Genomic DNA, 72,089 nt, shown 5'->3' with positions numbered 1-72,089 from the left:
GGAGTCTTGCTATGTTGCCCAGGCTGGAGTGCAGTGATGTGATCTCAACTCACTGAAACCTCTGCCTCCTGGGTTCAAGCAATTCTCCTGCCTCAGCCTCCCAAGTAGCTGGATTACAGGCGCCCACCACCATGCCTGGCTAATTTTTGTATTTTTAGTCGAGATGGGGTTTCACCATGTTGGCCAAGCTGGTCTTGAACTCCTGATCTCAGGTGATCTGCCTGCCTTCGTCTCCCAAAGTGCTGGGATTACAGGCATGAGCCACGACGCCTGGCCTCCTCTATGAAGTTTTGATTAAACAGTTCAAAATTTATACACAGGAAGACCTCGTTTTATTGTGCTTAGCCTCATTGCACTTTGCAAATATTGTATTGGTTTGTGGCAACCCTGTGTTATGCAAGTCTATCTGTCTCATTTATCCAACAGTGCATGCTCACTTTTGGTCTCTGTGTCAGCATTTTTCAGCAATAAAGTATTTTTTAATTAAGGCATGTACATTGTTTCTCCAACGCAATGCTATTGCACACAATAGACTACAATATAGTTACTTTTATATGTACTGGAAAACCAAAAAATTTTTGTGATTCAACCCATTCACTTTTTATGATATTTGCTTTATTGAGATAATCTGGAACCAAACCCACAATATCTCCAAAGTATGCCAGTAATGAAGTACTGCCTCACATCGGGCCCCATGCTAGGTGCTGGAAATACAAAGGTAATAGTCTGCTGGAGGAGACAGGGATCTAATTAAATTTATTTATTTATGTATTTATTTATTTATTTGAGACCAAGTCTTGCTCTGTTGCCCAGACTGGAGTACAATGGCGTGATCTCCCGCCTCCCTGATTCAAGCAATTCTCCTGCCTCAGCCTCCCGAGTAGCTGGGATTACAGGCACTTGCCACCATGCCTGGCTAATTTTTATATTTTTAATAGAGAAGGGGTTTCCCCATGTTGGCCAGGCTGGTCTCAAACTCCTGACCTCTGGTGATCTGCCCGTCTCAGGCTCCCAAAGTGCTGGGATTATAGGCGTGAGCCACTGTGCCCGGTCATCTAGTTAAATTTAATACAGTAAGGCATGTGCAATAATAAAAGTTTGTGTAGGGTGCAAAACCAGCCAAAAGAGGAAAGAGTTAATTCTTTTTGGGAAGGTCAGAGTGGGCTTTACAGTGGAGGTGACCCATGGACAAGGGTATTTGAAGGATGAGTAAGAGTTCACCACACAGAAAAGGGTGGAACAGAGAAAGCTCCACCCAGAAAGCACACAAGGCATGGAACAAAAGCAGAGTGATGAAAGACAGTGTGTCTCTGGAACTGCAAGCATTTTGGTAAGGTGGAAGCAGAAAGTGTGTGTGAAGGAGGAATGTAGGATGAGCCGAGAGGGGTAGGAGACAGATCATCTAAAAGAGCCTCAGGTAAGCTCATGCAAAGAATTTGAACATTCTTCTGAAAGTCTTTATATGATTTGAAGCAGGTTTGTGGCCTAGTCAGGTGGAAATATGAGAACAGCCTGGGGGAGGAAGGATGATGGCTACTGCAGTCGTCCTAGTGAGATCACATAAGGCCAGTGGCAATGAGCATGAAAAGGAGAGGATGTATTTACTAAATATCTGGGAGGGGTTTAGTGTGTGTGGGAGAAAGAGGGATTTAGATATGACTTCATATCTTTTTCTAGAGTGACTGGGATGGTGGTGCAAGAGGTGGAGAATGTTAGAAGGGAGTTGATTTGGAATGAGAAGGTGAGAAGAATTGTCTTCAGCGTGCTGTGTTTGCCAATCAAGTGAAAATGTCAATAGGCCTCTGAATATGTGGGTGGTCTAGAGCTTGAGGAAACATCAGGATTGGCAGAAGAGATGCAGGCATCATCAACATATAAGCATTTAAACCACCTATGACGATGAAATATCCCAGGAAGCGTGAGTGAGAAGAGAGAGCAGAGGTTGGAACTATGAGAGGCAACAAAACATAATGGCTCAGCCCACAGGATGGGAGGAAATATTTGCAAATTGTGTGTCTGATAAGGAAATAATATCCAGAATATGGCCAGGTGCAGTGGTGGCTCACACCTGTAACCCCAGCACTTTGGGAGGCCAAGGCGAGCAGATCACTTGAGCCCAGAAGTTCAAGACCAGCCTGGGCAACATGGTAAAATCCCATTTCCACAAAAAATACGAAACTTAGCTGAGTGTGATAGTCCACGCTTGTAGTCCCAGCTACTTGGGATGCTGAGGTAAGAGGATTGCTTGAGGCTGTGGTGAGCCATGATAGCACCACTGTACTCCAGCTTCACCCTATCTAAAATAAAATTAAATTAAATTAAAAATCCAGATTATATCATGAACACTTACAACGCAACAGTATAAAAGCGAACATCCCAATTCAAAAATGGGCAAAGGATGTAAATAGACATTTCTCCAAAGATACACAAGTGGCTGTCTTGGTCTATTCAGGCTCCTACAACAAAATATCATAGACTGAGCAGTTTCTTAAGAACAAAAATTTGTTTCTCAAGTTCTGGAGGCTGAGAAGTCCCAGATCAAGGACTGGCAGATTTGATGTGTGATGAGGGCTGTCTTCTGGTTCATAGAAGACTAATTGCTAACACAGTGAAACCCCGTCTCTACTAAAAAATACAAAAAAAAAACTAGCCGGGCGTGGTGGTGGGCGCCTGTAGTCCCAGCTGCTCGGGAGGCTGAGGCAGGAGAATGGCGTGAACCCGGGAGGCGGAGCTTGCAGTGAGCTGAGATCCGGCCACTGCACTCCAGACTGGGCGACAGAGCGAGACTCCGTCTCAAAAAAAAAAAAAAAAAAAAATACTAATTGCTACCTAAAGGCCCAACCTCTTAATACTGTCAAATTGGCAGTTAGATTTCAACATAAAAATGTAGGGGGTGGGGGACACAGACAGACATGGCAACGTGAAAAGATGCTCAACATCACTAGTCATTAGGGAAATACAAATCAAAGCCACAATGAGCTGCCATTTTACACTTGCTGGGATAGCTATAATATTAAAAATGGAAAATAGGTGTTGGTGAGGATATGGAGAAATTGGAACCATCATACATTGCTGATAGGAATAAACAAATGGTGCAGCTGCTATGAAGACCAGTTTGGTTGTTCCTGAAAAAGCTAAACACAGAATTATGATATGAGTCAGTGATGCCACTCCTAGTGGGTACACAAAGGGATTGAAAGCAGGAACTCAGATACTTGTATGCCAACATTCATAACTGCATGATTCACAAAAGCCTAAAGGTGGAAACAATCTATGTCTCCATCAAGAGATGAGTGGTAAAACAGGCCGGGCGCGGTGGCTCACGCCTGTAATCTCAGCTCTTTGGGAGGCTGAGGTGAGCGGATCACCTGAGGTCAGGAGCTCAAGACCAGCCTGGCCAACATGACGAAACCCCATCTCTACAAAAAACAAAAACAAAAATTAGCTGGATGTTGTGGCACTCACCTGTAGTCCCAGCTACTCAGGAGGCTGAGGCACAAGAATCACTTAAACCTGGGAGGCCGAGGTTGCAGTGAGCCGAGATTGTGCCACTGCACTCCAGCCTGGGTGACAAGACTCCATCTCCAAAAAAAAAAAAAAAAAAGATGAATAGAAAAACAAAATGTATTATATGCATACAGTGAAAATATCATTCAGCCATAAAAAGGAATGAAATTCTGACACATGCTACAACACGGATGAACTGAATTGCATATTTAAAAATGCTTAATGATAGATTTTATGTTATATACATTTTACCATAATTTTCAAAAATTAATAATATAATAATATGTAATAACTTAATGCAGTATACCAAAAACAATGGAATTGTATGCTTTAAATGAGTGAATTGTACACTATGTATCGTATGTAAAGATTGAATGGAAGACCAGGCTCAGTGGCTTATGCCTGTAATCCCATCACTTTGGGAGGCCAAGGCAGGCAAGACCTCACCTGAGGTCATAAGTTCAAAACCAGCCTGGCCAACATGGTGAAACCCCTAAAAGTGCAAAAATTAGCCGGGCATGGTGGTGTGTGGCTGTAATCTCAGGTACTTGGGAGGCTGAGGCATGAGAATCACTTGAACCAAGGAGGCAGAGGTTGCAGTGAGCCGAGATCGCGCCATTGCACTCCAGCCTAGGCAACAGAGCAAGACCCTGTCTCAAAAACAAACAAACAAACAGAAAAGATTGAATGGAGATTTCTCAAAGAACTAAAAATAGAACTACCATTCTATCCAGCAATCCCACTACTGGGTATGTGCCCAAAACAAAAGAAATTATTATATCAAAAAGATACCTGTACCCATATGTTTATCCCAGCACTGTTCATGATAGCAAAGATATGGAATCAACCTAAGTGTCCATCAACAGATGATTGGATAAAGAAAATGTGGTGTACATACACATTAGGATGCCACTCAGCTGTAAAAAGAATGAAATCATGTATTTTGCAGCCACATGGATGGAACTGGAGGCCATTACATTAAGTGAGACAAGTCAGACACACAAAGACAAATACTGCATGTTCTCACCTGTAAGGGGGAGCTAAATAATGTGTACACACAGACATGAGAGTGAAATGATACACAATGGAGACTTGGATGGGTGGGGGATGGGAAGGGAGTGGAGGGTGAGAAATTACTTACTGGGTACAATGTACATTCTTTGAGTGACAGATACCCTAAGAGCTCCGACTTCACCACTATGCAATCTGTGCATGTAACAAAATTACATCTGTACCCCATACATTTATACAAAAAATTTTTAATAAGTAAAGATTGACCAGAAGAAGATTTCAATGAAGAAGACAGAGAGGGGCTGGCACAAGCAGTAGGAGAAAAACCAGGCGAGTGTGACACCAAGGAACCGAAGGAGGAGAGTTTCAAGGAGGAAATGGTCAGCAGGGTCAAGTGCCATAGATGAGAACAGACAAAGCATTTACTGCATATCACCATTGAGAAATTTACTCAAATAGGCATTCAACGCACTTTTATTGAGCACCACAATGTGTCCAGGGAACTGGGAATACAAGACAAATGAGTCGAGCAACTTACACTTTGGTGACGAAGACAGACAGCAACCTCTGTGGGCAGAGGTGCCCCCGCTCAGTGTCATGCAAGCTGGTTGCACAGGGTGCTGAGGTGGAAGAAGGAGAGGCAGCTATACCAGAGAGGAGAGCTCAAAGAGGGCAACACAGAACAGGTGACACAAACGGAGTTTTGAAACGTGTAGAAGATGAGGAGGACATTGGTGCTAGCAAGAATAGCACATACAAAAGCACGGGGTATAAAATGACTCCTTGAGTTTGAGAAACAGCAGCTAATTCGCTGTGGCTGGAGCCAGGGGCGAGTGTGGGAGAATGAGGAAACAGCATTGCCCAGGGAAGGAAGTGTGATGAATGCAGTATGGGTAAGATCAGCAGGGCCCTGGGCGTGGAGGAGTTTGAGGAAGATGGCGGGACTGTGAGCAGGGAAGCTGGTGAGAAGTTTGTTGCCATAATCCAGAGGAGAAGTAAAGCAGGCGTGAGCTAGAGTGGCAGCAATGGGAACAGAGAGGAAGGAAAGGGCATTGGAGTACGTTCTAGGAAAAAAATGTACTGAGGGCTTATTCAAATATATGGGCTGAAAGGTGGTAGGATTTGGCGTGGGTAAGTGGTACAGTGTGGTGCCTTTCACTAAAATGAGAAATACAGAAGAAATGAGTTTGCAGGAAAGATGATGAATTCATATGCTGAGAGACAAGGGGAGCATCTCCCCAAAAACAACTATCAGCAAGAATCCCAGCCCTGAGCCATGTGTGACTAAGCTAAGTATTTCAGATTGTAAGAGAAAACCAAGTTCCCACCCTCCTGTACTCCCAGCATGCCTCAAATCCCTGTTTGCCATAGTTACTGTCCTCTCTCCCTGCACCTAGGACCTCATCAGGAGTGCCCTATGACCACTTGACTGTGAAAGACAAAATTCAGGTCTGATATACACAGGGTTCTGCCAGCTAGGCTGGGCACTATCTGAAATATGAATGGCTACTTAAGTCTGAAGTAGTGGCATGTGCAATACCACAGCAATGAATGAGGCATTCAATAAGTCCACAGGTCATGGTTTAGGCAGACACATTGCAGGCCTGGAAGGCAAATGAGTATCCAGAATAAGTGTCTATTGCAGTGAGAACAAAGTGCTGCCACTTTCATCATGAAAGTGATCTTTTGTAATCGGTCACCTGCTACCAGGTGACTGGCCGTGTTTCCCATTATCTGAAAGAGGTGGCCTGATAGAATGGCGAGATGGTCTTTATTTTTTTTTATTGTGGTTTAAAAAAAAAAAAAAACCACCTAACATGAAATCTACTCACTTAACAAAACTTTAAGTGTACAGTATTGTTAACTATATGCACACTGTTGTGCAGGGGGATGGCCTTTTGGTGGGCCACTTATGGTACCAGCTTAGTGGCAACCCCTTGTGGAACTGGGGAAATGTCCTCTTGGTTGCATGATATTCTAAATCAGCAACTGTGTGGTTCTTTTTCTCCTATAATTAGAATTCACAGGCTTGAGTCGTTTCGTTGTTACACCTAATGATCCTCTAGGGAACATTTTGCTTCCCATCCATGCAACTTTAGGCTCGGTTAGCCAAGATATGTTAGTTCCCAAGGAAGGACTGCTTCTATCAGGGACACAGCCATGGTTCCGTTAAACTGGCCACTTTGTGTTCCTCATGCCAATGCATCAATAGAAAAAGAAGGGGGTTCTTTACTGGTTAAGATATTGGCCCTGATTATCAAGGGGATTGGGGTTGCAACCACACATTGGAAGTATGAGGGGTATGTCTGGAATGCAGGCACTTCCCTGGAGTGTGTCAGTACCCATGCCCTGGATTAAAATCAACAGAAAACTGCATTCTCAGGACTGCTAATGGCCTGACCTTTCAGCAATCATGGCTTAGGTCATCCACCAGGGAAGGGATCATGTCCAGCCAAATTTGCTAAGTGCAAAGGAACTATGGAATAAATAATGGGAGAATGTAGTTATAAATACCAGCTATGAGCCGGGTGCAGTGGTTTATGCCTATAATCCCAGCACTTTGAGAGGCCAGGACAGGCAGATCACTTGAGCCCAGGAGTTCGAGACCAGTCTGTGCAACATGATGAAATCTCATGTCTACCACAAAAACAAAAAAATACAAAAAATAATGCACACATATCCCAGCTATTCAGGAGGCTGAGGTGAGAGGATGACTTGAGCCCAGGTGGCAGAGGTTGCAGTGAGCCGTGCTTGCACCACTGCACTCCAGCCTGTGCAACAGGGTGAGACCCTGTCTCAATAATAATAACAATAATAATAAATAAATACCAGGTATAACCATGTGACCACTTTCAGAGTAAAATTGTAATAGTTATGAGTATTTCTTTCTTATTTCGATACAAATATATATACATATAAACTATTTTTTCTTTTCCTTTCTTTCATCCCCCTGCATCTAAATGCATCTTTACAGCTCACGGAGACAATGTGACTCTGTTAGAAGACAGATAATCATAGCCCAAAGAGGGATAAAGGGACTTTGGATGCTCTTTTGGAGAAAGAGTTAGTATGGGTTTGGTTATATAATGGACAGTTACATTATGATAGATGAAAGGGCTCTTTATTTAGAAGTAAACCTAAGTATCATTTAAAGATGTGTACAGATTTCATGCTGGTATGAACTCTGGTCATTTGTAGCATGTTAACTTAGCTAAGCTGGAACTGGGTTCTCCATGTTCTACTGCCTTCCTGAGTAGCTCTGGATTAGTCTGGGCCACAAAAGAAACATTATGTGTAAGATTTGGAGGGCAGAAGTGCAGCAGCAATGATTGACTTTTGATACTTGGAAGGTCAGTGCAAAACACAAGATGCTGTTGCAGCTCGGGCACATCATCCCTTGTGTGCTAGTCAGCTTGTTGGCAGCAGGCAGCAGGCAGCTGCAGCTCCACGGCTGCAGCTGACCTCCTGCTTCAACTGCTTTGACGCTGGGCAGATGCATGTTGCATTCCATAATAAAGGGCCCCAGATTCCACTGGCGATCACTCACATCATCAATGTAGGAGATGGGAGGGGTTGAGAGACCGATAGGAGTTTCAGTCCATCCTCGTGGGGTCTGGTGTATCCACGGAGGTTCATGTGTCCTTCGTTTCCCCTCTCACACCTGTCTTCCTTTCCCAACTGCCCAATTGCCTGCCCTATAGCCTTCAGCCAGCAACTGAAGCAACAGCTGCATGGAGACTGGATAATCAGTCCCACAATTGCACAAGGTCAAGCTCCTATAATAAATCTCTTTATGTAAATATATGTGTGTACACGGGTGTCCTTATGTGTGTGTAAATATGTGCATGTGTGTGCATGTCTTTCTGTTTCTCACACTGAACTCTGGCTGACACAGATGGGAAGGGTGAGAATGGATGTCAAGTAACAAAAGGGAAAGATTGTTCCAGTGGTTGGCCTCTCTTTCTTATATCTTTTTCTTATTCTTGCCCTGCTCTGCTCCATATTGTTGGGTCCTAACCCACATGGGCTGAGTTTCCCAGGCTCCTTGTTCAGCTGGCTTCCAGCTTGGTTTATACACCAGGAAACCGTATTGGGAGCTAGGAGGGTAGTGGGGAGAAAAACTCAAGGAGTTTCTCCCTCGCATTCTGTCTTGGACAACATCTCTGGCTCTATCTGCGACTCTTGCCTGTCTCCAGCTCTTCCCAACATACCCACCATGCTTTCACCTGTCAGACAGTGACTTTGGTCCCGGGCTGGTGATGTGGCCTCCTCCTTTGTCTCTCCAACTTAATGGTGGTAGCAGCTTCATGCTGTTGCGTCTTTGGGTTATCTTACCAGCCCTTGTTTGACTTCTCAGTCCATCCGTCGCCTACATAACCAGTTCCCTGCATTACATTCCCACTGTTTGAAACACTTAGAGTAGTTTCTTTTTGCCTGGCTGGACCCAGGCTGACATAGCCCACTTGAAATCTGAGTTCATAAATTTAAAGTGAGACCCATCAAGATGGCATGTGACTTTTCCCAGTGGCATTCAGTTCTTCTTCAGGGGCAGACATGGAGTAGGCAGAGTTGGATGAACTAGGGCTAGAGTTTGGTTAGGAAAATTTGAAGGAATGGGAAAGTTGAAGGTGAAGGATGGCTTTCGGCCAAGTTAGGAGAGAAGTGAGGTTATGAAAGCTGTATGGCAATGTGAATATGAGACCATCAGAGGCTTAAAAATCCATGTGTGGGTGATCATTGTTAGAGCAAGGGTGCTGCAGCTAGTGAGCAGAGAATTATCCATAAGGGTAATCAAGGATTTTAGGATGCTCGAAAACAAAATTTTGGAAGAATGCAACAATTAGTGATGATAAGATATATAGTATGACCATGGGAATGAGTGGCTAGAAGGGTTGGAGGCTAGGCTCAGGGAAATGAGATGAAGAAACTGAAAGGCCAAAGTGTTGAATGGATTATTTATGGAGATATTGAACCAGTACAACCCTAAGATTTCTGAAAGACTTGGGTCTCTCATCTCTCACTTAAACCCTAGAGAATGGGGGCCCAGCTTGTTCTCTTCTCTTCTCTATCTGCTGTTCTTTCTCAACCATTACCCTCTGTACACGGCCATGGCTGTTTCTATATTCCACAAGCTCCTGTGGCACAAAGCTGTTGTATATAATAGACATTTACCAAATGTTTGCAGGTAAAAGAGGAGACCACAGCAGAGCATGAAGCTAGAAATGATTTAAAACTAAACATTACACACGGCCGGGCGCGGTGGCTCAAGCCTGTAATCCCAGCACTTTGGGAGGCCGAGGCGGGTGGATCACGAGGTCAGGAGATCGAGACCATCCTGGCTAACACGGTGAAACCCCGCCTCTACTAAAAAATACAAAAAACTAGCCGGGCGAGGTGGCGGGCGCCTGTAGTCCCAGCTACTCAGGAGGCTGAGGCAGGAGAATGGCGTAAACCTGGGAGGCGGAGCTTGCAGTGAGCTGAGATCCGGCCACTGCACTCCAGCCTGGGCTACAGAGCGAGACTCCGTCTCAAAAAAAAAAACAAAAAAAAATTACACATAATGTCCTGGAGTCCTTGACAGGAATTTCTCAAGGACAATTTTCCCCCTTAAATCTCCACCTCTGCCAGTTTTGTTCAGGTCACCTCCCTCTATTGAGACTCTTTGCTTTTCCTCCTGTCCAGGGCATCTGAAACCACCCTCACAGGGTTAACGAGAATGACAAGCCAGGCTTTAGGCAGAACTGTAGTTAGGCATTGACCAGGGTGCACAGGTGCACTTTGACCCACTTCCCTGCAGCTGCTAACTAACCGGGAGTCACAGAGCAGGCTGACCACCAGCTCTTCTATTGTTCCTATCGATGGAATCTATGACACTTGATGCTTTAACCCAAGAACAGCTTAAGGTGTTTTTCAGAACCTGAATTCCTGCAGAATGACTGCCACCAAAAAACTCACTCAGCACAGGAATGCGATTTCTTCATCTCCCTGTCCCATGACTTCACTTTTCACTTCTGGACCAATCAACAATCCCCACACTTTAGCCCTTCGCCCATACAGAGCCCTTAACAACCTCATCCCCAAACCTCTCGGGGAGGTGGATTTGAGGTTTCCTCTTGTCTCCTAATTTGGCTGCCCTACCATTATTAAACCCTTTCTCTGTTACAACTCCTGCTGTTTTGGTGTATTTGTCTATTACTGCACAATGGGAAATCAAGCCCGGTGTTCCTGTAATATAGATGATCCTCTGGCCCTCTCTTGCAAGCCTATAGGGAAATACTCTTAAATTCATGTACAGTGAATGTACATGCAGCATGCAGTCCTCTTTTCACAATCCCTGCCCCTGTGGGGCCTCGCTTTTATTTCTAAAAGTCTTTTCAAAGTATTTCCCAAAGAAGAGTCATCAGTCTTTATGATGAATTCTTCTCCTTCTCAGAAACGCGTAATTGCAACAATCATAGAATTATTTTGATAAAGCACTTCATAATGTTGCTTTTACCCAGACAAAATGACATCACGTAAGTGACAGTGTCTGAAATCTGAAAGGTACTTTTATAATTCAAGTATAAAAGGAGAGAAATATTATATACAATCCCACAACCTAGTCTAGTTAGAAGATGATCCAAAAACTGAAGATCCATTGGTCTACAAGTCCTCAGACATGCAAACTTGAAGAAACTGGGCTGTGGCTAAATGCAATGCTCAGTTGAACGCACGGTTACATAAATGAATGAAGTGTGCCTAGGGTGTAACACAAAGAGATACTTAAGCAAGCAGGTTTTAGCCATTCCAATGAAAAATGTTTCAGAATCATCGTGGAAGCCAGGCTAGGTTGGAGAATGAATGGGAGGGAGAAAATGGAGCAATCAGCATGGCTTTTGTTTTCCTAGAAGTTGAATGTGAAAAGGAGAAAGACAGCATAGTAACCACTTAGTTTCAGCCATACCACTCCATGGCATGATCCACACTCTCCTCTCAAGTCTGGTTTTTTCACATTCATCCTGTCTCATAGAGAAGACCCTAATAAAGGATCCTTTCCAGCATCCAGCTCTCCATTCCCCAAGTGCATTGGGCCATGTCAGACCATTTCCTGAGTTAAGCTTAGTGTAGCTGGGGAGACAAGTAAAAGGGACAGGCCTGCAAACATGGAAAGAAAGGCAGGGAGGTATGCTTTGGACTAGACCGTATCCTCCCCAAAAACCCTATGTTGAAGCCCTAATCCCCATTGTGACTGTGTTTGGAATTAGGGCCTGTTAGGAAGTGATTTCCTTAAAGAAACTTCAAGGATCACTTGAGATTAAATAAGGCCAGAAGAGGAGGGCCCTCCTCCAATAGGACTGGTGTCCTTATAGGAAGAGGAAGAGACACCAAAAGGAAAGGCTATGTGAGGACACGGCAAGAAGGCAGCCATCACAAGTTAGGAAGAGAGGCCTGCTGGCACCTTGACCCTGGATTTCCAGCCTCCAGAACTGTGAGAAAATAAAATTCTGCTATTTAAGCCACCCAGTCTGTGGTATTTTGTTATGGCAACCTGAGTAGACTAACATAGGATGGTTAAGAAAAACAAACCAACCAACAAACCTACAGTCATCCTTGGTTATATACAGGGTATTGGTTCCAGGACCCCCGCAGATATCAAAATCCGAGCATACACAAGTCCATACTCAAGTCCTGCAGAACCCATGTGAAAAGCCAGTCCTCAGGTTTTGCATCCTGGGAATGCTGAATTATCCATTCACTTTGGTTGAAAAAAAAAATCCAAGTGTAAGTGGACCCTTGAAGTTCAAACCCGTGTTGAACTGTACAGTTCAAGGGTCAACCGTAATAATTAATGAGGGAACTTGCACTTTGTAGCTTTCTTTACAATTTTGGGTAGGTCTGGCTCTAATGGCATAAGTTGAGAGGGAAAGGGAGAAGAGGAGTATGTGACACATGTCAGTCTGTCACAGCACAGGACACTGGCTCCCACCGGCCACACCCTCCCACCCCATCCCTATTCGCTGTCCTTCACTCCCTGGGCTTCTTGACTGGTGGTCAGCCTGAGGCAACTACTCTGCCTCAAACAAGGACAGCTGTTGGAGTCAGGAGCTCTCTGCCTTAACCTTGGGTCACTTCATAGTCCTCTCAAAGGTTGCTTAGTTTTAAAATATCCCTGCTTAGATAGCTAAGTGGTGGGACTTGTGGATTTTTTTTTCCTTCTGATTTATGCTAGGATCAAAAGAAGCTTTAGAGTCTTTCCTGTTGTTATCGACCCAGTGAGATGGGCTCTGCAGCCAGAGGCCTCGCTGTGATCCGCCAAACGCCAGGGATTAGGGAAGATTCCACAAGAGATTTGAACAGCACCCAGCGAGTACACCTTGCGTCCGTCTTTGAAAGTATATTATGGACCCAAAGTGGTGTATCACTCACAAATTCTTCCCCCTCCTTTTCTTTCTAACCTTAGGGGGGCAAGACATTAATTAAACAGTTGAGCAGTTCAAAGGCTTCTTTTCAGCAGCAATGGCTCACGTGGCTGCTTCTCATATGGACAGGTTGATGCTGCCAAGCAGGGGTAAGGGCGGGCAGCACTTACAGGGAGTGCTTGTTTAAACAAGGCCAATTTCCAGCCTACTTTGCAATGCAAATGCTTTCAAGAGCATCCCGATTGCTCCTCAGAATTAGCTGGAATAAAGACACTTAGGAAGGTTGTAGCTTGGTTTGTTTCCAACCTTTTCTTCTTATGGCTAAAACCACTTTCTTCAGATTATTCTTCGGCTTTGATGATTCAGAGTTTATATAAGGAAAATCATTTTATTCTACAAGGTGAACAGTTTAAAATGGGAATAATTTAATGTTGTTTTTGTTTTGTTTTGATTTTTAAAATAGTGTCTTTTAAATGGGCCTTTTAAAACTGTGTGCCCTCAAAATGTTATTTTTGTGAGGCCAATTTCAGGCTTCTTGGGCTCTTGGTCATCTTGAAGCCATCCTGCTTGCAGAAGCCAGTGGGAGGCCAAAGTGGTCTTAGCATTTCTGTGTCTGGCCAGGTGCCTGCCAAGCCCACAGTAAGCCCTCATTAAATAACCCCTTTGGTGAATTATTTATGGTGCAATTGAATTAATTTTTTATCTTTAATTCACACCCTAAGATGTTGGTTTGGCCATTTTGTAAATATTTGTCACAAATGGATGTTTGTCCTGTATTCGTTGGTTAGAAGTTCAACCAAAAAGTGTTACCATGTACTAGACTATGTTCTCTGGTTAATTTATTACTAATTTAATACCCTTACATATTACTAAGATTGTCAACTTTATGATAGTTCTTCCAGCAGTGATTCTCAAACTCCTAAGTGCAGTGAAAGAGGCACAGCTTTTTGTGTCAAGCTTAGTAATATTTTTAGGTGTACTCTTTAAAAAAAAAAAAAAAAGGCAGGCTGGGCGTGGTCCCTCACGCCTGTAATCCCACCAGCTTGGGAGGCCGCGGCGGGCGGATCACGAGGTCAGGAGATCGAGACCATCCTGGCTAACACGGTGAAACCCCATCTCTACTAAAAATACAAAAAAACTAGCCGGGCCTGGTGGCGGGCACCTGTAGTCCCAGCTACTCGGGAGGCTGAGGCAGAATGGCGTGAACCTGGGAGGCGGAGCTTGCAGTGAGCCGAGATAGTGCCACCGCACTCCAGCCTGGGCGACAGAGCGAGACTCCGTCTCAAAAAAAAAAAAAAAAAGCATTCTGGGGCATTTCATTAATTCTTTCACTTGTATATTGACACAAGCATTTTTTAAAACATTTGTGGAAGTTTTTTTATTGAGACAGAATTGTGCATAGTTATGGGGTACATGTCATATTTTGATACATACATACAACGTGTAGTCATTACATCAGGATAACTGGGATATTCATCACCTCAAACACTTAGCATTTCTTTGTATAGAGAACATTCCAAATTCTCTTTTCTCATTATTTTGAAATATACAATAAATTATTGGTAACCATAGTCGCCCTACTTTGCTATCAAATGGTGGAGCTTACTCTTTTTTTTTTTTTTTTTTTTTTGAGACAGAGTCTCGCTCTGTCACCCAGGCTGGAGTGCAGTGGCACGATCTCGGCTCACACTGCAACCTCCACCTCCCAGGTTCCAGCCATTCTCCTGTCTCAGCCTCCAGAGTAGCTGGGATTACAGGTGTGCACCACCACGCGCGGCTAAATTTTTGAATTTTTAGTAGAGACGGGGTTTCACCATGTTGGCCAGGCTGGTCTCGAACTTGTGACCTCAGGTGATCTGCCTGCCTCAGCCTCCCAAAGTGCTGGGATTACAGGCGTGAGCTATGGTGCTCAGCCAACTAGAACTTGTCCTATCTAACCGTATTTTGGGACCTTTGTTTTTAAATAGAGAGAGAGTCTCACTGCGTTGCCCTAACTCCTGAGCTTAAGCACTCCTCCAGCCTCAGCTTCCTAAAGTGATAAGATTACAGGCATGAGCCACTGCGCCTGGCCTAACTGTACCCATTAACCAAGCTACCAAACTCTCTTCATTCCCCTCTTCGTACCCTTCTCAGACTCTAGTCATTATAATTCTTCTCTCTACCTCCTTAAGATCAACTTTTTAAGCTCCCATATGTCAGTAAGAACATGCAATATTTATTTTTCTGTGCCTGGCTTATTTTACTTATAATGTGCTCCAAGCTCATCCATAGTGCTGCAAATGGCAGGATCTCATTCTTTTTATGGCTGAATAATATTCCATTGTGTATCTACATCACGTTTTCTTTATCCATTTATCCACTGATGTACACTTAGGTTGATTTCATATCCTGTCTATTGTGAATAGTGATGCAATAAACGGGAGTGCAGCTATCTCTTCAATATACTGATTTCCTTTCTTTTGGGTGTATACTCAGCAGTGGAATTGCTGGATCATCTGGCAGTTCTATTTTCAGTGTTTTAAAGAATCTCCATACTATTCTCCTTAGTGGTTGTACTAATTCACATTCTCACCAAGAGTGTACAAGGAGGGTTCCCCTTTCTCCACATCCTCACCAGCTCTGTTATATTTTGTCTTTTTGATAACAGCCACTTTAACTGGAGTGAGTAATATCTCATTTTGTTTTTGATTTGCATTTCCTTGAAGATCAGAGATATTGACCATTTTTTCATATACCACACAAGCATTCATTGAGTAGACTCAGGTCTCCCATGAGAAACCCTGAATCTAGGGAAATACATAAGCAAATGATTACAAAATAAAGTGATAATGATGGCCATTTTCATAGCTTTTTTATTTATTAAATATCACCATTTGGTTGACTCAGTAGCATCTCATATACCTGATGGGCTGCAGCAGATATTGGCACTCAGACAAGCCAATCTTAGGCATCAGAGCCCCAAAAGTGGGGGGCATGTGATCCAAAAGATCACTAAGCAAATGCCTGTTTGTCCTTTGGAATACTCAACCCTGATCAGTGCTCAATACTCAGTCACCAACTATGTGGAAGAGGCACAACCATGGCAGACAACGGGTATGGAAAGAGCAGCACTTCTGGCAGGAAGTCTTATATCAAATGAAATGGTGGCCATGCCCCCAACAGCTCTGCAGTTGGAAGAATGAAGCCTTCAAGTAAGACCAAGGTCCTACTCTTTGAGGGCAATTCACCTTGGCCAAATCCCTCAGGAGCAGGGCCATGTGAGGGTTGCAACTGTTCATGCAACACAACAGATTGGACTTAAGCTGGCCAGGGCAGTGATGGGCTTGTTATCTTAACTGTAGTTGCCTGTGTCTCAAGAAAATGTTATCAGCTTTTCAGAAGAAACTTTCAAGAGACTCGAGCAAGTCAAACCCAAGCTGCCCTCCTTGTCTGTATAACCTGCTCTGTTTTCCCATTTGGGAAGTGAAACCAGCAGCAGCTGAGACGGAGAAGGTTCTACACTCACTGGTTTTCTCCACTCCTGCCACTCCTTCCTTTCCCCTCCTCTCTGTCACCCTGAAGAAATCTCCTTCTGGAATAAGGTGTCATTTATCCTCGTCACCTCCAGTATAGTTCTATCAGATGCGGTGAGGTGCTGGATTAAGATTACAAGCAGAGGGAGGATTTTTGCAAAGAGAGAACAACATTCTGTTGACTAAGACAAGGGTCCCCTTGTGCCCCTCACCAAGAGGGCCTTCATGTTTCCTCAGCTTAACTGAACTTTAGGCAGGGTTCTTCCTAACCTCCCTTTTTTCTTAGAGCATTTCTTGTCATTGTACATTTTTTCTCCGCCCCTTTGAGATGTATGTAAATCTTTTCGAAAGCCTCCTGCCAGTTTTACAATCCAGGAATATCTTTCTCAAGGACCTGGGAGCCCTCCCTTTGAAATTTAATCATCAAAGGAGATGGCACCCCTGTCTCCCAGTCTTTGTGGAGGGTTTTCGTGGGAGTCTAATTTCAGCGGGACACTTTCCTCCAAGTCATAAAACCGTCCCCTGTCAAAAGATAGAAGAAGTTTATTAGCAAACACGAACAACCTACGACCTCTCCACAACATCCTCTGGTATGTTGCACTAGCCTTTAAAAGCCTGTAAAAACTTTGCACCCTCTGCATCAGCAGCGTTGAGTTCACACTGAGTTCTAGTCCTTCTCCCCTGTTGCAATAACTTCGGATAAACTTCCTTGCCTGTTTAACTTTTCCAGGCAAGTAATTTTTTTTCTAATACTAATGAGAAAATTTTTGCTTTGATGTCCCCTCCTTACACCTCCAAAATCTGTCTCATTTCATTGTAGCATTGGTCCTCAAACTTCAAAAGGCATGTTTTTTAATAACCTGGAACACTAGTTAAAACACATTTCTGGCCGGGCGCGGTGGCTCAAGCCTGTAATCCCAGCACTTTGGGAGGCCGAGACGGGCGGATCACGAGGTCAGGAGATCGAGACCATCCTGGCTAGCATGGTGAAACCCCGTCTCTACTAAAAATACAAAAAACTAGCCGGGCGAGGTGGCGGGCGCCTGTAGTCCCAGCTACTCGGGAGGCTGAGGCAGGAGAATGGCGTGAACCCGGGAGGCGGAGCTTGCAGTGAGCCGAGATTGCGCCACTGCACTCCAGTCTGGGTGACAGAGCGAGACTCCGCCTCAAAAAAAAAAAAAAAAAAAAAAAAAACACATTTCTGAGGCTGGACACAGTGGCTCACACCTGTAATCCCAGCACTTTGGGAGGACAAGGCAGGCGGATCACTTGAGGTCAGGAGTTTGAAAGCAGTCTGGCCAACATGGTGAGACCCCGTCTCAATTAAAAATACAAAAATTAGCCAGGCATGGTAGCACACACCTGTAATCCCAGCTACTCAGGAGGCTAAACAGAAGAATCACTTGAATCCAGGAGGCAGAGGTTGCAGTGAGCCAAGATCGCACCACTGCACTCCAGCCTGGGCCACAGAGCAAGACTCCATCTCAAAAAACAAACAAACATGTTTCTGAAGCAGAAGGCCTGGGATGGGGCTTGAGAATGACATTTTCAACAAGTTTCCAGATGAATTGTGGCCGGTCTAGAAACCACACCTTTAGAACAACGTTAACATGTTTTTTGTGCAGACAATCTGAACTCCCTGAATTCCCTTTAGTTCATGGAGACTCTAGTACACCATCCTACAGTGGGGCCATTTCCATCACTGATGAAGAAACTTTCTTTCCCACAATCTTCTTCCTCTCCTTTTCATACTTTTTCCTCTTTTGCTCTCTGGCTATACACCTTCCTTTGCTTTGCTTTCCTCCCCTTCCACCTCTAACTCACAGCAATTCTCTTTCCTCTTCCAACCAGCCTGTTCCAAAAAAAAAAAAAGTCCCCTGTTATTCCTTAGGGTAGCACTTGTTTTTGTTTTTTAACATCCAAATCCTTCTTGGAGCCCCTTTGCACTCTGTCTCTGGGGAAGGCGGACGGGGCTTCCCTCATCCTCCTTGGTTACCTAGCAACTTGTCTTCTTCCTGACAAGTCACCACCCTGCCAGGATGCCAGCTGATGCGCACACAACAAAGGGAAAGTGGGCGGACACCACCACTCCAGTCTGCTCATAGAGGACCCTCTGCTCGTTATCACTCCAATGAGTGGCTTGCTACGGGCAGGTCCCCCAGATGCCTCTCCCCCCGTAAGCTGGCCACACTGCTTCTCCAGGGATCTCAGAGCGATGGCAGCTTGTCAAGTTCATGAGTCGCTGAGTATGTACTGGGAATTTCAGATTTAATCCCTAATTACATCCAGCTCATCACCTTTGTAATAGGAGCCATAATCATCTTTTCATTGTCATCTTTGAGTCACTGGGGCTGTGTGGAAAACTATATCCATATTCATGCATGTGTTTTCTATTTTGCTACTACATCCTCTTCCTTAGACTTCAAAATGAGGGGGGATTTTCTTTTCTCCTACAAAAGCCTTTATGAAAGAAGGTATTTGCTTAACACTTTCAAGCTTCCCCATTGACATCCTTTGTTTTTTCTCTATACATTCATGGATTAATTACTTTGGGCCCAGCCTTGGTAACCAACTTTAATTTGTCACGGAAAATGTAGATGTTTTTAGGTAGGGCTTATATAGTGAAAAAGTATGGACACAAACTCCCTTCCTGGACCAAATGAGGAAGGAAGATTTCTCAATTTCACTTTCTGTAATCCTAAAAGAAACAGTAGAATAGGAAAGGAGGAAAGGAGAGAGAGATAGAAAGAGAGAAAAATTAACTCCAAAGAAAAAGGCATTCATAGCAATAACACTTATAACAGAGAACAATGGAAAACTACCCAGATGCTTGGCCGGGCACAGTGGCTCATGCCTGTAATCCCAGCACTTTGGGAGGCTGAGGTGGGTGGATCACGAGGTCAGGCATTCAAGACCAGCCTGGCCAACGTGGTGAAATCCTGTCTCTACTAAAAATACAAAAATCAGCCAGGCGTGGTGGTGCGCGCCTATAATCCCAGTTACTCAGGAGGCTGAGGCAGGAGAATTGCTTGAACCCAGGAGGCGGAGGTTGCAGTGAGCTGAGATTGCGCCATTGTACTCCAGCCTGGGCAACATAGCAAGACTCTGTCACCCCCCCCACCAAAAAAAGAAAGAAAATTACCCAGATGCCCAATAGGTAAATGGACAATCAGTATAGCAATGCAACAGAAGATAATTAGATCAGTTTTATAAATGACAGCCTATGTAAATGGACCATACAAATAATAGAGATAAGTATTTTAATATATATTTAAATATACACAAGCACACTATATATAAATGTAACTGACATATATTTATAATATAATAATTCAGGGGAAAGGAATCCAAAAGAGATTAAACACACTGGTTAGATTCATGCAAAAATACATTAGACTGTTCAGAAGAATTAAGAACAATATGTGAAAAGATACGAATAGTATAGAACTGTGCTGTCCAATATGGTAGCCACTAGCCACATGTGGTTAACTGAGTACTTGAAATATGGTTAGTCTGAATTGAGATTTAACTGTAAAACTGGATTTCAAAGATGTACTATTAAAATATATATATATATAATATTTCATTATTTATTTTTATCTTGACTACATGTTGAAATGATCTTTTAAATATATTGGATTAAATAAAATATATTACTAGAGTTAATTCCACTTGTTTCTTTCTACTTTTTTTTTTTTTTTTTTGGAGACAGAGTCTTACTCTGTCAGCCAGGCTGGAGTGCAGTGGCCGGATCTCAGCTCACTGCAAGCTCCGCCTCCCGGGTTTACGCCATTCTCCTGCCTCAGCCTCCCGAGTAGCTGGGACTACAGGCGCCCGCCACCTCGCCCGGCTAGTTTTTTTTTGAATTTTTTAGTAGAGACGGGGTTTCACCGTGTTAGCCAGGATGGTCTCGATCTCCTGACCTCGTGATCCGCCCGTCTCGACCTCCCAAAGTGCTGGGATTACAGGCTTGAGCCACCGCGCCCAACCTCTTTCTACTTTTTAATGTGGTTACCAGAAAATTTTAAATTACATATGGTGACTTGCTTTGTGGCTTGCATTGTGTTTCTATTGAACAGTGCTGGTTTAGAGTTTAATGTTTACTAGATCCTTTGTTCTACAAAATTACCACAAAACTTCCTGCTTCGTTTGTATTGATGATGTATATGAGTTGTGGAATGTGGAGGGATTTGGAAGCAATATTTCTGCACAGACCGATTCTAGGGTTGGTTTTTGCATACTATAATAACTGTAGACAAATAATGGAAATTGTGACTTCCCCAGGAAGATGGGGACTGGGGGGGTGAGGTATGGAGGAAGGGAAAGGAGGCTTGGAAAGGAAAGGAAGAAGGCCGTATTCTTGAAAGGTGATAGGATCACTGAAAACAACTAAATGTGTGGCTTGGCAAGAAGAGGAGGTGGCCTCCTTCTAAGATGTCTCTTGTCACTCTGAAGAAGACTTCCTTCCCAAACCAACTCTTTCCCATTGGGCAGTCAGCTTGGTGTCTTGAAGTTGAGGAAGGCCCTGCTATTAATTGTCCTAGGAGAAAGAGCGTATCCACTAAGATGTGAGTCAATGATCTGTCTTGGGGTGGGATTTATTATTTTCATTATTTGTGTGTTTGATTTTGTTGTTAGAGTTCCTTCCTTAGGACTGTTTGTTGCCCACGGCTTTTAACAAGGTGGATGGGGGTGGTAGTGTGCTGAACAAAGCAGTACTGATGCTGACGACAACACCACAGCAAACGGCAAACAGGACGTGCAGAGCAGGAGACAAACTCGTCTTCCCAACCAACCTTTAGCTGAGGACTAGTCAGGGTGTGTGACTATTATGTTCTAGTAGCTAGGAGAGTCCCAGCATGTGCTCTTAGAGGCCGTTTTGGAGAAGATGAAATAGATAAACTAGGCACATTATTCATCTCAGAGACTCTCTGGACCTGAGAGAGAACAGTAACTGTATTCAGGCCTAATTCTACAGGTGGCTGCCTTGGCGGCCACTCTCTTTACCATGGAAAAATGACCCCCACGTGGAAACCTGTTGAACTTGGAAAAACCTCTTTGTTTCCAAACAGAAAAAAAAAGCACAATATAAAATATAATATTTCTTCTTAAGAAAAAAATTGTTATTCAACTACTATGTCCCATTTTCCCAATAAACATTAATTGAACTGCTAGTGGGCGCCATTCATCCATTTAACAAATACTGAGCCCCTAGTATGTAGAATATAGTGTAAATGGGACCCTAGACTCTGAAAGAGCCTGAATTCAAATTTTGACTCTACTATTTCCTATCTGGGTGACCATGGAAAATTACTTAATCTCTCTGAGCCTTTCTTCATCTGTAAAGAGGGGAAATAATTAATACAGCATTGTTCTGAGATTTAAATGAGTTAATACGTAAAACAAATACTTTAAAGTACATAATAGGCCAAGTGTGGTGGCTCACACCTGTAATCCCAGCACTTTGGGAGGCTGAGACGGGCAGATCACTTGAGGTCAGGAGTTTGAGACCAGCCTGGCCAACATGGTGAAACCTCATCTCTACTAAAAATACAAAAATTAGCCAGGTGTGGTGGTGCATGCTTGTAATCCCAGCTGTTTGGGAGGCTGAGGCACAAGAATTGCTTGAACCCAGGAGGCAGAGGTTGCAGTGAGCCAAGATCATGCCCAGCCTGGGCAACAGAGTGAGACTCTGTCTCAAAAACAAAACAAAACATGTTAAATGTTTACAATGTGGAAAATACTGGCACAGAGTAGGTGCCGTAAAAGTATTTGTGGTTATATGCCAGCTAGTGTCTGATAAGGATACAAAGATGAGCACAACACAAACTTTGCCCTCAAGGAGACTCCACCTGGTGGCCTTTCACACACACTACTTCACTGAACCTTCACAGCCAGACTGTGAGTTAACATTGTTAATCTGAGGTTCAGACAGATTTTTTTTTTCTCTTTTTGAGGCAGAGTTTCGCTCTTGTTGCCCAGGATGGAGTGCAATGGCGCGATCTTGGCTCACTGCAACCTCCGCCTCTCTGGTTCAAGCTATTCTCCTGCCTCAACCTCCCAAGTGGCTGGGATTACAGCTGTGTGCCACCACACCCAACTAAATTATTATTATTATCATCACCATTATTATTATTTGTACTTTTAGTAGAGACATGGCTTCACCAGATTGGTCAGGCTGTCAAACTCCTGACCTCAGGTGATCCACCCACCTCGGCCTCCCAAAGTGCTGGGATTACAGGCATGAGCCACCACATCTGGCTGGGTCAGACAGATTAAATTATCTGCCTGAGATCACACAAATAATAAATGGCACGTGTGATTCGGAGCTAGTTTTTCTGACCCTAAGTCCAGGGCTCTTTGTTCAACAGTATGCTGCCTTTTTAGTCTTCTAGAGGCTGAGTCTTAGCTCAGCCTGTGAAGCAGAAGTCTCCAACCCCAAGAGCCTTCATATAGATATTTTCCTTCTGGCAGTATCAGTTAAGGTGTCTAGGGAAGCAAGTGACAGAAAGTCCTGACTTACACAATAAGAAAAATTAATTATCTCACATTTTTACCAAGTCTCAATGTAGGTTGCTGCAAGGTTTGATGCTTTAATGACATCATGAAGGACCCAGATTCATTGCGTCTCTCTGCTCTGCATTCCTCAATGTGTCAGCTTTGTGCCAGAGTCACAAGATGGCTACACTCCTCCAGGAATTATATGCAGATATAACAACATACCCCAAAAGAAGAGACGGCTTCTCCAGAAGCCTCCCAGGGGACCTTCTCTCATGGCTTATTAGATCAGAGCCCCTCCTTAAACCAATCACTGAAAAGGAAAATGGAATTGCCATGAGTGGCTCAGCAAAATCATGATTTACCCCTGAATGGGAATCAGGACATGTGAAGGAGCATAAACACAAGCACAAAATCAGGGCTCCCACCATTGGTTGCAGAGGCAGCCGACAGTGTCTGCTACAAGTTACATCAAGGCTACATCTATCAAGTGGCATTACTTTAACAAATATTAAAAATAGGGTCCTCATCTCAGTTTAGAAGACAAATCCAAAATCAAAGTAGACTGAAGATAAGGTAAACGGTGACGTTTGCCACACTAGTGGTGAGGCTTTCGTAGTTTTGCCCACACCGGTTTTTATTTTTAGTGCTTGGTTGGGGTCACTGAAGCTTCCAAGTTGTCCTAACCAGTTAAAATATTTTAAAACATTATTTGTGGCTGTTTCTCTTTGGGCAGGGCTTTTTGTTAATCACAGAAAACAGGGTAGAAGGTAATAACATATGCAAAGGGTTATGTAGTAATCAAAGGGAAATGTTATCCTTCCTAGGAGACAGGATTTATGGGATTTCTGGATCTTTTTTGTGTCTGATAGTTGAGGTCTTGACAGCCTTTCAATTGAGGAATACGGTCATGTCTGTTAAACTAATTGTAGCTGTTCACTCCACTATATAATTTTACAACATTTCAGCTTCAAATAGAATGGCTTCAATAAACATAAAGCAGACTGACACATCCCAGATTTCTGCAGTTTATTTTACACCAAGAAATTACATTTAGAGATTTCCAGACACATACTATAAATGAAAATTCAACAGGAAGTTTCTTTCATTTCCTCTAGATCTGACCTATATTTCAAAAATATATGAGTGGGCTATAACCAGGAACTTCTTCTCTTGCTCCCATTATTCATGTTTTCTGAAGAGTTTTTTTTCTCATCTGTGACTCTAATGGCCATTAAGGGAATTGCAGACATTGGAAGACTATACACCCCTAAGTGAAATGAGTGAAATGGCAAATGTTATCCAGGAGATGGCCAAATTGTATGGTTCTGGGCTACCTATATCCATAATATTAACTAGAAAAGCTAGACCTCCTTTGTGCTCTTAGCAGGAAGTAGATGACACGCATCCTTTTCCATTTATACAACCTTAGATTTTATTTATTTATTTATTTATTTATTTATTTATTTATTTTTGAGATGCTGTTTCACTCTTGTTGCCCAGGCTGGAATGCAATGGCGCAATCTCGGCTCACTGCAACCTCCGCCTCCTGAGTTCAAGCGATTCTCCTGCTTCAGCCTCCTGAGTAGCTGGGATTACAGGCACCTGCCACCACGCCTGGCTAATTTTTTGTATTTTCAGTAGAGATGGGGTTTCATCATGTTGGCTGGGCTGGTCTCAAACTCCTGACCTCAGGTGATCCACCCACCTCAGCCTCCCAAATTGCTAGGATTATAGACATGAGCCACCGCACCCAGCCAAGCTTAGACGTTTTTAATGTGAGCAGCCGTTTGGTACCTACCTCCCCAGGTCATATACCACCCATCTAAAAGAATAATGTGATGATGAATTAGATCCAGTGTATGTAATTTCTATGGTTTTAATGTATGTGTCTCTTTAAAATTGTTAGAGCTTAAACCTTAAGGCGATAGTGTTAAGGGGTGGAGGCCTTTGGCCGGCGTGATGGCTCATGCCTGTAATCCCAGCACATTGGGAGGCCAAGGCAGGTGGAACATTTGAGGTCAGGAGTTCAAGACCAGCCTGGCCAACATGATGAAACCTCATCACTATTAAAAATGCAAAAATTAGTCAGGCATGGTGGCACATGCTTGTAGTCCCAGCTACTCAGGAGGCTAAGGAAGGAGAATTGCTTCAACCCAGGAGGAAATGTTGTAGTGAACTGAGATCCTGCCACTACACTCCAACCTGAAAAACAGAGTGAGACTCTGTCTCAACAACAACAAAAAAAGAGGTGGGGCCTTTAGCAGGTGATTAAGTCATGAGGGCCTCATCCTCGTTAATGAGATTAGTACCCTGCTAAGAAGGCTTGAGGGAACTAGCTAGGCCTTTTGCCCTTCCACCTTCCACAGTGTGAGGATGCAGCAACAAAGTATAATCTTGGAAGCAGAGAGTAAGCCCTCACCAGACACCAGACCTGCTGGCACCTTGATCTTGGACTTCCCAGGCCCAGACATGTAAGAAATAAATTTCTGTTCTTTATAAGTTATCAAGTTACTAAACATGATCTAGTGTAAAAGAACAGCTAGAAGATGGTTGAGGTTTTTGTTGTTTGTTTTTATTAGAGATGGTGTGTCTCATTATGTTGCCCAGTCTGGAGTATAGGGGTTATTCACAAGATAAGTCATCACAGACTGCAGCCTTAAACTCCTGGGCTCAGTGATCCTTCCACCCCAGCCTTCCAAGTAGCTGGGACTACAGGTGTGCATCACTGCTGGGCTGGAAGATGGCTGCTTTTTAAGGTCTTGGGTATTTCTGCTTAAAAGTCAACCAGTCAGGCTCTATTTCAGATAATGTGTAGAAACTATGGTGTGCACTAAAACTCACACATAGTCTTGGGTTAAATGAGACATTGCATATGAAATCTCTCACAGTGCACATCATCACATAACAACAACAGTAATAACCACCAACACTCATGTACTCCTTACTACGTCCCAGGCACTCTTCTAAGCACTTTAAGTATATTAACTCTTTTTTGATACTCAAAACAACTTTATGAAGTGGGCTCTACCATCTTATAGGTAAGCAAAGAAAGGCTCAAAGTCATATTGTTAAGAAGTGGCGGAGGTTAGATTTGAACCAGTACAGATAGTCACTCAATGCTTCTCTACTAAACTCAATACAATTTGAGCTTCAGAAGGATTTCAATGGCTTACTCATGATCTAGGGATCACACTAATCCTAATTTAATTGATTTAAAGCTTGAATTTCAATCTTTAAAACATTTTTATAGTAAGACATGCATTTTCCTCATAATTCAGTACACAAAATACACAATACAATACTCACCTTCACAATATGCAATGCACAAGTATTTTCTATTCTTTCCTATTCTGTACCTTTTTTTTCAACCTTTTCACAAATAATTAAATTAATTTCTGCAATTTGAAAATCCCTAATAAAAGATTTTTTTCTCAGCCCAAATGGATATATGGGTCAAACATTGATTGACATGATGTGCAGAAAGAAAAAAAAAAATCTTCATAAGAATTATCACTATTGCCTGATTTCTACCTCCTAAGATAGGCATTAGCATACTAGCAAAATAGTGAATTCATGTCACTCTCTGCAAGCACAAATGCCTCTTTCACAATTGTCATAGTCAAAAAACAATTAGTATACATACAGCACCAAAGTTAAATGTTCTGTCCTTGCAGCAAGATCTCACATTACTGGCCTCTATTCAAATGCCACTCAATGTATCTAACTTAAGGTAGCTAAATAAAAGAAATTCATTTATTTTTATTTTTATTTTTTTGAGACGGAGTCTCGCTCCGTCGCCAGTCTGGAGTGTAGTAGTGTGATCTTGGCTCACTGCAACCTCTTCCTCCCAGGTTCAAGCGATTCGCCTGCCTCAGACTCCTGAGTATCTGGGACTACAGTCCCACGCCATCACACCTGGCTAATTTTTTTTTTTTTTTTGTATTTTAGTAGAGATAGGGTTTCACCATTTTGGCCAGGATGGTCGTGATCCCCTGACCTCGTGATCCTCCTGCCTCAGCCTCCCAAAGTGCTGGGATTACAGGTGTGAGCCAGCACGCCCGGCCGCTTCCTTTTCTTTCTTCTTTCTTCTTTTATTTTTGGCTTTTAAAATTTATTTTCTTCTTTTTTCCCTTTTTTTTTTTCTATTTTCCTTTCTTCTTTCCTTTTTTTTTTCACTGCAACCATAACAGATAAATTTTCTTTCTTTTTTTTCACCCTTGAATTCAACAAATAAGTATTGAGCATCACCAAGACAGGCACATTCTCTGCCCACATGGTGCTTACAATTCCAATGAAAGAATAAAACAAAGTAGGTAGTTAGCTCAGATATTTATGTATTTTGTTTTTGTTTTTGTTTTGAGACACAGTCTCACTCTGTCACCTAGGCTGGAGTGCAGTGGTGCAATCTTGGCTCCTTGCAATCTCTGCCTCCCAGGTTCAAGCGATTCTCCTGCCTCAGCCTCCTGGGTAGCTGGGATTACAGGCGTGCACTGCCACACCTGGCTAATTTTTGTATTTTTAGCAGATATGGGGGTTTCACCATGTTGGCCAGGCTGGTCTCGAACTCCTGACCTCAAGTGATCCGCCCGCCTTGGCCTCCTAAAGTGCTGGGATTACAGGCATGAGCCACCGCACCCAGCCTTTATTTTATTTTGTTTTTTAGATATTTAGATGTAGATGCCAGTTTAATTCCCTCTTTGTTATAATAATTGACATATCAAAATATCTCGAGGTCAGGCATGGTGGCTCACGCCTGTAGTCCCAGCATGCTGGGGGGCCGAAGTGGGCAGATCACTTGAGGTTAGGAGTTCGAGACCAGCCTGGCCAACATGGTGAAACTCCATCTCTACTAAAAATGCAAAAATCAGTCAGGCGTGGTGGCAGCAACCTGTAATCCCAGCTACTCGGGAGGCTGAAGCAGGAGAATCACTTGAACCCAGGAGGTGGAGGTTGCAGTGAGCTGAAATGGTACCACCACACTCCAGCCTGGGTGACAGAGTGAGACTCCATCTAAAGAAAAAAATATATATATATATACATGAAGCAGTTCAATACATATTTTATATCAAGACACCAGGCACCTAAAGTTAAAACAAATACAAAACCCAGTATTTCTCATGTATTATTATGCTTTTTCACTGGAAGAGTTTTGCACAATAATCACAACCAGAGAAGAATACATGTTTGACTTTAAAGTAACTTCTCTTCTAGTTCCCTAGGTCAGTTACCCTATGATTGTTTGTCTTTTTTTTTTTTCTTTTTTGGTAGAGACGGGGGTCTCATTATGTTGCCCAGGCTGGTCTTGAACTCCTGACCTCAAGTGCTCCTCCACCTCAGCCTCCCAAAGCACTGGGATTACAAGTGTAAGCCACCAAGTTCAGCCCTGATTGTTTATCTTGTACTTGAGTTTTATAGATATCCTTTGGATTGAGTCCACATATATACATAAATCAGGCATACTGGAGGCAGTGCGGAGGGACATCTCTGTTTTCACCTAATGTCCAAATAATTGAGACCAAGCTGTATATTATTGGTTACAGTTTTCAGTAACTTGATAATTTAAGTTTGGGTCCTCTGCTTAATAAAAATTCCAAGGAGCCTACAGATGGTACTGTAAGTACAACATCACCCTATAAATAGTAGGTAGCAGATATTATACTGGTATAAATTTCACTGAGAAATTTTTACAACCATAGAAAAAGAGGAATTGGATACGAGTCCAAAAAACTCCCTCTCTTCCTTCAATTGTTGTCCAAATGCCAGGCTCTCAATGAAGCCTGTCTACGTAGACCCACTCCCAATTCCCGTTCCCCTGCTCTCTTCCTTTTTTTTCCCATTGTACTTCACACCTTCTAACATACTTTATGATTAACTTAAAATGTTTATATGTTATTATGTTTCCTATGTTAGTATGATTAATGTGTTGATTGTTGATTGTTGATTGTCTTGGCCCCCCACTTCATCCCCACTGGAAAGTAAATCTCCAATAGAACAGGAGGTTTATCTGTTTTGCTTATTGATGTATACCAAGCCCAATAAATGAACACGCTTACTGATTGATTGATTGATTGATTGACTGATTGATTGATTGAATAAATAAAAGAAGACTTCATCTATTGACTATCTAGTATAATCCACAGTGCAAAGTAAGGGCTTTGGAATCAAACTGCCTGTGTTCAACTCCCAGCAATTCTATTTATTATAATGCCCCAATGCCCCAGTTTCCTTAACAATAAAATAAGCACAATAATGATACGTAGCTCTCAAAGATGTTGTAAGAGTTAATTAGAATAATTTTCCTGATGCAGCACATACTAAACTCTCAACAAATGTTAGCTGTAATTAAATGTGTGCCTGGTATCTTCACACACCTTATTTAATGCAGGATCCCAACACTGTGCTAGTGGAGTGCTCCGAAGAATTTCATAAGGACTCTTGGCTGATCTGAATAGAACCCCCAATTTGGGGATCCTTGGTAAAACCAGAATAATTAAAGAATGATCTTAGAATCACACGGAATTTTATGAGAAAGTAGGAGGTACTGACTTTTCTTTCCTCCAAATAGCAAAGAATGAATTCACCAATCATTTCTTCTACATACTAACTTCCCCAAACAGGGGCTCCAAAGTGAAATTCCTGTAGAGATCAGCAAGAATAAGGCTGTGAATACAAGGATAGGTTCTCTTACAGTAAAACTATGTTGGTCAAGAGCACATTCCAGAAATATTGTCCTTTCAACTCTAGACAATTGATGAGAAAATCACATGTAACCAACCATTTTCCATTGACAATGGGCCAATACTAAGAGAACTAAATGCTAATACTGTCCCAACTATGAACACGCTCAGTGTAGGGGCTGAGTGAAATGGAAAAACTGTAATCATTTGCCACCTTTTTTTTTTTCTTTTTTTTTTGAGATGGGAGTCTCACTCTGTCGCCCAAGCCAGAGTACAGTGATGGGATCTTGACTCACTGACTGCAGCCTCCACCTCCTGGGCTCAAGTCACCCTCCACTTCAGTCTCCCAAGTAGCTGGGACTACAGGCACATGCCACCACACCTGGCTAATTTTTAAAATCTTTTTGGAGAGACAAAGTCTCTCTATGTTGTCCAGGCTGATCTCAAACTCCTGGCCTCAAGTGATCCTCCCAACTTGGCCTCCCAAAGTGCTGGGATTATAGGCAGGAGCCACCACACCCAGCCTATTTGCCAACTTTTTATGACAGGTGGGGATACTCACCACCATACTAATGAGGAAGACACTTTGCCAACATTTTAAAGTGTCAGAAATAAGACTTTGTATTTTGTTTTCTGTTGCCTATATTTAAAATAGCACATTAAACAGCCAAACTTAGGGTTTCTAGATAAATAGCCTGCTCCAATATTTTAAATTTGTGTATAAAACATGAATACGAGTCATGATTCCGATGTTTCACTCCAGTCCCTATATCTCCTTACCAAGAGTTGGCACTCTAAGCACGTGGAGAGGCAGGCCACCTGTGTTCCCCTGGGAATGTGGATTACTGTGGCTTCATCAGAGCTCACTGGAGGAGAAAGGGTAGACACACTTTGACCAAGAATATCTTGTGTTTATTTCTTTTTTCATTTTCTTTTTTTCCCCCACTCAATTCCCTCTTCAGAGAAGACCAGGAATTTCATTTCTAGAATTTACTCTGGACATGTAATCTAAGATAGGTCCAATGAATTGCCCACAAGAATATTTACTAGAACATTATGTATTTTAACTTAAAAAATGGAGACAGCTGGGTGCAGTGGCTCACATCTGTAATCCCAGCACCTTGGGAGGCCAAGGTGGGCAGATCACTTGAGTCCGGGAGTTTGAAACCAGCCTAGGCAACATGGCAAAACCCTATCTCTACAAAAAATAAAAAATTAGCTGGACCCAGTGGTGCCCACCTGTAGTCCCAGCTACTCAGGAGGCTGAGGCAGGAGGATCATTTGAACCTGGGAGGTCAAAGCTGCAATAAGCCGAGATCATGACACTGCACTCCAGCATGGGCCACGGAGTGAGACCCTGTCTGGAAAAAAAAAAAAAAAAAAAAAGAGACAAACTGATGTTGCAAAATTGGAGATTACATAGATCAGGAGTCAGAAAACTACAGCCCTTGGATCAAATCCAGCCTGCCTACTGGTTTTGTAAATAAACTTCTATTGGAACACAGGCACGTCCATTCACTTATGTATTGCCTATAGCTTCTTTTGGTACAATAGCTGAATTAAGTAGTTGTAATAGAAATCACATCTATTTGTTTCCTATTGCTGCCATAACAAATTACAACAAATTTAGTGGCTCAAATAATACAAATTTATTCTCCTAAAGTTCTGGCGGTCAGATATCCAAAAATCAAGGTGTTGACAGGGCTGCATCCCTCCTGGAGGTTCTAGGGGAAAATCCATTTTGTCTTATCTATTATAGCATCTAGAAATCACCTGCATTCCTTGACTCTGGGCCCCATCCTCTATCTTCAAAGGAAGTAGCACAGAATCTTACAATTTGTCTCTTTAATCCCTCTGTGTCCCTCTTTTAAGGACCCTTGCAATTACACTGTGCCCACCCCAATAATCCAGGATAAACTCTCATCTCAAGATCCCTAATTTACTCACACCTACAAATTCTCTTTTGCCATATAAAGTAATACATTCTCAGGTTCCAGTGATTAGAATGGGAACATTTTTTGGAGGGCCCATTTTTCAACCTGCCATACCATGTAACCCACAAAGCCGAAAACATTTACTATATCTGGCTCCTTACAAAAATGTTTGCTGACCCCTACCTTAGACCTTGGGGCTGAGGCATCAGAGCAGCAACACATGGCCTGTAGAAAGAACGGCTCTGCCATGTAAACCCAGGAGAGCTCCCCTCTAAGCCAGTCCTCATTGGAAACACTTACCTGTAATTAACTATGAAAAACCTCAAAAACATATGTAGCATTAGAAGAAAATCTAAATTTTTAAAACGTAATCAGGATCTTTTCTTGGTTAAACGGTGCCCTTTTTCTTGACTTAGACATCTATTTTTTTTTCTTCTCAATAATATTGGCAGACATAGCTAGTAGCTTAATCAGTATCCATTTTCCCCTTCTTTCTTATCAATGCAACCTCAATTTTTAACCAGGTAGCAATATGCCCAGTTAATATTCATCTCTCCAGCCTTGCTTACAACTAGAGATGGCTCTGTGACTCACTTGATCTATGAGTTAAAAGCAGAAATCTGCTGAATGGAGCCTCTGGGAATACTATTGTTTTTATAGCTTAAAAAGAAATAGTGCTGACTCACTCAGTTAATCCCCGCTACCCTGTCCTGCTGCCTGCACTACTCCCTTCTTACCACTTCTATTCAAAGTTGTATGTAGGTTCCAGCCAGGGGAGTTCAGCCAGAAAAATGAAAAAAAAAAAAAAAAAAAAGAGCGACATTCAGTTAGAAAGGAAGAAATAGTTGGCCAGGTGCAGTGGTTCATGCCTGTAATCCCAGCCCTTTGGGAGGCCAAGGTGGGCAGATCACCTGAGGTCAGGAGTTCAAGACCAGCCTGGCCAACATGGTGAAACCCAGTCTCTACTAAAAATACAAAATCTAGCTGGGTGTGGTGGCCCACGCCAGTAATCCCAGCTACTTGGGAGGCTGAGGCAGGAGAATCACTTGAACCCAGGAGGTGGAGGCTGCAGTGAGCTGAGATAGCATGACTGCACTCCAACCTGGGTGACAAGAGCAAAACTCTGTCTCAAAAAAAAAAAAAACCAAAAGACAAAAAAGGAAAGGAAGAAATAGTTATCTCTATTTGCAGATGACATATTCTTGTCTACAGAAAATCCTAAATAATCTGCAAAAAAATTGATTACAGTTAATAAATGAATTTGGCAAGGTTGTAGGATATAATATGAATATATAAAAATCAATTATATTTCTATACACTAACAATAAATAACTCCCAAATGAAAACAAATCCATTAACAATAGCATCAAAAAGAATGCTTCTACTTTACTTGTTTCCAAAATTATCACCACTCCCTTTACTCTCTCTCTCTCTCTGCCTATCCCAACCCCTACCCCATAGCCTCCCAGTCCTCTACCTTCCCTGCTTTACACACACACACTGAATTTTTATCACAGCAGCAAATAGTTTATTGAAAGCCTGGATATGGATTTGGACTGATCTAACTTTGAATCCAAGTTTCACTTTTTGTTTGCTTGTGTCCATGAGGCATGTAACTAAGCTCTCTAAGCTGTTTCCTTGTCCATAGAAAGGGGACAATAAAAATACCTACCTCATGGGGGTTTTGTGATGTTTAAACTGATGTATGTAAGATGTTTAGCCCAGAACCTGGCACACTGTGTGTTCTCACCTAATGGTGTATAGTAGCTGTGACTACCGCAACCTGCTAACCACCAGAGATGTTTGTAAAAACAAAACAAAACAAAACAAAAAACTTAGCCTGGACTGGTTTCATTCTGCTGAAGATAAGAGAAGAAGAGACCCTGGCTTACCCATGGGATGGCAAGAATTATATATGTAAATAATAATAAGAATAATTAATAATAATTCCTTGTTCCAGTAGAAATTTTCCTAGACATAATACACCAGTGTTAAAGTACTGACCTGTCTTTAGATGGTCTTAGTAAATACATGGTTCTATCAAATCTGTAGTTTCTTTTTTTGTTTTTAGACAGAGTCCTGCTCTTGTTGCCCAGGCTGGAGTGCAGTGGCGTGATCTCGGCTCACTGCAATCTCTGGCTCCCAGATTCAAACGATTCTCCTGTCTCAGCCTCCCAAGTAGCTGGGATTACAGGCACATGCCGCCACGCCCAGCTAATTTTTGTATTTTTAGTAGAGATGGGGTTTCACCATGTTGGCCAGGATGGCCTCAATCTCCCGACCTGGTGATCCACCTGCCTTCGCCTCCCAAAGTGCTGGGATTACAGGCGTCAGCCACCATGCCTGGCCCAAATTTGTTGTTTCTTAATAAGGGGATTTTTTGGCTTATGTATAACATTATTAAGGGGTAGAGCAATAGATACTCTGTGAAAGAGATAATAGGAGCAGGATATGGCTTGGAAGAAAGAAGGCAGGATATGTGAAATTAATAATGGTCTTCAATAAGGATATTACAACCTATTATGAAGAGTACAGTGGCCGGTTCTGTTCCATTTCCACTAAAACAGAGATGAAGTATGAGGCTTAACTGTGGCATTTAAAGTAGAGATTTAGTCAAGTCTGGATTGTATACGCTTAGAAAAGGGAGTCAAGGAACGGATAATGAGGACCATTTTTTAATGTGAAACTGTGTTTGGCCTTAAAGTGAAGTCACTGACATTTATTCAGGGAATGTCTTTATGAAAACAACCATATTGATTGTCTTGAAGATTTTTTTTCCTGTTGCAGTTGCATTCATTTATTGCAAAATTGATTAGATCACTCAGTAGATCATTCTTGGTAATTTTTCATGCCAAGGCATCTGGTTAATTAGGTTTTATCACGATTAAAAAAAAAAAGAAGAAGAAGGAGAAAGAAAGAAAGAAAGAAATAGCCCATTCTTAGATTGGTTTGCAGACCACAGTCAGCCAAGGGGGCACATTCCTGTACTCACCCCAGCCTCCTGGGACCAGGACTTCTCCACTCGCCTAGAAACCGCTCCATCCAGGCTCCTGCCTTTCAGTGAAGATTTGGGCTCTGGCTTTGAACTCTCTCCTCCTCAAGTACCATCAGCATCTTAGCTGACCTGAAGCCTCCCTCAAGGACCCACCACACCTGAGTTCCTCACTTCTTTGCCTTTCTTCTCCCCTTCAGCCACCAATGAGTTAAAAGCACAAATCTGCTGAATGGAGCCTCTGGGAATACTATTATTTTTATAGCTTAAAAAGAAATAGTGCTGACTCGCTCAGTTAATCCCTGCTGCCCTTCACCACATCACACTACCCTGTCCTGCTGCCTGCACTCCCTGCTTCTTGCCACTTCTATTCAATGTGGTACTGTAGGTTCCAGCCAGGGGAGTTCAGCAAGAAAAATGAAAAAAAAAAAAAAAAAAAAGGGCATCCAATGGACACACCTTGACCTTGTCATCGCAGATCTGCTCCTCCTCTGAAATCAGAAAACTGGAACTTCTTACCCTTTCAACCAGGCGACTCAGTTACTTCCCAGACACCATCTCCTTGACCCCTGCTTGTTTCTTGAGTCAACTCTCCTGATCTGCTTCAAATCTCCACCCTTCAATTCTGCCACCCCCACCTCACCCTCTCAGCAGATCACCCCACCCCATCAAAAGAAAACAAATGCTCCCAGAAGAGAAGACGTGGAACATGTGCCATCACATTCTCTACACTGCTTTCGCCTTCTCCCTTCTCTTCCACTAGGATTGAGAAGGGCGCTCATCCATCCTGGCTCCTGGACGCTGGACTGCTTCTCAACTCCCCGCTCAGGCAGAGACTAGCTCCTCGTGGTATCTTTAGTCTCTACCTTTCTCTACAGAAAGGCAGGAACCAGGGAGCATTTAAACACATTCATTTTTTCCCAATCTTAAAAGTAAAATCAAAGCCCCTTGTCAAACCCCCCTCCAGATCCTAAACTGTCTTTTTCCTCTCCATGGAGAGGCGTCTCTTCTCTCCCTCCGCAGTCCTCCCAAGTCCCACAGCAGCTGGGTCTTCATCTCTCCACTGCCCGCAGAGCCACCTGCTGACCCAGATAAAGCTCAGTGCAGTGGACACTCTTGAATTTGTATCTGTTTTACCTCCAGGCAACATCTGTTGCTACAGACTACTCCCAGCTCTCTTCCTTTCTGTAATCCAAGTGCTCTCTAGGTCTCATATTTAGTCTCCCTCATAGACGTCTCCACCCTTGAATAATGTGTTTTGTGTCTTTTGTTAGGGCTGTGTCCTGCATTCTTTTCTCTTCTCACTCTTCCGGCTCTCACCGGCTGCACTTGTTTCCTCTCGAGGCTTCATTTACAACCTGATGTGTGACAACCTTCAGTCCTTTTTCCCTAGGGTAGACTTTTCTCCAGAGCTCCATGTAGCTAACTAACCACTGGACACCTCTTCCTGGAGCCAGCTCCTTCAAACCACTCAACTCATCCTGTCCCCAACAAAATCATCCTTAGCCCTTCCTTTCTCCCAACTCACCCTGCAGGTTCCCTTGCTCCTAGTAATAATGCCACTGTTTACCTTGTTGCTCAAGTCAGGAGTTCCTCTTAAAGCCTCCCTCTCTTGACTCCTCAGATCCAATCAATCATCAAGTCTTCAGTTCTCTGCTCTAGATATCTAGCTAGCTATTTCTAATCCCTACCAGCCCTTGCTTAAGTATAGCAAAACCCTCCTGGTCTCCCTGGTTCCTGCCTGGCTCTTGCACACAGCTTTGAATCTATAAAATATTAACCCATTTGTGTCCTGCATTCCCTCGCCTTCATCTGAAACCCTCTCAGACTTCTTGTGGCCCTTAAGGGAAAATGCAGCCTTCCATAAAGGGCTCAGAAGACTCCCAGGGCTCTACACAATCTGGCCCCTCTTACCCAAGCACCGGCCTCACTCCCCTGCACTCTCTGCTGCACTCCACACCTCACTCCGGGGCTTTGTTGTGCTCCCCGCTCTCTCTGGACAGTCCTCCAGTACTCCTCTCCTTCTCCCAACTAGGCTAACCCTTACTCAGGCTTCAAGTCTCAGCTTCAATGTCACTTCCACATGAAGCCTTCCGCAGTGAGTGGAATGATGCCCTCTTACTCCTCCCCTCCACAAAAGCTATTCCATATCCAGACCGGGTGCGGTGGCTCACACCTGTAATCCTAGCAGTTTGGGAGGCCGAGGCAGGTGGATCACTTGATGTCAAGAGTTTGAGATCAGCCTGGCCAACATGGTAAAACCCTGTCTCTACTAAAATACAAAAATTAGCCAGGCATGGTGGTGGGCTCCTGTAGTCCCAGCTACTCGGGATGATGACACAGGAGAATTGTTTGAACCTGCAAGGCGGAGGTTGCAGTGAGCTGAGATCGAGCCACTGCACTCCAACCTAGGTGACAGAGCAAGACTCTATCAAAAAAAAAAAAAAAAAAAAAAAAGCAATTCCACATCCTAATCCCTGGAACCTGTGACTATCATCTGATATGGTAAAAGACATGATTAAACTGAAGATTTTGAGAGGAAAAACTTTTCCTGGAGTGTCTGGGTGGGCCCTGTCTCAGTCTGCTTGAGCTGCTGTTCAAAATACCACAGATAGTGTGGCTTAAACAACGGAAATATTTTTCCTCTTTTTTTTCTGGAGTCTGGAGGTTCAACATCAGGGAGTTGCCGGGATTGGTTTCAGGCGAGGCCCTGCTTCCTGGCTTGTGTTTTCTCTGTGTCCTCACATGGTCTTTCCTCAGTGCTTGTGCAGGGGAAGAAGGAGGTCTCTGGTGTCTTCCTCTAAGGGCACCAGTTCTATTGGATTAAGGCCCTGCCCTTTTGACCACATTTACCTCCTTGAAGGCCCTGTCTCCAACTAAGTCACACTGGGGGTTAGGGCTTCAACATGTGGATTTGAGGGGGGCATGATTCAGTCCACAACAAGTCCTAGATACAATCCCATGTATCCTTATCATGTAGACACACGGAGGAGAAGACACACAGAGAAAAGGAGGCAGGGATGTGACCAGAGAGGCAGAGATGGGCATGATGTAGTCGCAAGGTGAGAATGCTTGGAGCTGCCCAGTAAGGGAGAAGGAAGGAACCGATCCTCTCCTAGGGCCTTCTGGGGGACAGCAACACCTTACTTCAGACTTCTGGACTCCAGAACTGTGAGAGAGTAACTTTTTGTTGTTTTTAGTCCTCCAGTTTGTGATAATTTGTTACAGAAGCCACAGGAAGCCAACATACTTCCATGACCTCATGGATAAGATCAGGTCCCCTGCTAGCTGTTCCCAGGGTCCCAGTACTGTTCTTTCTATAATCCCCATCACACTCGATGTTTCAAGTCAATCTCGACCTGTAGACTTTAAAGTCATGAGGACAGGGACTTTGCCTTTCTTGCATACCACTGCTTCCCCAGGGCTTGGTACATAGTAGGTGCTCAATAAATACATGTGCGATGGATGAATTCATGAGCTGATATTGAGAAACTCTTGGCTGGGAGAGTAAATAACTGACTAGCCTGTGAAAACAAGCTAGGAAAGTTCTTTCCTGCAGGAGACATTCTCAGTCCTTTGAAATAATTAGGTGAGGTCTTGTCTGCAGACCACAGGAAGGACCTTTCAGGGAGTTTTCTAGTCCCTGATACTGTGACCCTGTGGTTTCCAGTTTTCCTAGGAACTTGAGCTTTGGTGCCCTCTGGTGACAGGAATTACTTGTCTCTTGGTCTCCTGTTCTACATCTGTCAAGATTGACACAAATCTAGCTACCTGTTGCTGTATAGAATTTTCTCATTGTGGAGAAATTGAATTTTGTCTGTACAGTAACAAGAAATCTGCTAGAACTGTGTGATTAACCAGTCTGTAAAAGTTTCATAAAGCACATAACCTCCAAAGACCTTACAGATGCCCATTCCAGTGCTTCCTTTTGAATATGAAGATTTTCTGGTGAAATACAATGTTTCAGGTTACATTTATTACCACACTTTTCTCCTCAAATAGCTATGTTTTTAATGTCAAATTTAATTATCATTTGGAAAACCAACATTGTAGTTAAGTAGCTGCTTATAATCACTGGAGGCTTACAGTGCTTTCCAATGCCTTTAAACCTTCATTGTGATTGAAAAGCAAGTTGTTAGAAGATTGTGTGTGTGCTGTTTGTAAATGAGAAGTTATGGGTCTGGCTGCCTGTCCATAAACAGACTTGCTTTATCTCCTGAGCTTGTGCAAATGCTGACAGCTCCACAGTCTTCTGATTTTAATTCTGTGAGTTGCGATCCAGACTGTTCCACATGGCAACTGCACGCACAAGTGTGCTCGGCTTCACACCAAAGACGTGTTTCTCAATGTGTCATTTCAAGACGATTTGAGAGGAGGGAGTAAACACAATTTTCTTTCCTCGCAGATGACATAATCCTCTTAGCAATAATTTATCATAATTTCTAATTGAGCTTCAAAGGGACAAATGGGTTTGTAAATATTTCAGTTTGAGGATTTTCTGACCCCAACCACTTAGTCAAATAAATAAGCTGCTCTTTCCAGGAATTCAACACTGGTTTCCTTACTAAACTGAAGAATCCTTTATATAATGTAAACAACCACCTTCTCACTTTGTATATTCCAAGTTTCGCTTTCCTATTTGTACATCTCTACCTACCCACAAGACACTGATGTCCCCAGTCTGCTTCTTACAAAGAGGCAGGGTTATGCAGGCCTCACGATGCAACTGCTTCTGGAAAATGCAACTGCATGCATGGTGAGTCTTCAGCTGGTGAGATATTACAGGTTTCTTTTAAAATTTTTTCTAGAGAGAAATGGGTTAAGGAAATAAAGATATTGGAATGGGGCGGGAACGTGAGGTGATTATTTTAAAGACTTGGGAGGGAATACAGTATAATAGTTGAGTATAGCTTCTAGAGTTAGACTGCCTGGGTTTGAAAGCAAACATAGATATTTACTAGTTCTGTGACCTCAGGAATGTCACTTAAGCCCTTGCACCTCATATTCCTCAATTGTAAAATGGTGGTAAAGACAGTAGCTCTCTTTTAAAATTGTTGTGAGAATTTAGTGACTCAGTGTTGCAAAGACCTTCGAATAGTGTCTGGCACATAGAAATATAGATATACTACATATAAAATTATATATACATATAAAATAAATATATAAACATATACACACATAATATATATAAAATACATAATATAATTTACAAATATATACATATAATTATATGTACATGTTTATTTTAGATATTTATTATATGTATATATTTATAAACATATATGCATTTATATATAGTTATTATACATGTATGTTTGTAAATATATGTATTAATATATACTTAAAATGTATATATTTACATTATAAATTTATACATCTATAAATTATATACAATATATCACATTTTAATATATAATTTTATATGTGTATGTAAATTGTATGTAAATATGTATATGGGCTGGTGTGGTGGCTCACGCCTATAATCATAGCACTTTGAGAGGCTGAGGCGGGTGGATCATCTGAGGTCAGGAGTTCCAGACCAGCCTGGCCAATATGGTGAAACCCATCTCTACTAAAAATACAAAAAAATTAGCCAGGCATGGTGTCGCATGCCTGTAATCCCAGTTACACAGAAGGCTGAGGCACAAGAATCGCTTGAACCCAGGAGGCAGAGGTTACAGTGAGCTGAGATCACGCCATTGCACTCCAGCCTGGGCAACAGAGCTAGACTCTGTCTCCAAAAAAAAAGTTAGGATGGTAAATTTAATGTTACGTATATTTTTCCACAATTGTTAATTAATTTTTTAAAGTGCAGCTTTTAATGGCACACATATCTCTCTCTCTTCTTTGTCTCCAGAAGATGAGAGGGAGCATGAGACAGCAGACAGGATGCGTCATCTTATTGCATTTGTTTCTGTAGACCATACATTGAGGCTATCTGACCTTCAATTATTCATTAAACTAATATTTACTGACTTGAGTACTTACTATGTACCACGCATTGTTCTAGAGGCTGGAGTTACAGCAGTGAAGAGAAAAAGATCTCCCCAGTTCCCTAGCTGCAGGGATCTTACGTTCTAGCAGGTGGAAAAAAACAATAAATAAATAAGCAAGTAAGATATATGATTTTTTTTTTTTTTTTTTTTTTGAGACGGAGTCTCGCTGTGTCGCCCAGGCTGGAGTGCAGTGGCGCGATCTCGGCTCACTGCAAGCTCCGCCTCCCGGGTTCCCGCCATTCTCCCGCCTCAGCCTCCGAGTAGCTGGGACTACAGGCGCCCGCCACTGCGCCCGGCTAGTTTTTTGTATTTTTTTTAGTAGAGACGGGGTTTCACCGTGTTAGCCAGGAGGGTCTCGATCTCCTGACCTCGTGATCCGCCCGCCTCGGCCTCCCAAAGTGCTGGGATTACAGGCTTGAGCCACCGCGCCCGGCCGATATATGATATTTATGTGGCAATAAGAGCTATGGAGAAAAATAAAGCAAAGGAGGAAGAAGAAGAGTGTTTCAGGGTTGTATTTTTAAATAAAGTGGTCAGGGGAGATCTCACTGAGAGTGAGGGAAGACAGAGACCCTCTCATATTGTTTTATACTCAGAAAAGGAAAGAGCGCGAAACTAAAGGCAGGTAGCCTGGCGCCTAGGAACCAGACACGAAACCAGGCCTGGGCCTGCTTGACCTAAGCCTGGTAGTTAAAATTAGACCCATGACCCAGCAATCGATGTTATCTATAGATTCCAGACATTGTATGGAAAGACATTGTGAAACCTCCTGTTCTGTTCTGTTTCACTCTGACCACTGGTGCTTGCAGCCCCTGTCATGTACCCCCTGGCTTGCTCAATCGATCACGACCCTCTCACACGGACCGCCTTAGAGCTGTGAGCCCTTAGAAGGGACAGAAGTTGAGCAACTAAAGAACTCGGATTTTAAGACGCTAGCCTGCCGATGCTCCCAGCTGATTAAAGCCACTCCCTTCACTATCTCCATGTCTGAGGGGTTTTGTCCGTGGCTCGTCCTGCTACAAGAGGATGGTATCTGAGTAAGACTTGAATGAGATTAGGGAGTTAGCCATGTAGGTGTCTGCAGGGAGAGTGTTTCAGACAAAATAAAAAGTCAGTGCAAAGGCCCTGAGGCAGAAACATGAGTGGTGTGTTTAAGGAAGAGCAAAGGGGCCACTGTGGCTGGAAATGTAAGCAGCAGCAGGGAGATGGTCTAAGATGAGGTTAGAAACATCACAGAGGCAGCCCAGATCATGAAGGCTGAGACGGAGTCTCGCTCTGTCACCCAGGCTGGAGTGTAGTGGACAATCTCAGTTTGCTGCAACCTCTGCCTCCCAGGTTCCAGTGATTCTCCTGCTTTATCACCCGAGTAACTGGGACTACAGGCGCCTGCCACCATGCCCAGTTAGGTTTTTTTATTATTATTATTTTTAGTAGAGACAGGGTTTCACCATGTTGGCCGGGCTGGTCTCAATCTCCTAACCTCAAGTGATCCACCGGCCTCAGCCTTCCAAAGTGCTGTGATTACAGGCACGAGCCACCACGACGGGCCCCATTGTTTGTAAGACTTTGACCCCTACTCTGAGATAGTAACTAGAGGAATGATATGATCCAACTTCCATGTTAAAAGGATCACTGGGAGTTGGGGGCGGAGGTGTCACGGGCAGAATCAGGAAGACTAGTAGGATTGCAATACTCCAGGCAAGAGATGCTGAGAGCTCAGCCCAAGCAGGTAGCTGTGGAGGTGGTAAGATGTGGGCAGATTCTGGGTGTATTTTGAAGACAGGGCCAACAGGGTTTACTGAGAGACTGGAGGTAAGGCTCCACAGAAAGAGAAAGAGGAGAAACATTAAAGATGATCGTGTCGGTTTCCTGGGGCTGCTGTAACACATGACCACAAACTCGGTTGCTTAAAACAACAGAAATTTATTCTCTCACAGTTCTAAGGCCAGGAAGTCTGAGATTAAGGGGTTCTTGCTTCCAGGGGCTCTAGAGCAGCAGTCCTCATCTTTCCAGGGGTCGGTTTTGTGAAAGACAATGTTTCCACAGACAGAGGCAGGAGGGCTGGGGGAGAGAGGCAGGGTGGAGGGTGTGTGTGTGGCTGGTTTTGGGATGAAACTGTTCCACCTCAGATCATCAAGCATTAGTTAGATTCTTATAAGAGCATGCAACCTAGATCCCTCATGTGTGGGGTTCATAATAGGGTTCCCATGAGAATCTAATGGCACTGATCTGACAGGAGGTGGAGCTCAGGTGGCAGTGCTCATGGGGCGCTCACCTCCTGCTATGCAGCCCAGTTCCCAACAGGCCATAGACCAGTACCATGGCAGCCCAGAGGTTGGAGACCCCTGCTGCAGAGGATATTCTATTGCTTGTCTCTTCCAGCTTCTGGTGGATCCAGGCATTCCTTGGCTTGGGGTTACATGACTCTAGTCTCTGCCTTCTCCTCTTTTCTGTGGCTTCCGTCTCTTGTAAAGAAAACTGTCATTGGATTTAGGACCCACCCAGATAATCCAGGATGATTTCACCATAAAATCCTTAACTTCATTATATCTGCAAAGACCCTTTTTCTGGTTGACAAAAATGTTTCTGTTTGTTTTAAAAGATAAACCAGTTTTGTTCAACTTTGTTTACTGTAGGCGCTAGAAGTGCTATTAGCCCTCTTGAAATCTGGGCTTATTTAAAAATAAAGGCTGGGAGCGGTGGCTCATGCCTGAAATCCCAGCACTTTGGGAGGCCGAGGCAAGCGAGTCACCTGAGATTAGGAGTTCAAGACCAGCCATGGCCAACATAGCGAAACCCCATCTCTACTAAAAATACAAAAATTAGCCAGATATGGTGGTTGTTTCCTGTAATCCCAGCTACTTGGGAGGCTGAGGCAGAGGTTGCAGTGAGCTGAGATTGCGCCATTGCACTCCAGCCTGGGTGACAGTGAGACTCCATCTCAAAAAAAAAAAAAACCTTTTTCCAAATAAGGTCACATTCTCAGGGCCTGGACATACTTTTTGTGAGCCACCATTCAACTCACTACAATGACTCTAAGTTATTTTAATCTGAGCAACTGTAAAGATGAACTTGCCATTAACTGAGATGGAGAAGAAGGCCAGTTTGGGAGAGGAGCCCAGGAGCTCAGTGGTGGACATGTCAGGGTTGAGATGCTGGTCTGACATCCAGTGGAGCTGTTGAGTGGGTAGCCGGGTGAGTAAGCCTGAAGAGGTTACTCACCCGGTTACTCAAGCCTGAAGAGGCTGGGGCAGAGGTATGAGTTGGAGATGGAAGTCTGAAGGTTCCCAGATGTGGACAGCATCTAAAGCCACGGATCCATGATCTCAACCAGGGGAGGAGTGTGAACAGAGGAGAAAAGCATCAGGGACTGAGCCTTGGGGCACACCAGGGTTCAGAGGACCCAGCCAACAGACTGAGAAGGAGCAGCCGGGGAGAGAGGAGGCAAACGAGGAGAGTGTGAGGTCCTAGAAAGCAAGTGAGGGAACTGCTTTAAGGAGGAAGGAGTGATCAACTCACAGTAGCAAATTTTCAGACTTGAGTGTTCAGGTAAAAGCTGAAGTTTCCTCTGCAGTTTCCTGTAACAAGATTGTGCACTTTTAATGTCACTCCCCTCTTATGATGTGGGAAAGGCAGTGACATCTGCTTAAAATAATCACTAATACCTTTATGTTACAATGAAGCATATTTTCAAAGCATGTTGTTACTGTTTTTATCAGCATAGCTTTCCCCTTGGTTCCATGTTCTATGTGTACAACTCAGAAGCAAAAGAAAGGCACACGTCTCAGCCCCACATGGGGTCAGGAGAGACAGTCCTGAGCTACTGTTGCCTGGAGTCAGGCCATTTTCCTAATTTTTAGTTCTTGCAGTAAAAGTCTTGTTGTCCTTAACAGCAGTGGTGGCTGTGTGAGGAAAATCAACCAAGGAAACCGTTTTAAAAGGTTTTAAATGATTACCAGAGCATAATATAATCACTTCAGGAACCAAGACAACAATTTGACAAGTGAAAAACTCCCCAGATTTCACTGGCTTGACTGAAAGTCCTGTTACAAAAAACAAACATCTGACAAATCGATCAATCTAGCTTAAACATCCAAACACAGCAGTTTGTCACTGAGTGAGAGAGAAGCAGCATGAGATGACTGGGTGGGTTTTCCACCAAATGGACACCAAGAAGAGACAACTTAAATCTTGAACTGTTTGGGAGGTTTTTCGTGAATGATAATGAATAGGTAAATTAGAGAACTGAGTGCTAAATCCTGAAGAATAAATATATTTTGTGGAAATTGTTTTTGTGTCTCTGCAGCCAAAATATCTCAGGCTTCACTCATCTGTGACCACAAATGCAATTGCATCAATATTAATATCCAAATCTCTATGACTCACAGCCTCCACCAGGATTTTGACTTCAAAATCCCCCTCCCTTAAGTGTATTTGGGAATCCTCAGGGTGTGTACTGTATTTATAGTGTCGCTAAACTTGTGTGCTTGGCCAATAAGGGACTCAGCCCCGACCCCAGAGAAGCCTGTCCAAGCTGATGACCTCTAGTGGCCTCTCTGCCCACCTGGAGCCACTTGTCCACCCGGGTGCCCACGGGGCTATGTCTCACATCTGACGCCTGTGGAGCTGGGACTGTTCTGAAACTCCACCTAGGAGACAAGCCTCATCTCCCTTGTGAAGTAAGAACACTCCCTCGTTACTCCCAGTTGGAGGGTTGACAAGGAAAGGTCTCTTGAGCCTCAAATGTCGCAAGCCTTAGTCACAAGCTCTTTCAATTCAGGCACAAAGCCCTTTTTTTTGTCCCCCAGGCATGAAGTCGAGCTGCCTGGGTGGGAAGCAGTTCTGGAAACAGCCCTCTTGCAGCCCTTCTACTTGAGTCTGCCTCACTGACAGCAGGTTCCTCTCTTCCTCAGAAGGCTTCTTACCTCTCCGATATATCAGTAGTTGTGAATACATTGATGGGAGGAGGCTACCACCTAACTTTACTTTGCAGAATCTCTGAGTCTCCACTGTCTCCAGCTGGGATACTTTTTTTAGAAAGTCTTTTGTCTTTTTGAAAATTCTTGATTGATACGTAATCATTGTACATATTTACGGGGTACAACATGATGTTTCAATACATGTATAAATTACATAGTGGCCAAATCAGGGTAATTAGCATATCCATAACTTTAAACATTCATTATTTCTATGTTAAGAGAACATTCAAAACCCTCTCTTGTAGCTATTTTGAAATATACAATACATTATTGTTCATTCTAGCCATTCTACTGTGCAAGAAAAAATTGTATTAAGGATTGAAAATGTTCTGTCTATAATGATAGCCCAGTAGACTATTTCCAATTCCAGCAAAAGACAGCAATTGTAGGGAGATAGGAGCAGCAGTCAAAACCTTTTTGAAGAGATCCTCTGTTCCTGTTCCTCTGCAGGCCTCCGTGCTCTCTACCTGAGGGAAAACCCATGGCTTGCTTAGAGCAGAGCTGGGGACACCAGAGGGATTATTCCAGCCTTCACCCAGTCTCCAAGAACCCAAGTAAAGAGAGGGACTCCTTAAGTGGAGACCAGAAGTATTTCTATCTTCACCCCCAACTCCCTCAGATACACACTATTTGGGCTATTTTGCAGAGAGGAAAGGATTCAGCAATCCAGAGCTTTTCAATAATCGGTCAAATTTACAATAGTAGTGTTAATAAGAAGTCATTTAATTTATTTGAATATTTACTATGTGCCAGGCACTGTGCTAAACATCACACACACACACACACACATATAAATCTCTCTCATTTAATCCACACACCAAGATTATGAAGTAGATTTATTATCCCAATTTTGCAGGAAAGTAAATTGAAGTTCAGAGAATTTTCATCGTCAAGACCACACAGCTGATAAGTGTTGAATTGAGAAGCCCATCCCAGCAGAACTCCAAAGCCTGGGCTTTTAACACAATATCATATTAGCTCTTGACATTCAGATGTAAATATCAATTCAAACTCTGGCTGGAGCAAGAAAAGCCCTTCACAAAACACTGTTTTATTACAAAAAAAATTTTTTTTTACAATGAGATACAGAGGATCTCACTATGTTGCCCAGGCTGGTCTCGAACTCCTGGGCTTGACCTACCCGAAGGATTGCAAGCACATGTCACTGAGCCTATACATAAAACACAATTTCATTGAGCGTTCCTGTGGACATTATTGCAGTTTGGTCTGTGTTCCATGAAGACTAGCGTGAGTGAGAAAAATGCACAGCCTGGGGCAGATCCTTGCATGTTGTGATGCTAGGAGGCCTTAGGAGATCTCATTTCCCTGAAGCCTCCATAGGACTGAAAAACGTGAAGTTGCTCAGTGTACAGCTGTCTAGGGAGAGCCAGGTATGGGGCAGAGCTCTTCCCAAAAGTCCGGAGGCTCTAGTTTTACTTGATTCAGTGGCTGCGTGTCCTCAGAAAAGTGTTGGTGCCTCCCAGGGCTTCCTCACCTGATAGTTAGAAGACCAGGCTGAGGCAGCAGGCGAGGTAATGCTCTCACCGCCCGCCCCAAGGGAATGTGTGGGAGATTGGGTGAAGCTGCGGAGGGAAAGGTTCTATATCGCCAGAGAATGATGCTTTTTATTATTTCAGAAACCAATGAGTTTTGTCTCTCAGGCTATCACTCTGGTTCTGTTCACCACCAAGTAATTTCACTAAAAATGAACTCAGAAATGAAAAATAAAATGGCCATTAAAAATTGTACTACTGTACATGCCCAGTGGCTATTTTAAAATAAAATCCCTTTGAACTTTTATTATTTACATTTTTTCAATCAAATGATTGGGATTGTTTGATGGATTAAGTGAAACTCCACTTTTGAATTATGTTGCTTTTTAACTGCCAAAAAAATGAGGTATTCGTTTTTAACTCTGCTTCTCATCCAAAAGGAACATCGAATTCAAGTCTAGAGAAAAGCAATTGTGACAATTTCCTCCTTTTCTTCAACATAATTGCATAAGACCTTTTAAATAAATCAGTTCAGTTATTAACCTTCAAGAAATGAGGCAAATGTTAAAAACTAGGATGGCAACCGAGATTCATAAGCACATGGAAGGGAATCCTTGCAGGAACTGTATGTTGAAGCTTTGTGATAAAATGCACTGACAGAACCAATTCATTTGCATCGCATTTTATAGGATACTAAGTAGAAAAGCTAGTGTCATAATTTTATTATCCTTTTGCCTCATGTATTCTGCATTATGAATTAATGTAGTAATGCAGATTGAAATCAGCCTGAAAGGAGTAAACATGAAGCTCAGAGCATCTTACTCTAAGGTACATCAATTCTGTCAACTAAAATTTACCACTGTTGTGTTATCTCACTCTCTTGCCATAACCTAATGACATCAGAGGCACTGAATCTGGAAACTGAAGTGACAGGACTTGCCTCTGGGCTGCATGTAATACTTAGGAGAAGTAAACAACTGGAAAGAAAACCCAACCCTTGGGAAATGGACAGCCAATGGGAGATTGCTTTGGTGATGTCATGCCTTCTCTCCCTGGTGTGTCCTTGGTTAAATAGAAACAAAGATAACAGTAATGTGCTCCAAGAGTTTGTGAATTCCTCCTGCCTGAGCAACTCCTAGCACTTTGCAGTCATCTCATTGATCTCAGGAGGTAAGCATGATCACTATTTAGGGAATGGCAAGGCTTTAAGACGTGGCAACAGGCGAAAGCCCAAAATGACAGATGGGCCATAGCTGCCTCAGAACAGCAACATGACTGTCTCTGTCCCTAGGGTATGCAAGTCTCTCTGGGGTGGGGGGCATTACCTGCATTTTTCAGTGATGGCGGGCAAGGACCACTTCAGCTAACAGGGATGGTGGCGACCCTCCAAGAGTGAAGATGGGCTCCAGGGCATGGCTCTGGCATCTAGTTCCACTGCCTCCAGTCTCTCCCACCTGAGCCATTCCAGGCTAGCTTCAACAAAGCACAACACTGACCACATCTCTCTCCTGCTCCAAATACAGTTCTGGCATCATCACTGCAATCTTGTCTTTGCAAATTTAGTACCAGCTATTCTCTACCCACACTCCTGCTCCAGCCCAGCCCAACTATTCCCTCACTCACACCTGCGCTTTCCCACCTCTGAGCCTTTTTCACACTGTTCTCTCTGCCTGCAGTGCTCCTCTCTCTCATGTGTATACCAAGTCCTATCTAGTTTCCATGTAACACCATCTTTAATGTGCATCCCCATCCACTTTTTCCTCCAAGGGAAAAAAACCTCTTTTTAGTCTAAAGATGTAAAAAGGTACAGGATATGGTGTAGTGGTGCTCAAACGTTTTTGCTTGTATATTCCTCAAATAATTTTCTTGTAAGACCAGAAATGTGTAAGGAGACTAAAATATGTCTCCTTACACATTTTAAATTAACATAAAAATATTTTCATTATCGGTTTAAATAGTTGCAAATTATGTAATTTTTGATGCAGTTTTCAAACTTCAACATGTATCAGAATCACCTGGAGGGTTTGTTAAAGTCCACCAGTTCTCAGAGTTTCTGATTCAGTGGGTCTGGGTAGGGCCTGAGAAGTTGGATTTCTATAAAGTTCTCAAATGATGTCAAGGCTGCTGGTTCAGGGACCACACTTTGAGAACTGCTTGTCTGGTATATCGTAAATATCAACATTTTAAAAATGTCATATCACTTCTTTAAATGTATCCAGTGGAATCTAAAAACCATAGGAATTTGAGACCCACCATGATTTATTTTTAATAATACAAAAATTGGCCGGGCACGGTGGCTCACGCCTATAATCCCAGCACTTTGGGAGACCGAAGCTGGTAGGTAGATTACCTGAGATCAGGAGTTTGAGGCCAGTCTGGCCAACATGGTGAAACCCTGTCTCTACTAAAAATACAAAAACTAGCCAGGCATGGTGGAGCACGCCTGTAATCCCAGCTACTCAGGCGGCTGAGGCAGGAGAATCACTTGAACCTGGGAGGCAGAGGTTATAGTGAGCCGTGATTGTGCCACTGCATTCCAGCCTGGATGATAAGAGACTCCGTCTCAAAATAAATAAATAAGTTAATTAAAATAAGCTCTTCTTGACAATAGGAAATTTTATATTATTTTTCTTTTTGAACTTTTATTTCTATTCTATTTCTCCAGCAAAATTTTATGCTAATATATTTTACTCACAATTTTATCGATTGCTCTCTCACATATCTCTGCTACAAATATGTATAGAAATTGAAATAAACATGTATTTAAATCTCCTGTGACTATTAGGCTCTGAGTGTTTAATATCATGACAATTAGTAGTAGTAGATCATTGGAAAAACTTGAAAGAGTGGCCTGCCCCTTCACACCTGTGGGTATATCTCGTCAAGTGGGACGAGAGACTGAGAAAAGAAATAAGACACAGAGACAAAGTATAGAGAAACAACATGGGCCCAGGAGACCGGCACTCAGCATACCAAGGACCTGCACCAGCACCGGTCTCTGAGTTCCCTCAGTTTTCATTATTATTTTCACTATCTTAGCAAGAGGAATGCGGCAAAGAGCAGGGTGATAGTGGGGAGAAGGTCAGCAAGAAAACATGTGAGCAAAAGGATCTGTGTGATAATTAAGTTCAAGGGGAGGTACTATGCCTGGATGTGCATATAGGCCAGATTTATGTTTTTCTCTGTCCAAACATCTCAGTGGAGTAAAGAATAACAAAGCAGCATTGCTGCCAACATGTCTCGCCTCCCGCCATAGGGCGGTTTTTCTCCTATCTCAGAATTGAACAAATGTACAATCCAGTTTTATACTGAGACATTCAGTTCCCAGGGGCAGGCAGGAGACAGTGGCCTTCCTCTACCTCAACTGCAAGAGGCTTTCCTCTTTTACTAATCCACCTCAGCACAGACCCTCTATGGGTGTCGGGCTGGGGGATGGTCAGGTCTTTCTCATCCCACGAGGCCATATTTCAGAGTATCACATGGGGAGAAACCCTGGACAATACCCGGCTTTCCAAGGCAGAGGTCCCTGCGGCTTTTCACAGTGCATTGTGCCCCTGGTTTATTGAGACTAGAGAATGGCGATGACTTTTACCAAGCAGTAGCTTGTAAACATTTTGTTAACAAGGCACATCCTGCACAGCCCTAGATCCCTTAAACCCTGATTCCATACAACACATGTTTTTGTGAGCTCAAAGTTGGGGCAAAGCGGCTGGGGCAAAGTTACAAATTAACAGCATCTCAGCAAACCAATTGTTCAACGTACAGGTCAAAATGGAATTTCTTATGTCTTTCCTTTCTACATAGACACAGTAACAGTCTGATCTCTCTTTCTTTTCCCTACAAAACTGACATAAGTATATATAAATTTTATGAAATTATTATTTTAAAAAGTAAAATTGTATTGAAAACATATATTAAGTTAGGACTAGTTTTTCTTCCAAATATTTCTTGGTGTGTTTTTTTGTTTGTCTGTCTGTTTGCTTTTTGGTTAATATTACTAATTACTAGAATGAGACAGGTTTCTATATGAATTTTATTCCTACTTTTATTTTTTATAGACATAAGCAAAGAATATTATTGACATAAGTGGAAATGAATTTTGTAATTGCAATTTTACTTAATTTTCTGAATGCTTTCCAAGTTCTCCATCAATAATCACAGTGATCTGACATCCAAAATTATTTTTAAAGACCTACCAGCTAAAAACTTGATGAGATTCTCCTTTAATACAGTTGAAAGCAGAGAATTAGAAACCACCTGGCTGGCAAAAAGGTCTGTTACCCAAACATGTGAGTCATCCTATATTTCACTATTAACATCATTATTTCAAATTGTCCTTTGGTTGCTGCATTGGAGGTTTTGCTTTATTTGTTTGCTGGTTTGGGGTTTTTGTTGTTGTTGTTGTTGTTTGCCTTTTTAATTATATAGGACAGGGGTTGGCAAACTATGGGCAGTTTGTGCTGATCAAATCCTGCCTAGCCTGCTTTCGTGCAGCCCTCAGGTTAAGAATGGTTTTCAGGTTTTTGGATTTTTTTTAAAGGAAGTACTACTTTTTATTGATCAAATAAATTCTGCTTTCTTATTTTCATTATTTTGTATTTGCTCAAGGAAAGCTACTTAAAGACTAAATAAAGAACAGAGTTGGGAGAGGTAAACTACCAACTTCTCGACCACATGTACGGAGTTCTTAGACTGGTCCTCCTGTGTGTATAGTTAGGTCTCAATTCACTACCATGATAAGGCTGCTTTGGCATATACTCTAAACTCAGGGATGATCTCAAAATTACATCTTCTTTTTTTTTTTGAGACGGAGTCTTGCTCTTGTTGCCCAGGCTAGAGTGCAATAGCACGATCTCGATTCACCACAACATCCGCCTCCCGGGTTCAAGCGATTCTTCTGCCTCATCCTCCCAAGTAACTGGGATTACAGCCATGTACCACCACGCCTGGTTAATTTTGTATTTTTAGTAGAAACAGGGTTTCTCCCTGTTGGTTAGCCTGGTCTCAAACTCCTGACCTCAGGTGATCTACCAGCTTTGGTCTCCCAAAGTGCTGGGATTATAGGCAAGAGCCACCGTGCCTGGCCTTTTTTTTTTTGAGATGGAGTCTCACTCTGTCACCCAGGCTGGAGTGTGATGGCGCAATCTTGGCTCACTGCAACCTCCACCTGCCAGGTTTAAGCAATTCTCCTACCTCAGCCTCCTGAGTAGCTGGAATTACAGGCATGCGCCACCACGCCTGGCTTTTTTTTTTTTTTTTTTTTTTTTTTTGTATTTTTAGTAGAGATGAAGTTCTGCCATGTTGACCAGGCTGGTCTCGAACTCCTGACCTCAAGTGATCCGCCCACCTTGACTTCCCAAAGTGCTGGTATTACAGGCGTGAGCCACCACACCCAGCCTAAAACATTGGCTTTTGAGTTAGAAACACTGGATTGGAATCCTGGCTCTGTCACTTCCTGCTTATGTGATCTGGAGCAGGATGTCATTTGCTATCCCTAAACTTCAGTGTCCTTTATTATAAATATCTATCTCAAGGTTGTTTGGAGAATTGCATGAAGTTATTTCTGTAAATCTGCCTGCAGGGCAAGGATGAGTACAAATCAGTTTCCCTTTCCGGGTTCCCCACCCCCGGCATTCTATCTTTGACTCTGCTTTGGCACTTATAACCTTGAATGTGGTCTTATAGTTATTTACATATAAGTCTAACCTTCCCTACTAAAGCATAATCTTCTTAAAGGCATCAGCTGGCTCTTCCACTTTCAGTCCCACCACCTGCCCCCTCCCCACAAACACACGTACACAACTCCTAGCCCCACATCTTAGGCATTGCAGTCATTTGGCAAATCTAGGAGTGCAAATGTATGAAGGGTTTCTACTGAGCTCAGTTTAGTGTGGATCACAAAGATTGCATGATCAGGGCTTATTGTCTGGCTGTCTGCCACAAGTCCACCCAAGTCACCACCTTGAGTGGCACTGAGGAGAAAGTTAGAGCTGTGTGTTCCACATGAGTGCATAAGCAGATGCTTGCATGCTACACAAACGCCCAGTAGAAAGGCCTTGTGGTGCTCTGTTGTTGCCTATGACTGGGAGAAGGTAGAGTGTGTCTGTACCCCTTTAGCCTGTGGGAGGCTGTACGCATCACAGTAAAGCACTGGCTTTGGAGTCAGACAGTACTTCTCTGATCATCGACCTTTTCATTATCTACCTCTTTACCTAAACGTCCTCTTCTCCCCAGTTCCAGTCTCTGTCCCAATTCTCTTAATTTCCTTCATCAAACCCTTCAACTTCTCAAATACAGCAAGGACACAAAGTTAGCTCACAGCCATCAAGAGCTGGTGGCCTTTCCATGGGGCCCTCGGTGAGCCCTAGATGAGTGGCCCCAAAGTAGAGCTTAGAGTAGACCAGCTAGCCAGATGGAGAAAGTGGTGAGAAGCTCAAGCCTGAATTGGGACGTGCAGACAAAATGTAGCCACTTTGTTTTGTCTATAGTTTGATCTTCTTCCTGGGCTCTGACACTGGATACGGCAGAAGAAAATTTACTTGAATCCTACCGTGTTTAAGTCTGTTTCAATCTAATCATCTATGTGGGTCATTTTATCTTTCTTGGATAAAAATGCACACTCCTTCAGACTGACAACTGTTGTAGTGGTGAAAATGTTCTACATCTTGATTGGGGTGGTGGTTACACAAGTATGTTGGCCAAAATTCAAACTATATACTTAAAATCTGAGATTTTATTGTATGTAAATATCTCAGTGATATGACTATAAAAACCAAAAAACAAACTCACTCTTTCAGGTAGCCTTTCCCATCCCTGTGTCTCTTCTAAAATGGCTCCTGGTATACGGGAAAGTGGGCCTGTGTCCCTGGCTTGTCTGGAATGGGGAGTCTAGCCAGTTCTCCAACAGAAGAGGAATGAAGAATCCAGCAAGACAAGGATATGGGTGAGATCCGTGTTTGCCTCCCCAGGAGGAAAGGCATCAGGTGTTCCAGCTTGTTGTGATCCAAGTAGCAAAATAGGGCACCTTTCCCCTGGGTCCCAATGTAGCTGTGGTCCAGAGTTCTTTCTTTGTAATCATTCATTCCCTTATTGATGACCATTTTTACCTGTACCACAGCAGGGTAACCAGCCAGTTTAAAGACTTGTTTGGCATTCATCCTATGTGTTGATCGGTGTATGTGCCTGTGCTTGATTGTTCTCATGGTGCTGGGTGGAGGGTGTGACCCTGGCTTGGTTCGTCTCTGGATGCAATCTGCTGGTCTCTAGACAATGTTCCCCTTCCCTCTGGTGCTACTGGCTTCCAGTGCTGAAACTGGCAACTGCTAGTTCAGCAACTCCAAGGCAGGCAATGCAGAAACATGGCAGAGTGGGGATGGGGAATTCCTCTCTTACCAACCCTGCCTCATTTCAGTTTTTGCTTCAGAAGCTTGGGCTTCTCACCACTTTCTCCATCTGGCTAGCTGGCCTACTCTAAGCCCTACTGTGGGGCCACTCATCCAGGGCTCACAGAGCGCCCCATGGTAAGGCCACCAGCTCTTGATTCAGCTTCTGCACAATGTGGAAACTGAGGACAGCTCAGGAAACCTAACTCAGGGCCTTCCTTCTCCTTACCATGCTACTTTACTCTGCTATGGCTGTGTAAAAGACTGAATGGGACAGACATCTTGTACCGGGAGAGAAATGCCCATTAGTAATTTCCAAGCATGCACACATGTTATAAGTTCTGAGGGCTTAGGAACAGTTGCTTGAGGTCCAGAGTTCGATTATGAAGCTGAGGAATCTACCAATTTATTCATTCATTCAATATTTGAGTGTCTTTTGCAAGTGGGCACTGTGTGACTCTACAGTGGTTAGCAAATCTGACACAGTCCTCACGGATCTTACATAAGAGGAAAAACCTGACAACCAAATGATCACACCAAGGAACAACTACACAGTATGCGATGCTCCATGAAAGGAGGGCCAAGGTGCCATCTCCACAAGAATATAAGCACCACATGGTTTTCTTTATTTTGTTCAGTGATGTACCTAGAATGAGGCCTCACACATATTAAGTGCTAAATAAGTATTTGTTGAATGAATGAATGAATGAATAAATGCATGAAAGCTGTGAGATTACTTCTGAGAGGTCGGGGATGAATTCCTGAGGAAGTGTTATTTTGGCTGATGTTAAAGAGAAAAAAAAAATTCTTAGTTCAAATTCTACTAGATAAATGTATGTTAACCAAACTCTCAGAGGACTAATTTATACAATAGGAAACATTTACTATTTTGTAGTGGAAGATATATCTGATTTAATATTTCCCTAGAGAATATCCTCCCCAAAATGACAAGGGGAACTATCTTTGGTACTATTGAAATTCTGAAGAGTTCAGCAGTACTTAGAGACCTCTTAGGGAGCCCAATTAATTATCAGAACACTAATTTAGAAGAACTTGGAATTAGTAAAATGGTAAATAAACAGATTAAAGAGATATTCATACAAGTCATTTATACAACTGACATGAAACCACTTCCCCACTCGGGGCACTTCAGGGCATTCCTGAGTCATCACAGCTCTCCCGTCTTTGGGTTGTGCTGGGGAATCACCTTGTCCTAGATTTACAAGTGAGGAACTGCATTTATATGAAATGCCAGGGCCCTATTATTTTGCTTTTGACTGTCCATGACTTATTCTCATCAGGGCAAGGCAGTTTTCTCCTTCTTGAGCTTGTGCCTATTTTACCTTTCTCCTAGTTCCTGGCATTCTCTCTTTTTTTTTTTTTCTTCCTTGAGATAGAGTCTTGCTCTGTCACCCAGGCTGGAGTGCAATGCTGTGATCTCGGCTCACTGCAACCTCTGCCTCCTGGGTTCAAGTGATTCTCCTGCCTCAGCCTCCCGAGTAGCTGGGATTACAGGCGTGTGCCACCACGTCTGGCTAATTTTTTGTGTTTTTAGTAGAGAAGGGTTTCACTATGTTGGCCAGGCTGGTCTCGAACTCATGACCTCGTGGTCTGCCCGCTTTGGCCTCTCAAAGCTGGGATTACGGACGTGAGCCACCGCGTCCAGCCTGGCGTTCTTTTAACTCAAGGTCCTTGAGGGCTTTTATGTGCCTCTTACAGGAAGACCCCCATGCATCCATCTGCTTTCTCTGGGTAATGTGTCTGTTCCTCTATGGATGTGTGTGTGTTTCTGTGTGGCTCTCTCAACATCTGCATGAATGGGCATTTAAACGTGTGGGTTTAGAGTCTGACCGCAACGTTTTGCCCCTGACTTCACAAGCCCACGTGAGCATCAGTCTCACTTGTGAGGCAAACTGCCCAGTGGTGGATACCTGCAGTACACCTGGTCAGGGTGTGGAAAGCGTGCATCCATGGATTCACTATCACAGGTCCTCCAGGGCACTTTGAAGGCTGCTGGCTCTCCTTAAGTGATAATCTGTTTAAAACAAATGAAAGCCAAGTCAAAAGAGAATCTAGAAGGCTGGGCTCCAGTTGGACTCCAGAGAAGCCATCATTTGCTGAGCATGGAGAAAAGAAGAGAATGAGTTAATGTGAGTGCTGGCAGATCTCAGAAGAGTATTTTGCTCACAAAAACTGAAAATAGCATGTGGAAGTAGGACATTTGAGCCGTATGGAAAAGAATTAAAGGATATTTTGTAACAAAATGCTGTTAGGAAGGTAGGGGATCTCTACAGCCCCATTTGGATCTATGCATTCTGGATCCGAAGGTTCATCTTTAGTTCATGAAACATAATAAACCTAATTTCTTAAAAATGAAGATTCCCCCATCTGCCTTAAAAAAAAAAAAAAAAAGACGTTACTAATCATCAACTTCCATATCAACAATAGAACAACAAATTATTTCCTTCAAGCAGCAATGCTGTGGAACACTTATGGACACCTAGTTCCCTATAATTTCCCCCACTAGATCTGGGAAGCAAGTATCAACAGAGCAGTAAGGAAAGAGCAAGAAGTTGTGGTTGTCTCAACTGGTCCACCCTAAGGCCTGGCTCAGTGGCTCACACCTGTAATCCCAGCACTTTGGGAGGCCAAAGGGGGCAGATCACTTGAGATCAGGAGTTTGAGACCAGCTTGACCAACATGGTGAAACCTTGTCTCTACTAAAACTGTAAAAATTAGCCGGGCATGGTGGCATGCACCTGTAATCCCAGCTACTCAAGAGGCTGAGGCAGGAGAATCGCTTGAACTTGGGAGGCAGAGATTGCAGTGAGCTGAGATCATATCACTGCACTATAGCCTGGGCAACAGAGCCAGACTCCATCTCAAAAAAAAAAAAAAAAAACAAAGAAAAGAAAGAGAAAAATAAAAAGAAAAACAAGGGTCACCCTAAGATCTCCAAGGTCAATACATCGGCCTCTCTGAACTGCCACCTGTGACCCTGTACCTGCCTCCTCTTCCCCTCTGGGATTGGGCTTTGCCTTCTCATAAGTGCTGAATTATCTTAAATTTAACATTTCACTTTTTAAAAATGAACTTTCCTCGTGATGTATTGTTAAATCAAGTTTAGCCTAAAGCTTCCTCCTTACATATTTAAGTTCAGCCTAAATGTTTTTCTGTACATCATGAACTGTAACAATTGGAGGTGTAAACCAACCGTAGCCCACACCTGTGCCACTCACTGAGTTTTGGCCAATCAAATGTAGCCAACTGTTCGAACCATGTTCAAATAAGGCAAACACAGAGCTGTAACCAATCCAGCTCTTTCTGTACCTTACTTCCGTTTCCTATACGTCACTTTCCTTTCGCTGTCTATAAATCTTCTTCCACCATGTGGCTGTGATGGAGTTTCTGAATCTGCTGTGATTCTGGGGGCTGCCTGATTAGCAAATCATTCATTGCTTAATTAAATCCCTTTACATTTAATTCAGCTGAAGTTTCTCTCTCTCTCTCTCTTTTTTGGAAACAGAGTTTTGCTTTGTCACCCAGGCTGGAGTGCAATGGCGTGATTTCAGCTCACTGCAGCCTCTGCCTTCCAGATTCAAGAAATTTTCCTGCCTCAGCCTCCCGAGTAGCTGGGATTATAGGTGCCCACCACCACACCTGGCTAATCTTTTGTATTTTTAGTAGAGACAGGGATTCGCCATGTTGGCCAGGCTGGTCACAAACTCCTTACCTCAGAAGATTCACCTGCCTTAGCCTCCCAAAGTGCTGGGATTACAGGTGTGAGCCACCACACCTGGTCAAAGTTTTTCTTTTAGCAGTATTAGTTACCTCCTCTGAGAGAGTCATATTACATCAGGGCTGCTGCCAATCCGCATGGGACTTTTGGACAAATTAGAAGAAGTGGCCCTTACACTTTACCTTCATCTGTTGAAAAATTGTCATAATATACTGATTTTGTTTGAATAAGACCCTTTAGCACCATCTGCAGGAAAATCATCTGTGAAATCTAAGATGAGAATAAGGCTCTCTTAGAGTTAAAATTATGTGGCTTCAAAACCAAACAATTTGGATTCAGCCTCTAGCTCTGCATCTTCCAGCAGCTGACCTTGGGCAAATTGCTTAAGTTTTCTGAGCCCCAGGTTTCCCTATTGGTAAAATGGGAATAATGTATGTAATTATCAAACTTGTAATCAGGATTAAATGAGATGATGTAAAGCGTTTAGCATTATACTCATCAAATACTATGGGGTTGTGCAGAAAGGACAGAAACACACACATTAGCCGTGCTCATGATGTGCATTAAAAATAGGGGAAATTGGCAGAGAAGTAGCAGGGTGTTCATTGGGTTCTGAGGTCCCATTATCCCTAGAGAGATCCCCCAGCACAGGGGACAGACACACCATGGAAAGATCCCAAGAGAGGGAAACCACCTTTGCAAAAATTGTATCTAAGGAAATTATGATAGTAAAAGAGACCAGACTTAACCAACTCCATCTTGCTTCTAACCTTTGAGCTGTCCTTGTTTATTCAAGGAATTTAGCTTATGGTTTGACTCTGAAACAAAATTGTTAATAGCCCTTTCCCCACAAGACTCCCTTCTTGCCTGGGGACCCGTCTGCTTTTGTAGGACTAACAAATTAGCTACGAGATTACAAATTACAGTTTAGGGGTCACGCAGCTTCTGGCTGCAAGAGTCTGAACCTCCCCAAAATTGTTCCTAGGGATAACATCACCATCGTAAACTTTAGATCACTGCTTGAGAGATTTCGCAGACTTCACTCGGTGGGTCAGCTGACACCACCCAGACTGGTAATCTGGCTCAACCAGTTCTGCGATCCCATCCAGAAACAGAAAACCTTACTTAAACCCCACTATGATTCCATCTCCAACCTGACCAATCAACACTCCCTATTCCAGAGACCCTACCTGCCAAATTGTCTTTAAAAACTCTGATCCTGGAATGCTCGGGAGACTGGTTTGAGTAATAATAAAACTCCAGTCTTCCGCACGGCTGGCTCTTCATGAATTATTCTTTCTCCATTGCAATTCCTGCCTTGACAAATCGGCTCTGTCTGGGCAGCAGGCAAGGTGAACCCCCTGGGCTGTTACAAGAGGGGCAGGGTCCTATCGTGCTGCACACACAGAAAAAGAAAAAAGCAGGGTGATACGGTTTGACTGTGTCCTCACCCAAATCACCTTGAATTATAATAACCCCCATGTGTCATGGGCGAGGCCAGGTGGAGATAACTGAATCATGGGGGCAGTTTCCTCCATATTGTTCTTGTGATAGTGAGTAAGTCTCACAAGATCTGGTGGTTTTATAAATGGGAGTTCCCCTGCTCAAGCTCTCTTGCCTGCCACCATGTAAGACGTGACTTTGCTCCTCATTCATCTTCTGCCACAATTGTGAGGTCTCCCTAGCCATGTGGAACTGTGAGTCAATTAAACCTCTTGCCCTTATAAATTACCCAGTCTAGGGTATGTCTTCATTCGCAGTGTGAAAACTGACTAACACACAGGGGAACATCTAGATAACACTGTAGTGCTGGAGCTTCTCGAGCCAGGAAACAGCTTTGGTAGAAAGGGTAGGCTGCAGAGCTCAGTCTCTGGTGTCAGCCTCTTTGTCTCTTTGGCTAACCCAGGCAAGAAGCCACCAAAGGGGAGGAAGTGAGGCCCCAGTGCCATGTGGATTTTCTCTCCTCTGTGAGAGTCCACAGAAGAAAATGTGAGGAAATGGAAGCAATTGCTTAACCAAGGCATGGGTTGAACTCAGCTTCACCAGTTTCTACGGCCATGCTGCCTCAACTAACAAGTCAGGCTAGAAATCATTAAACCACTTTAATTGAAATTAATTCAAACTCTCTTAAGAGTCATAAATTAAAAAGGACTTCAGAGATAATGAAATTCAAGCCTATATTTGTAAACCAAAGTGAGACTCAAAGTGGGTTATTTATTTGGTTACCAGTACAAAGTGGCAGAGTCAGGACTTGAACTTTTATCTTCCAAATTCCATTTCCTCTTAAATTGCAATGAAGTGCAATTTAACACACAAGTCACAGAGATCCTGTTAAAAGGGCTTTATAGCTTTAATCTACAAATGTCTGAGGAAAAGAAATTAGCTTCCAGAGCAAACCAAGAGAGCAAGGGAACCTAAAGATGATTGATTAATTGTGTTTAAAACCTTTGACTGCTGGCCAGGCGTGGTGGCTTGCCCCTGTAATCCCAGCACTTTGGGAGGCTGAGGTGAGTAGATCAACTGAGGTCAGGAGTTCAAGAGCAGCCTGGCCAATATGGTGAAGCCCCATCTCTGCTAAAAATACAAAAATTAGCCGGGTGCAGTGGCACACACCTGTGATCCCAGCTACTCAGGAGGCTGAGACACAAGAATCGCTTGAACCCAGGAGGCAGAGGTTGCAGTGAGCTGAGATCACACCACTGCACTCCAGCCTGGGTGACAGTGAGCGACTCTGTCTCAAATAAATAAATAAATAAACAAAACATTTGACTTCCATAAGTAACAGGGAAAAACTAGATAATTTAGCAAATAATGATAAGAAAGAGCAGGCAAGAAAGAAAGAAAGGGCATGAAAGAAAAAGAAAAATAAAGGAAGAAAGACAAAATCAATGGGATTGATTGATTATTGGGAGACAGTTCTCCAGCATCTCTTGGTTTCTGAATACCTCAGGACAGGAGCAGAGGCAGAGGCACTGGCTGCCTTTCTTGTGGACCATCTCTTCAGGGAGGTTTGTATAGCAAACAGCTTTGCAAGACAGAGAGGGTCTTTACTCAGAGCCAAGCATCCAGCTTACTGTCCTTATAAAAGATTCCGGTTCCCTAAATTTAGGACTTAGGTTCCTCTCCTGTAATCCACTATGTGTGCAGACATCATGAGACTTTCGTGATGTTAGGTGGAACTGGGGTTAGGGAATTGGCACAAATTTCTCACCTAGGAGACCACTGGCAGACTAACTTGTTAGCTTGCACATAGGAGAAAAAAAATCTCAGGTCCTTTGCAGTTCTTCATATGGTTAAAGAAATCCAAGAGCTGGTTCAGTGAGGGGAAGAAAACAACCAGCAACAATAATAAATAATCCATTAACTGGTCTTGAACAGCACAAGAGGACAGCTTCAACTCCCTATGATTTCATCTCTGACCTCACCAATCAGCACTCCCTACTCCCCACCCACCAAATTATCTTTAAAAACTCTGATCTCCAAATACTCGGGGAGACTGATTTGAGTAACAATAAAACATCTCTGGTCTCCCACACAGATGGCTCTGTGTTAATTACTCTTTCTTTATTGCAATCTCCCTGTCTTGATAAATCAACTCTGTCTAGGCAGTGGGCAAGGTGAACCTGTTGGCTGGTTACAGTCTAATTTTGAAAACTAGGGGAAAATACAAACAGATTAACACACATATAGGAAACTATAATTCTTATAAAAGAATTATTTGCAAAAATCAGAGTGAAATGGATAATTTTTGAGGAATATGTAAAATATCAAAATTCAATCAAAAAGAAAAACCTGAACCAAAGGTTTCTCTGAACAGGCCAATCTCATCCAATAAACTGAGTGGCCAAAGCTAAGGTCTTGGTCTACTCAGCAGATAAGCCACATTCTTCCAGGGCCCACCCACTGGCTCTTAATCAAAGATTGAGACAGCCTCATCAGCCCCCAGGCCCATGCTAGGCTGTGCTCAGAGTTGAAAGTGGAGGTCAAGTTTGCCAGCCTTGACTCCAAACACGATGTCATCATATGACCAAACTAATTGCATTTTTTTTCACTAGAGCAAGAAGAAAGAGAAATAAAAAATAATTTTTATTAAATTATGTTGATATGTAGTCCTTATGAGTCCTAAATTTTACATTTTGTGAAGTTTTCTTTGTTTATAAAATAATACCTTTGCCTTGGAAATGCTGGCTCAGAAGCAACTGATTTTGATTTGACAGTCAGTAAGACCACCAGAAAGAGTCTTTTTGTGCATGTCAGTGCATTCTTCTGGTTTAATCTGCTACTATATATAACGACTCTTCCCTGTACAATCTACTTGTTAAAACAGAGCAGTGGGCTGGGCACTGTGGCTCACGCCTGTAATTCCAGCACTTTGGGAGGCTGAGGCAGGTGGATCACTTGAGGTCAGGAGTTTTGAGACCAGCTTGCCCAACATGGTGAAACTCTGTCTCTACTAAAAATACAAAAACATTAGCCAGGCATGGTGCCATGTGCCTGTAATCCCAGCTACTTGGGAGGCCGAGACAGGAGAATCGCTTGAACTCAGGAAGTGGAGGTTGCAGTGAGCCGAGATCACCCCACTGCACTCCAGCCTGGGTGACAGTGAGATGCTGTCTCAAAAAATAAAAATAAAAAATAGAGCAGTGGTTCTCAAAGTGTGGTCTCTGAACAAGCAGCATCAGCACACTTTTGGGCCATTCACTACTCTAATGGACTGAATGTCTGTATCTCCCACAAAATTCATATGACAAAATCGTAATCCTCAAGGTGATGATGGTACTAGGAGGTGGGGCCTTTGGGAGGTGATTGGGTCATGAGGGCAGAATTCTCATGAATAGGATCAGTGCCCTTATAAAAGAGGCCCTAGGGAGCTCCCACACCCCTTCTGCCATGTGAAAACATACTGTCTGTCTATAAACCAGAAAACAGGCCCTCACCAGACACCAAATCTGCCAGCACCTTGATCCTGGACATCCCAACCTCCAGAACTGTGCAAAATAAATGTTTGTTGTTTAAGCCACCCCGTCTATGGTACTTTTTTATAGCAGCCCGAACTGGCTAAGATACAGGATGAATCAGGAACTCTGGGCGTGGAGCCCCGCAATCTGTCTTTCAACAAGCACCCTCAGGTGATTCTGAAGCACGCTCGAGTATAAGTACTGTAATAAGCTATATTCATGTGATCTCCTTTAGTATCCATCAGAGCCCACTTCCTGTTGGTTGCATCAACCCTCCTCTGAAGGAAAAAATTCCATTCCTTTGCAGCCCCCCTCCCGCTATAAATAGTGAACACTTGCTCACCAGCAGCTGGAGTTCCGGCCCATCCTTGCTGGAGCTCTCCGGGCTCTGTGAGGCAGCTGCTGCAGAATACCAATAGCTGAAAGAACAAGGATATTCACGTGTGCTGAAAATTTGACAATCTCTTAGGCCTTGCTCAGTAGAGTTATAAGATAGTTTTGCCTTATAGGAAAGCAAGTATTCCGCACCCCTTTTTTTAAGTGATGGAGCCAATTCACAGCTATGACTCCCAATTCCAGCTAAATGTGGGATTTAAAGAGGCAGCAAGATCCAAAGCTGAGGCAATAAAACTAGAAGGACCAGAAACCAGAATCCTTCTCTGTCTCTGTTCCTAATTCACCATATGACCTTGGGAACATTAGTTAAGCTTTTAATTGTTTAATATTCCTGGATGTGAAATATGAGAGATAATAACCCTTTTTTCCTTTTTCACAGACCAGTATTCAGATTCATTACATGATCTAGAAAAACAGGTTTTAAAAAGAGGCATGGGCAGAGCTGGCCCTTGGTCTAGTCTCTACCCACCTTCTCCCAAACTCAGGGAAAGATTGGAAGGGCTAGTAATTTAAAGACTCCCTCACTCAAACACACACATGCATGACATGAGCCATTAACCCAGCACCAAATTCACCATCAAGACAAACTGGGCCACTGCAGCCCTTGGCTTGTCTCTCTGACTTCAGGGGTATGAGGGAGGTATAGAGTACATTTTCATGATTATCTTACCCCATGTTCACTCTGATCAAAATTTTTGAGCCCAAAATAGGAACACATAGCCTAACAAATAGAGGCTACCTATGGGGAAACTAGGCAGGATTTTTAAAATCAAAGGGCATAGATTCCAATCCCCTCACCTCCTGGACAAATCTCCCAGCACTCGCCCTTCCAAGGGGTCTTGTGATCTGCCTCCACCTGCCTCGCCTTGGGAGCACTTTCAGAACCAAATCTTTTCTTTGCTGTTCCTTCATGCATTCTAGGTGCTCAATACGTGTTTATAGAATGAAAGATAAGAGTGTCTGGATGGATTCTTCCCCTTTGAGGGAGTACTTGATGCACATTTTAGCCCACTTTCACCTGCTTGTTACAGATGGCTGCACACTGCTCTGTGTTAATCCCCACCACAGACACCTGGAGCCATTGCTTCTCAAGATGTAGGATTTGATCACAATCAGAAGCCTTAGTTGTTGCTCCTACAACCTTCTTTCACATGATAAACCAAGGCTTGGAGAGAAGAAATGACCTGGATTTATACTTTGTCTAGAAAATTCACTGTTAATGCATTAAGTTATTGAGTGACAATTGCTATATCAAAAACTTGGAAATCTTCAGGTTCTAATAATGGATTTGGGATATAAAGGATATCTGGATACTGTCTTTGAGGGATGAGGATCATACACACAATTGGGCACTTACCCCTTTGTTACTACAACTCAACTAATTCAGCTACAATCACAAAGAGCAAAAGGTAACACTTTTGAAACTAGGGCTGATGCAATTTGGCTCCCACAGACCTGCCTGAGTCCTTTCCAGGATTATAGACCTCCCAAAGCTCCAGGCGAGAGGGAATATGCCCTCAAGGGTTTCTTAATATGTCCCTCAAGGAACACAACCAAGACTTTTATAGTTGCTCTTGATCTATTGCTTACGTGTGCCAATCAGTTTATGAGGGAGGCCTTGAGTTTTAAGCCTCTTTGTGTTGAAGAAGCTGGCACTTGAAGAGGAGCTGTATGCCCCAGTAGAGGAATCATAATTAGGGAAAGAACTCAAAGTTCAAAATGAAGGTCCGGGCAGTGCACGATGGCTCACGCCTGTAATCCCAGCATTTTGGGAGGCTGAGGCGGGCAGATCACCTGAGGTCAAAAGTTTGAGACCTGCCTGGCCAACATGGTGAAACTCCGTCTCTACTAAAAATACAAAAATTAGCCAGGCATGGTGGCTGGTGCCTGTAGTCCCAGCTACTCAGGAGGCTGAGGCAGGAGAATCATTAGAACCCGGAAGGCAGAGGTTGCGGTGAGCCAAGATCGCACCACTGCACTCCAGCCTGGGCAACAGAGCAAGACTCTGTCTCAACAAATAAAAATAATAAAGTTTAAAATGAAGTCTACCCAGCAGGGCGAGCCTGGGCAGAATTCTAAGAGGCAGGAGACTGTCCTGTCTTTAGCATCTCCCCCTTCCTCTGCTCATACTTGCCCTGCTTCCTTCACAGAGGCTGTGTCTCTCAACCACATACCTGCCTAACACCTCAGTGTCCCCCTGGCCCCACCACCCCTCACCTGACTCCAGGGTCCTCTCCACACCCTCCTCTGCCTTTGCACCCCAGGCTCTAAACTTAACCTTCTCTCCCAAATGAAAGTTGCTTCTCTTCTGCATTGATCTCATTTGTGCACAGAAAAGTGTTGCTATTTCAGATCTGCCTTTGGTAGATCAGAAAGGCGGGTAGATAGCCAGAGACAATACCTCCTCCTTTGATAGCAAAGTGACATTTCTCTCTGTTCAAGCACCAAAGGCCACATTCAGATTCCACCTTTTCCTTTGCTGATGCAAGGTACAGGCCCACTGTTCTGCCCTTGGAAGGGTATGTGCAGAAGGCCTCAAATAAGTCATAGAAAAGGTCCTCCAAAGTTTCCCAAACATTATTCTTCCATGATAATAGCACTATGATTTGCAGACTGTCTACCAGGCATTAGGGACTCCACATCTCAGCACCAGCCCACAAGATGTTATCACCCTCATGTTACAGATGAGAAAATTGAGGCTGAGACGTTAGTATACTAACTGGCTGTTGGTGACAGAGCTTGAATCGGAACCCAGGTCTGCTTGACTTCAATGAGTAAAACAGGGACTTTGCTCTCTAGTGAAGACCAGGGACCATAAGGATAAATTCTGATGACCATTTGAAATTAAGACCCAGTGAAAGGCTCTGCTGCCAGCAAGAGTGGACAGGAGTGTTGTCTTGTGTTTGTCTGGGTGGAAGGCAGAGAACAGTTCACTGGAAATGAGACAGTTTGTAAGGTGTTCTTGACAGAGTCCTGCCTGAAAGAATGCTTCCCTCTTTAAACAAAACAAATAATTGTTTTCAACTTTACTCACAAACAGAACCAACTGAAGTTTTTGTATCCAAACTTTTTTTTTTTTTTTTTTGAGGCGGAGTCTTGCTCTGTCGCCCAGGCTGGAGTGCAGTGGCCGGATCTCAGCTCACTGCAAGCTCCGCCTCCCAGGTTCCCGCCATTCACCTGCCTCAGCCTCCTGAGGAGCTGGGACTACAGGCGCCCGCCACCTCGGCTAGTTTTTTGCATTTTTTAGTAGAGACGGGGTTTCACCGTGTTAGCCAGTATGGTCTCGATCTCCTGACCTCGTGATCCGCCCGTCTCAGCCTCCCAAAGCCAAACATTCTTGATAAGCAGCAAACTCTTTGATTATAACACCTTGCAGGGAAGAGACTTTAGATAGCAAAATGTAAAACACTTTTCTTACTTTGGAGAATTTTTGAGAGAAAGAACTGTTACTGTTATGGGTTCAATTGTGTCCAAACACTAACCCCCAGAACCTCAAAATGTGATCTCATTTAGAAATACAGGCTTTGGCCAAGCACAGTGGCTCATGCCTGGAATCCCAGGTGGGAGAACTGCTTGAGGCCAGGAGTTCGAGACTGGCCTAGGCAATATGGTGAAATCCCATCTCTAGAAAAAATAAGAAATAAAAATAGGCCAGGCATGGTGACACATGCTTCTAGTCCCAGCTACTTGAGAGGCTGAGGTAGATTGCTTGAGCCCAGGAGTTTGAGACTGCAGTGAGCCAATATTTTGCCACTGCAGAAGGAAGGAAGGAAGGAAGGAAGGAGGAAGGAAGGAAGGAGAGAGAGAGAATGAGAGAGAGAGAGAGAAAGAAAGAAGAAAGAAGAAAGAAAGAAAGAAAGAAAGAAAGAAAGAAAGAAAAGAAAAGAAAGAAAGAAAAAAGAAGGAAGGAAGGAGAGAGAGAGAATGAGAGAGAGAGAGAGAAAGAAAGAAAGAAAAGAAAAAAGAAGGAAGGAAGGAAGGAAGGAAGGAAGGAAGGGCGGGCAAGTGAACTTGGGAGAGGTAATCAAGTTGAAATCAGGTGATCAGGGTGGTTCCTAATCCAATATGACTAGTGGATTGTCCAATATCCAATTAGACACAGAGACTGATGAGCACACAGGGAAAGCAATGTAAAGACACAGGAAGAATGTGGCTGTGTGCCGCCAGTGGTTCACGCCTGTAATCCCAGCAGTTTGGGAGGCCAAGGTGGGCAGATCACTTGAGGTCAGGAGTTTGAGGCCAGCCTGGCCAACATGGCGAAACCCCCTCTCTATTAAAAATACAAAAATTAGCTGGGCTTGATGGCACATACCTGCAGTCCCAGCTACTCGGGAGGCTGAAGCAGGAGAATGGCGTGAACCCGGGAGGCGGAGCTTGCAGTGAGCCGAGATAGCGCCACTGCAGTCTGGCCTGGGCAAAAGAGCGAGAGTCTGTCTCAAAAAGAAAAAAAAAGAAGATGGCCGTGTGACTGGAGTGACGCATCTACAAGCCGAGGAAATACTAGAAACTTAGAAGAAGCAAGAAAGGATTCCCCACTACAGGTTTCCGTGGGAGCATGGCCCTGCTGACACCTTGATTTCAGACTTCCAGCCTCTTGACCTGTAAGATAATACTTTTCCACTACTTAAGTCACTCAACTTGTGGTACTTTCTTTGGAGCAGCCCTAAGAAACTGATGCAATCACCAACCTAGATTTTAAAATAATAACAACAACAACAGAAGCAATAATGGTGTCCTTGTTTAATCTTCTCAATAAACCAGTGAAGTGAGTATTATTGTTTCCCCCATTTTAGAAAGAGGCAGGCAGGCACGGCTAAGTAAGGTTGAGAAATTTGCTAAAAAGGGATGGGGCTTTGATTTGACTCTGGGACACCTGACTTGGAAGCCTTCTATGTTATACTCCTGCTGACACTGTAGAGTAGGTTCCATGGAAAACCCCAACTGCCTGAAAAGGAAACCCGCACAACTCCCTATCCAGGGAAGCCAATATTTATGGCCTTGTCTTATTATTTCAGTTAAAGTAAAATTTTAACTAGCTACAAAATGTAAGTGCTCCAAACACATATACTAAGTAAAATGTAAAGTAGTTTTAAATTAGTAATCATCTGGGATTATCCAGACCCTGCTTCCCACTATTCGTATAAATTAGTCAATAATTGAGTTTCTGTATTTGTAATAGAGATAATAAAAGAAGTTATGTAAGAAGTGTGACTGTTTTCATTTTTTCCATTTGATAAAACTGAAATGCGGAGAGAACTGACTTGTCCAGAGGACGTGGTTGTGATAATAAATCCAGAACTAGAGCCTGGATCTTTTTATCATACTTTTTTTTTTTTTTTTTTGAGATGAGATGGAGTCTCCCTCTGTCACCCAGGCTGGAATGCAGTGGCACAGTTTCGGCTTACTGCAACTTCTGCCTCCTGGGTTCAAGTGATTCTCCTGCCTCAGCCTCCTGAGTAGCTGAGATTACAGGCGCATGACACGTCGCCCAGCTAATTTCTGTATTTGTAGTAGAGTCGGGGTTTCACCATTTTGGCCAACCCAGTCTTGAACTCCTGACCTCAAGTGATACGCCCGACTCGGCCTCCCAAAGTGCTGGGATTACAGGCATGAGCCACTGCGCCAGGCTTTATCATACTCTTAGCCCAGTATGCTCTGCCTCTTTTAGAAGCAAACTTGTACTGACGTATTCCACATATGCCTGAATGCAAAGAGAGGACATATGTAATACAATTCTTATTTTTCCCCCTCCCCCAAATTAGCCTAATTGGATATATAAACTACTAGGATGTAGACAAGATTCAAATGTCTATAATATTTCAAAGATTAATTTGGTTGCACATATATATTACTTTTTGACACATAATTGTATATATTTATAGGGGACAGAATGATATTTTGATATACATATAACATGTGTAATAATCAACTCAGGGTAATTAGCATATGATAACCTCAAACATTTGTCATTTATTCGTGAAGGTGACATTCAAAATCTCTCCTAAGGTTATTTGAAAATATGTAGTAAATTACTGTTAACTACAATCCTACAGTGCTATAAAAACCTAGAACTTACTCCTCCTCTCTAGCTGTAATTTTTTTTTCTTTTTTTTTTTTGAGACAGGGTCTCACTCTGTCACTCAGGCTGGAGTGCAGTGGCATGATCTCGGCTCACAGCAACCTCTGCCTCCCAGGTTGGGGTGATCCTCCTGCCTCAGCCTCCCAAGTAGCTGGTATTACAAGTGTGTGCCACCACACTTGGCTAATTTTCATATTTTTAGTAGAGATGGTGTTTTGCCATGTTAGTCAGGCTAGTCTTGAACTCCTGACCTTAAGTGATCCACCCACCTTGGCCTTCCAAAGTGTTGGGATTACAGGTGTGAGCCACTGTGCTCAGCCTCTAGTTGTATGTATGTTAATCAACCTCTCCCTATTCTCCCACTCCCTCTACCCTTCCCAACCTCTAGTTACCACTATTCTACTCTCTGCTTCTGTGAGTTCAACGTTTTTAGCTCCCACATAGGAGTGAGAGCATGTGATCTTTATCCTTCTGTGGTTGCACATATATTTAAATCACACATTATATAAAACAATACCTTAAGAAATATAGCTTTTTAGGCCGGGCACGGTGGCTCACGCCTGTAATCCCAGCACTTTGGGAGAAAGAGGCAGGTAGATCACCCGAGGTCAGGAGTTCCAGACCAGCCTGGCCAACATGGCAAAACCCCGTCTCTACTAAAAATACAAAAATTAGCTGGACTTGGTGACATGTGCCTGTAATATCAGCTACTCAGGAGGCTGAGGCAGGAGAATCACTTGAACCCAGGAGGTGGAGGTTGCAGTGAGCTGAGATCGTACCACTGCACTCCAGCCTAGGTGACACAGTGAGGCACCGTATCAACAAAAAAAAAAAAAAGAAAGAAAGAAAGAAAGAAAAGAAATACAGCTTTTAAACATTTATATTAACGTAAGAGGTACAAGTGTAATTTTGCTACATGCATAGAAATATAGCTACCTTCAATCCCACATTTTGTGAAACAATTTTATTCAAACTCTTCACATACATCTTTGACACTAATGTCTTCATCACTAGAGCCCCTCTCAAAATCATCCCGTATAATTTTCAAGAGCATACTCTTTTTCCTGCCTAAGCACGTAACATTCCATATAAGATACTCTTGTTGGAAATGTTACCCCATTTTGTAGTTTGTCCTCTAAATGTAGATTCGTCATCTGAAATATAACTATTTACTGCTATTGCCTTGAAGTGATCTTTAGGAGTTCATTTACTTGACATAAAACACTTCATAATTATGAGGTACTCTTTGCAGGAATAAGTCCTAACTGTGACTTTGATTTCTTTGCTTCCTTCTTTTTTTTTTTTTTTTTTTTTTTTTTTTGAGGCAGAGTCTTGCTCTGTCGCCCGGACTGGAGTGCAGTGGCCAGATCTCAGCTCACTGCAAGCTCCGCCTCCCGGGTTTACGCCATTCTCCTGCCTCAGCCTCCCGAGTAGCTGGGACTACAGGCGCCGGCCACCTCGCCCGGCTAGTTTTTGTATTTTTAGTAGAGACGGGGTTTCACCGTATTAGCCGGAATGGTCTCGATCTCCTGACCTCGTGATCCGCCCGTCTCGGCCTCCCAAAGTGCTGGGATTACAGGCTTGAGCCACCGCGCCCGGCCCTTTGCTTCCTTCTTTACCAATTCTACTGGGGTGCTCGTTCTACAAGCTTCCAAAATTACGGTTGATTTCAGGGTAATGGCTCTTTCCCAAATAGAACACTTCCTTATTCAAAATAGGAGACATTTCAAATTCTGGAAAAACATAAGAAATTTTAGAAGACCTCCTCTATATGGAGATGGCCCCTGCTTTTGGGGCCTGACTTTTAGGAGATAAAAAGCTTTTGCCTCAAAGTAGCATCACAAAGATCAGATATAGGGGGAAAATGCCTGAAATTACCTTGTGGTAAACACCAATGAAACTAAAACTGAGCCCATTATTTTTTAAGATGTAGTATCATGTTTATACTCACATAACCCAGGCAGAAGCTCTCTGAGGAACTGCATGAGGCCCGGGAGCCACACCTGTCACATACTCCAATTTCGGCCTCATGGAAGACTTCCTATAGGTTAACTCCAGCCTCCAGAATTCACTGGGGAGAAGTGTCTGTGTCAGCCCCGCCTGCCCTCTGCATGCTGTGGATCTGCAGGAATGTTCCTCACACGGGCTCAGACCTGCCCAGGCCCAGCTGCTGTAAGACAGACTCAGCTTTCGTCCACAGCCCTGTCAGATGCTGGACCGTGGCCTGGCCGTGACAACTGGGCTTCCACTCCACTCTCTGAATCTTCCACACCCCTGACTCTGCTGCTTCATTCTTCTTTGTTGGAAGCTGCTTTTCCCCCAGCACTAAAATTCAACATAAACATTTAAATTGTGTTTCTTATTCATTTTCCCGGTTGTGTTTCCTAGAATTTAAAGGCATTTCGTTTTCTACTTAGCATAGTGGGTTAAATAGGCTTTTGTGGGCTAGTCTGGGAACATTGTTTCCAATGAAAAATGCATTCTGTGTTGGAAACAAACAAAACAAAGAAACTTTGGGAACACAACCTCTTTGT

At 43.2% G+C, this 72,089-nt stretch overlaps 2 long non-coding RNA genes across 3 annotated transcripts; one reads left to right on the top strand and one right to left on the bottom strand.

Moving 5' to 3' along the window:
* The first annotated feature begins 18,543 nt into the window (after window positions 1-18,543).
* On the top strand, window positions 18,544-23,937 carry LOC117085932. The gene is made up of 2 exons (XR_004438135.1): window positions 18,544-18,675; window positions 22,991-23,937. It is a non-coding gene; the product is annotated as an uncharacterized LOC117085932 (long non-coding RNA).
* An 18,502-nt stretch (window positions 23,938-42,439) lies between these two features.
* Window positions 42,440-71,839, bottom strand: LOC117085931. 2 transcript variants are annotated; one of them, XR_004438133.1, is made up of 5 exons: window positions 71,507-71,839; window positions 63,424-63,499; window positions 56,315-56,418; window positions 44,049-44,107; window positions 42,440-42,590 (listed from the first exon to the last, which is right to left on the bottom strand). It is a non-coding gene; the product is annotated as an uncharacterized LOC117085931 (long non-coding RNA). The 2 variants fall into 2 exon arrangements; XR_004438134.1 differs by lacking the exon at window positions 42,440-42,590 and adding an exon at window positions 43,618-43,705.
* Between the last annotated feature and the right edge of the window lie 250 nt (window positions 71,840-72,089).

This window comes from Trachypithecus francoisi, unplaced genomic scaffold (genome assembly GCF_009764315.1).
Source record: "Trachypithecus francoisi isolate TF-2019V2 unplaced genomic scaffold, Tfra_2.0 Lachesis_group1, whole genome shotgun sequence".
In the NCBI taxonomy this organism is placed as follows: domain Eukaryota; kingdom Metazoa; phylum Chordata; class Mammalia; order Primates; family Cercopithecidae; genus Trachypithecus; species Trachypithecus francoisi.
This window is presented reverse-complemented; position numbering and strand designations above follow the sequence as displayed.